Raw genomic sequence first — 60,948 nt, forward strand, 5'->3', positions numbered from 1 at the left:
TGACTTTATCATTAGAGTGCTTTTTGCAGTTACACCCTCCCACGTAAGACAGAGAAAAGCTAGTAGTACTTGCAAGAATGTCACCTTATCAGACAGTAGAGGAGTATTGAGAAGATTAATATACCCATAACAGGAACAGTTATATTTCTAAAATCCAACTTCAAGATCATTGAGTAGTTAAAATAATTCATACTTATTGATTTAAATTATATATTTGTTTGGATCAACGGTGCATTTTAGTAATTTTTTATTTTTTTTATTTATTTTTAGCTTTAATTCCTCTAATTTAAAAGTATTTTAGTCTCTTTCACTTATATAACTACAAGTAATCAACACAAGACCCTTTCCTGTTAACTATGCATAATTGATGATAAAAGATTAAAATGTTTATTTTGAAAAAATTAGGGACTAAACTATAAAAAAAATATTAAAATAAAAATTATAAAAATATACAGATTCAAAATATATTTAATTCATTAATAAAATTACCATTATTTATATTGAATTTTTTTTCAGTGATGTGAAATAAAAACAAAATTACACATAAGTTAAGATAAAGTTTTCAAAATTTGGGGCATATGGTATGGGCATCCTTTGCCCCTTCTTTTAGGTCCAAGTCGTTTGTCAATGGATATGACTTGATCATCAAAATTTTCATTTATGTAGGAAAAGTGATGATATCAACATAAGATATGTGAGAATGCCCACAAGTCACTAATGTGAATTTGCCTCGTTCTAAACCAGCACAAGGGCTCCACAAACCGCCTGTGACTTGGACCATGAACACAAAGAATATATTTGTCTAACTATTATTTATGGTTGTGCCTACCCAATATGATACAGCACAATTTCTCCAGAATTGACCCAATGTGTTTCCCCTTTTATTTTTATTTATATTTTCTATACTATAGATAACCTTGGTCCTTGGGCTGTGCCAAGAATTTTGAGATTAGAAGATAAAAACCAAATATTATATTCTTTTGTATATAACAAAATATAAAGTTTACCTCATTTAAAAATCTTTACTATCTCATTTTTTATGAACCCAACTAAATGGCCAGTTCTTTGCATGTGGAACGTACATTAACTATTTATTTGAATAATACTTACATGAAATTCTTTGCGATAGAATCTGATTGTGTATATATATAAGTAAGCAATATTTTTATTAAAAATTTTAAAAGATTTTTAATTTTTTATAATTCAAGTAAAAATACTAAAAATTAAATGAATTAAATATTCATATACAATTTTTATGTATGAAATATGTCTTTAAAGATTAATTCTTAAAATTTATAAAATAATTATATATTTAATTTAAATATTAAGAATATTTTATTCAAATATTTATCTTGTCGTGTAATTGTTCAGTTACTTATATAATTTAAATATTAATATTATTTATATTTTATATTTATTATTAGAAATTTACAGGATACAAACAAATAATACCGATAGATATGCACTTATCATCGACTATCGTTGATATAATTTTTATGAATTGTCACTTTATTGTTGTTATATTACACGCACAAGTTACTACACAGAGGTATTTAATATTTTAATTTTATTTAAATATGTTTTTAAATTATTGATGAATTTAACGAATGTTTAATATTTTATTTAATTTATTCTTTTCTTTAAATTATTAATGGATGTATAGTGATTATTTATTTAATTTTAAATTAGGACAAGTCTATGAGTTTTTGAATATTAGTGCACAATTCTTGGTATTCTCGTATATTCATCGTTAGTTTATATGAAACGTTATGACGTGTTTTCTATAGATTTTTTCATTTAGCTTAGTTCTCCATTCATTTAACAGTGTTTATAGTGTTTTTTTTAATAAATTAAAGAATAATTTTTGTTAGTATATATTTTTGTTAATGTAAATGCTATGTTAATGTGTATATATATATATATATAAATATTTACTATCGTATGAAATTAATATTTATAATATTAATTTTGAGAATCAGATTTGGTTGCACTCAATTTGGGAGCGTTTGAATTGTTTGTTTTTTACTACATAAAAGTTTAATAACAAAATTCATATTATGTATAGTGTTTGATTGTTTGTTTTTTTACCACATAAGAGTTTAATAACAAAATTCATATTATTTATATTGGTTGATAAGTACAGAAACGGTTTTTTATATGATAGAAATCTTTTTCTAGGACAAAATTTTGTTCTTAACTTATTTGTATTATTTGATGCGAGATTCTTCACAAATATTACATGTTTGTTAGATACATGACTGTTCAGGAATTAAGAAGGGACACAGATATAATAATTTGTAGGATGACGTGAATTATAGATAATTATTAAGATCTAACTAAAGAAATTTGTATTTGAAAGTAATATTTTGATCATTAAAAAATTACATGGCATAAGATTAATCACAATTAATTTTAAAATAGCCAAAAATCTAGATATACTTATTATATGTCTTGTTACATTTTAATGGACAATTCATTAGTTTATTATTATTTTTGGACCATTTTAGAAATATTATTTTATTGACATGTGATGATTCAAATAATGATCAACAATTAAATAATTATAAAAAAAAAAGTCAAGCTTTTATATTAAGTATAATATTAAATATTTTATACAATAATATTTTTAAATTATCTCAAATTTTCTAATATAAATCATGCTTTATTTGGATTATTTAATTGCTTTAATAAAAAGATCATGGAGGAACATGAACGCAACCCTTTAATATATAAACAACAATTTGTTGGTATTGGGATAATGTATAATATAATCACATGTTAAAATTTTAAAATTCATTAGGTCAAATAATATATATTAATGCCATACAAAGAAAATATTAACTATGCGACTAAAATCCTATAATATAAATAATTATTATTAATATTATTCTAATTGACTGTGCAAAACTAAAATGTTAAAAACATTAAAATTTACAGTCTATTAATAGATTAAAAACGCCATAATAATATTACGATATATGTTCAAAATTGATTTTTTTTTTCTAATCTTATCTTATATTATTTATGTTATTTTAAAATATTTATCAACTTCTTTTATCTATTTTTTTCAACAAACATGTTATTTTACACACAAAAAATGTTAATTATGAAACTAAAATAGTTTAAAATTTATTAGTATTATTTTAAATAGAAAAATAATAAAACTTTATCATAAAATAAAAAATTCAAAGTTTATGTCCTATTAACGTAATTGGTTAAAATGTCAATTTTTTAAATATTTTTCTTATATTATTTGTTATTTTAAAACATTTACTATTTTTTCTAATTTTATCTTACATTATCTATCTTATTTTAAAATATTAATTTTACAAGAAAAAATAATTTTACGACTAAAATATTTTACAATTTATTAGTATTACTTTAATTGGATGATCATGTAAATTTATCAAACATTGAAAAAAAAAAAATTATGGCCTGTTGGGATTAAAATGTCATGCTAACAACGTGTTGCAAATATTTTTTTTTTTAAATTTGTCTTACATTGTTTATTTTATTTAAAAATATTAACTTTTGACTAAAGTAATATATAATCTATTAGTATTATTTAAATGGACAATCCTCTGATTGCAAAATATTAAAAATTTTAATATACATAGTCCTGTGTTAGTTGAGTTGGTTAGAAGGTTACAATTGAACTTATAATTCTTATTAATTAAACGTTGGTAATAACATTAAGTTTGTAAATATTAATTGTTTTAAAAAAACTTGTCTTACGTTATTATAAAAATCTTAACTCTAAACCAAAAAAGGTTAACATTACAACTAAAATAATTTACAGTTTATTAGTATTAACTAAATGAACAATTGAATAAATTTTTCATATATTAAATTTTTTTAACATATTTAAATTAAAAATTATCTAAAATTGTTAAATATTAAAAATTTTAATATTTATATTCTATTACCTGAGTTTGTTAAAATGTGTACTAATACCTGCATAAATGTCAATTAAAAGATTTAAATCTTATGGTACAAATATTTGCAAATATTAACCTTTTTTTTCCTATTTTTATCTTACATTATTTAACTAATTTTAAAATATTAATTTTACACAAAATTGTTAACAATGAGAATAAAAATTGATAATTGTATAAATTTGTTATATAATGTTTATGACCATTAGTTTATTGAGTTACAAGGAACATAGGCAACTAACTTTTTCATTAAACTTGTGACAAAAATAATTTTTAATTTATTTAAATATAAATTTGTATAAAATTTTTAAATATTAAAAAATTTAAGGTTTGTAGCTTATTGTTTAGTTGGTTAGAGCGTGGCGAATTCGTAAGTTCAATTCCTACTGGAAGCACGCCAATGGGAAAGACCCGCGCGAGCAGTGGTGGACTAAGTGAGAATGTCGGCTTGAGTAATGCAAACGTTGGTGAGAATCCAATGCCTCGGAAACCTAAGGGTTCCTCCACAAGGTTCGTCCATGGAGGGTGAGTCAGGGCCTAAGATCAGGTCGAAAGGCATTATCGATGAACAATAAGTGAATATTCCTGTACTACCCCTTGTTAGTCCCGAGGGACGGAGGAGGCTAGGTTAGTCGAAAGATGGTTATCGATTCAAGGACGCAAGGTGCTCCTGCTTTTTTAGGGTAAGAAGGGGTAGAGAAAATGCCTCAAGGTAATGTTTGAGTACTAGGTGCTACGACGCTAAAGTAATCCATGCCATACTCCCAAGAAAAGCTCAAACGACCTTAAACAAAAGAGTACCTGTACTCGAAACCTGTATGGGCCATTATATTTTTTGGTTAAGTTTGTAACAAAAATAATTTTAAATTTGTTTAAATATAAAATTGTATAAATTTTGCAAATATTAAAAATTTTAATGTTTATGGCCTATTAGCTCAGTTGGTTAGAGTGTCGTGCTAATAACGCGAAGGTCGCAGGTCATGGGCCATTAATTTTTCTGGTTAAGTTTGTGACAAATATAATTTTGTGGCCTATTAATTTACTTAAATATAAATTTATATAAAATTCTTAAATATAAAAAAATTTATTACTTGTGGCCTATTAGTTTAGTTGGTTAAAGCGTCTAATAACACAACCTAAACATCTTAGGTTTAAGACCTACATGGGGCACAATATTTTTTGGTTAAGTTTGTGACAAAATTAATTTTTTATTTAAATATAAAATTGTATAAAATTTTGCAAATATTAAAAATTTTAATGCATGTGGCCTATTAGCTCAGTTAGTTAGAGCGTCATGCTAATAATGCGAAGGTCACAGGTTAATTTTGTGGCCTATTAATTTACTTAAATATAAATTTGTATAAAATTCTTAAATATTAAAAAATTTAGTGCTTGTGGCCTATTAGCTCAGTTTGTTAGAGCGTCATGAAAGTGAATCTATCAGACTTTATCAATCTATCAAACTTGATCAACCATTAACGAGTAATCCTAATGTGGATGGATTTGGTCAAGGGGATGCAAAAATAGTACTTCAAGATCTGTTACGTGTCTAGGGTCTCTTGTTCTTCTTGGCATATTTTGTTTTGGAGTTAACCAACAGAAAAAAAAGAAGTTAATAACATAAGTTTTAAACTTGAATTTTGACTAATAAAGAATTTTAAAGAATTTCATCTTTTTTTCTAGTTTTATATTTTCTCCTACTTTCAGAAAAATGAATAAAACATCGACATTAACATTCTTATTCTAATTTTCTGAAAGGTCACTATCTCGATTTCATATATCATATACTTTCCTATATGATATATTAATTTCTATAGAATCTTTGAAAAAGACTTTTTTCTTTATAAGAAAGAAATCTTTGGATCTGATACTACACCACTGCTCAAAACTATTATACCTCCAGGACCAGGACGAGAACTTCTTGTTTCAGAAGGTGAATATATCAAACTTGATCAACCATTAAGGTGAATCTATCAAACTTGATCAACCATTAACGAGTAATCCTAATGTGGGTGGATTTGGTCAAGGGGATGCAGAAATAGTACTTCAAGATCAGTTACGTGTCCAAGGTCTCTTGTTCTTCTTGGCATCCATTATTTTGGCACAAATCTTTTTAGTTCTTAAGAAGAAACAATTTGAGAAGGTTCAATTGTCTGAAATGAATTTCTAGGCCTTCAGATTTATCAACATATTAAGTTCGTGAAAAGAACAAAATTTTTGTTGATAATTTATATAATTCTATTATTCTTTAGAATATAATAAAAAAATTATGAAAAGACCCTTGAATCTTCTAGTCTTTTTCTACTATATTTAGGATTTAAGGAATTCTTTTTTACCGTAATACTAGTTAGTTATAGTATGTATATTGTGAAGAAGACTATTTGACTTTGTTTCTTTGTTTTTTTTTTTTTTTTCATATTTCAATGTTCTAGAAAATAGAGCTTGTGGCCTATTAGTTCAGTTGGTTAGAGCGTCGTGCTAATAACGCGAAGGTCGTAGGTTTGAGACCTGCATGGGCCATTATTTATTTTGGTTAAGTTTTTGACAAAGATAATTTTTAATTTATTTAATATGGACCACAACATTTTTTGGTTAAGTTTGTGACAAAAATAATTTTAAATTTATCTAAATATAAAATTGTATAAATTTTGCAAATATTAAAAATTGTAATATTTGTGAACTATTAGCTTAGTTGGTAAGAGCGTGGTGCTAATAATGCGAAAGTCACAAGTCCAAAACCTGTATGGGCCATTAATTTTTCTGGTTAAGTTTGTGACAAATATAATTTTGTGGCCTATTAATTTTTTTAAATATAAATTTGTATAAAATTCTCAAATATTAAAAAATATAGAGCTTGTGGCCTATTAGCTCAGTTGGTTAGAGCGTCGTGCTAATAACGCGAAGGTCGCAGGTTCGAGACCTGCATGGGTCATTAATTTTTTTGGTTAAGTTTGTGACAAATATAATTTTGTAGCCTATTAATTTACTTAAACATAAATTTGTATAAAATTACTAAATATTAAAAATATTTAATGCTTGTGGCCTATTAGCTCAGTTGGTTAAAGCGTCGTGCTAATAACGCGAAGGTCGCAGGTTCGAGACCTGCATAGGCCATTATTTATTTTGGTTAAGTTTTTGACAAAGATAATTTTTAATTTATTTAATATGGACCACAATATTTTTTGGTTAAGTTTGTGACAAAAATAATTTTAAATTTATCTAAATATAAAATTGTATAAATTTTGCAAATATTAAAAATTGTAATATTTGTGAACTATTAGCTTAGTTGGTAAGAGCGTGGTGCTAATAATGCGAAAGTCGCAAGTCCAAAACCTGTATGGGCCATTAATTTTTCTGGTTAAGTTTGTGACAAATATAATTTTGTGACATATTATTTTACTTAAACATAAATTTGTATAAAATTCTCAAATATTAAAAAATATAGAGCTTGTGGCCTATTAGCTCAGTTGGTTAGAGCGTCGTGCTAATAACGCGAAGGTCGCAGGTTCGAGACCTGCATGGGCCATTAATTTTTTGGTTAAGTTTGTGACAAATATAATTTTGTGGCCTATTAATTTACTTAAACATAAATTTGTATAAAATTACTAAATATTAAAAAATTTTAATGCTTGTGGCCTATTAGCTCAGTTGGTTAGAGTGTCGTGCTAATAACGCCGAGGTTGCAGGTTTGAGACCTGCATGGGCTATTGTTTATTTTAGTTAAGTTTTTGACAAAGATAATTTTTAATTTATTTAATATGGACCACAATATTTTTTGGTTAAGTTTGTGAAAAAAATAATTTTAAATTTATTTAAATATAAAATTGTATTAATTTTGCAAATATTAAAAATTGTAATATTTGTGAACTATTAGCTTAGTTGGTTAGAGCGTGATGCTAATAACGCGAAAGTCGCAAGTTCAAAACCTGTATGGGCCATTAATTTTTCTGGTTAAGTTTGTGACAAATATAATTTTGTGGCCTATTAATTTACCTAAATATAAATTTGTATAAAATTCTTAAATATTAAAAAATTTATTGCTTGTGGCCTATTAGTTCAATTGGTTAAAGCGTCGTGCTAATAATCTAACCTAAACATCTTAAGTTTAAGACCTACATGGGCCACAATATTTTTTGGTTAAGTTTGTGACAAAAATAATTTTTTATTTAAATATAAAATTGTGTAAAATTTTTAAATTTTTAAAAAATTAGTATTTGTGGCTTATTAGCTCAGTTAGTTCTTGCATTGTGCTAATAATGTAAAGGTTGCAAGTTTGAGACCTGCATGGCACATTATCTTTTTTGGTTAAGTTTGTGACAAAAATAATTTTTAATTTTTTTAAATATAAATTTGTGTAAAATTTTTAAATATTAAAAATTGTAGCACAAAAGTCACAAGTTCGAAACCTACATGGACCGCTATATTTAATTTTATGTTTGTGACCTATTATATCCGTTGGTTAGTGTGCTAATAATGCAAATGTCATTTTTTTGGTTAAGTTTGTGACAAAAATATTTTAAAAAATATTTTTTGGTTAAATTTGTGACAACTAATTTAGTTAGTGATGACTGCTTCTACCACATGTGTGCTAATTGAGATTGGTTTACTACTTACCAATCTATTGATGGTGGTGTTGTCCTTATGAGAAATAATATGTCATGCAAGGTCATTGGCATTGGAACAATTCGAATAAAAAATGATATTATGAGAACATTACTCTTGACTTTCAAGGGTGCAAGTTTTCTGTTGAAGGTGGATTTATTAAAGTGTTCAAAGGCGCTCTTATTTTCATCAAAGAAAAATTGATCAACGGTCTCTACTTGGTACAAGGTAGTACAGCTGTTGGAGCTGCAACTGTATCATCTTCTTGTGATTAAGAATCAGATACTACTCGTATTTGACATATGCGACTTGGGCATATGAGTGAGGTTGGAATGTCTAATTTAAGCAAATGTGCTTACTAGTGATAATAAAATTGGTAAACTTAACTTTTGTGAACATTTTGTCTACGGGAAGTAGACTAGAGTCAAGTTTAGCACTCAATCAACAAGACCAATGGTACGGTTGTTTATATTCACTTTGATTTGTGGGATCGTGCACCTGTTTTATCAAAAGCCAATGCAAGGTACTTATTGACTTTTGTTGATAAGGATGACAATGGGTAGGGTATGGGTATGGTACTATAGTACCCATCCCCATACCCGCGTTTTAAAAAAATACCCGTACCCAGCCCCATACCCGCGTGGGTATGAATATTAATCTCCGTACCCGTACCCTCTGGGTACCCGCATACCCATCTTGTACCCATTACTCGCGCTTGTTTGAGAAAAAAATATTTATAAAGAAAAATATATTTATATAACTTCACATAAATAGCATAATAATACAAAAATTCAAAATGTAATTGCCAAATAAGGTACAAATGTAAATAAAAAAATAAATATTCAAAGATCATAAATGTTAAATGTATCTTAATATAATAATTTTCTAAACTAAAATTCTTAGAAACAATAAGCGAAACTAAACACATAAGTTATTTGTCAGTGATAATCCTATCTTATGTGAGATTTGATCGATTGGTAATGTTAGAGCGATAACAAAATAGATCTGTACAATGATTGTCCCTTCGTGTGGGATTGGTGACCTCTTGTGATGACATTGACAACTAACTCTAATGAATAACGTTTCATAGTTGTTAAGTTTTAATGAGTCAGACATTGAGAATGAGAATAGAGTTAGAGTAGAGAAGTTCAATACTAAAAACAGAAAGTTGATACACAAAATATTTTTTTTAACTTTTGAATTTGAAATTATAAGAAAAATAGTAGATTTAATTAAAATAATATAATATAATTAATATATATATATATATATATTAATACTAGTATTTTTAACTCATATACTATACGAAAGTATTTTATCAAAAATACAAATTTTTAAAAAATTATTTTAAAAAATTAAATATTTATAATGTATATAAATTTTAAAAGAAAGAATTTGAATAAAAAATAAATAGTTACAATAAAATTTTATAATAAAAAAATATACGTGTATATTAAAAAAATTATATTTTTTTATTTGAAAAAAATTAACAAATAAAAATTAACAATAATTTTTTATATTTATATCTTTTGAAAAATTTCTTTGAACGTGAATAAATAGTAAGAATAATATTATTTAGATTCAATAGATTATAGTTGTACTTATAATACATATGTTGCATAGAAAAATATTATTTTAAATTAAAATATAAAAAATAAAATTTAAATATTATTAATAAATAATAAGTTTACGGTAATAGTAGGTGATTGTAAAATTTATAAAATATTTATAATATATTTATTATTTATCATTCACTTTATGATTTAAACATCAATATGATTTTATTAACAAAAATATTTTATATGTGTCATATATAAATAATATTTTAAAAAAAGTCAATCTCATGTTAACTATGTAATAATTAAATTGTATTAGCCTAATTAAATAATATAAAATAGTAAATAAATTTTTTTTATTAAAAATATAAACTAAAATAATTTTTTTGGTTTACTTTATTATTAAATATATTTTTATATTAATCTTATATAATTTCACATAAGTAATATAATAATACAAAAATTCAATGCATAATTATAGAATAAAGTTCAAGTATATATATATATATATATGCGGGTATGGGACGGGGTGGGTACTTAGATACCCATACCCGCACCCATCCCCATTAAAATTTGCGGGTTTTTACCCACACCCATACCCGTACCGGTATAGCAGGTAAATATCCTACCTATTGTGGGTAAATTTTCCCGGTGCCCATTGGATACTTTACCCATTGTCATCCCTATTTGTTGATAATTATTCAAGGAAAGTTTGAGTTTATTTTCTTAAACATAAGAATGATGTCTTTCCCAATTTTAAGAAGTGGAAAGTGCCTACATAAAATCAAATTGGGAAAGAGATTAAGTGCCTTCAAACTAACAATGGTTTAGAGTTTTGTGAAGGATAATTTAACTTGTTCTGCGAAAATAAAGGCATTATACGACATCGTACTGTACAAATGACACCTCAACAAAATGGTGTTGCATAACACATGAATAGAACTCTTTTAAAGAGAGCTCATTGTAGGCTCTCTAATGTTGGATTGTCAAAAGAATTTCGAGCTGAAGCAATTAATATGACTTACTATTTGGTGAATCAACCTCTGTAAATTGCAAGGGTAGTTTTTAGGAGAATGAAGAAGATGAATGATGGGTAATTGCAAGGTTTTAAAAATCAAGGACTAAAATGCTCGTTGGCTAGACAAGTAATAATCTCAATTGCTAAAATGGAATGAAAACATATATCATACTTCATACAATATCGTTTTTGCCACGTAATCAATCACACATATCACTTAATATGACATGTTAGCATTCTTCTGTTATTGTCTATTAACAGTATCTAGGTCTAGGGACTTAATTGCTCAATAGAGATAGAAATCAGAGACTAATATGATATTTTTAAAATTTCAAAAACTAAAATGCTTGACGCTTACTATTTCATGGATCAAAATGAGGGTTTAGTATTTAAAAAATGAACATCTCTCTTAGTAACTACTGTTGTTTTACCTATTTGTCTATTTCTAATAATTAATTCTCGTTGGTCATGATCTATGGGATCATTGAATCAATAGCAATAAGTCCTATTTGAAGAAGCTCATATACAAAAACGTCTCAAAATTTGATTAATCGAGACATTTTTCTGTGTATATAAGCTTTGATTAATCGAGATTTCAAAGGTAAAATTTCTCCTCAACTGTCAATAGGTTTAGCCAAGATATTTATAACACAATCCAATTAAGCCTCACTTACTAGTATCAAAGCAATTCTTCATGTTACTTTTACTAAACTTCTCTCTTGTATCATCTAACCAACACCCATTAGTAACACCTATTAGTACAATGTATACAGTAGTGTCTTCAAATTCACTAATTCACTTGGCATTACTTCATTAAGACCATAAATACAAACAATATCGTCACCTACTTGAAGCATGGTATTGCTTGTATTTATGATAAAATAGTATCTCTACACCAAAAAGCATATCTTTTTTTACCATTGCAAAAATAAAAAGAATAAAAGGAGAAATGATATCGATTATTTAAGAATAGAAGTTGATTTACTTTATAAAAAGACAATATCAATGAATTATATGAAATAATTTTATAGGATTTAGCCAGTTCTCTTGATCTTGGGATATCTTTGAAAAATAAGAATACGTGTTGTCAAAAAAATTTTTTTTTATAATTTCTTCTTGTATAAAATGAGTCAATCATCCACTTTATTATTTTATTAAACAAAAATTGTGATATTATTCCTCCATTGATCAACAATTTCAATTTTTAATAATAAAAGTTTCTTTTTTTTAAAATGAAAGTCTTGCATTATTTATCTTATTTTACAATATTAAAAAATTTAATGTTGAAGACCTATTATCTTAGTTAGAGTGTTTATAATTGTACATAATTGTCAAATAATAAGATGTAAAGTAATGAAAATACACTAATTATGTACTAATAGAAAACCTGCTTTATTAGTTTGAATTTTAAATTTAAGTTTTTTTAATCTAATTTAATTAAATTCAATGTTAAAATCATAAAAAGTTTTAAATAAATAAAATTTGCCCAATTTATATGTTACTTTTGTGAATTGAATTTAATTTTTTTATCTGATCTATTAAAGTTAATCTTTTGGAATAAGCTGACTCTAATAAATTGGTAGGTTGACTTGTCAACTTACCTATTTGATTAGTTTGAAAGCCTAAAACTAATTACTAATTATTCATTTTAGGTATGTTTAATAATTATTAATGTTAAATAATTCAAAAAATAACTTTAAGATAACCGACACAAATGATTATTTTGTTAAATCAAGTCCATTCATAAATGTATTTAATTCAATTATTTACATAAATTAAATGTATTTAAGTTAATTGTATTAAAGAAAAAACTACACCAATAATGTGATGTTCCTTGGTCAAGTGCCAATAACGTGTTTATGTAAAAAAAATAAAATAAAAAAAATTCTTCAACTGCATTCTTTCGTCAACTCAACTTTTATTTGGGCTTCTCGGTTGCCTACCCATCACTCTCTGACATTTGGGCCTGTTAAACAATATTCTTCAATGCTACATGCTAACCCGTTCGGGTTTAACAATACCAACTGCTTTTTTACCAAAAAGCAAAAACAATACCAAAAACTAATAGGTACCTTTGTAGACGAGGAATGTCTAATTTTGAGTTTAAAAAGTTTTAAATCATATATTGGCAAAAATTGTAACTATGATAATTTCATACTAAAAACTTGTTTGGTGAATAAAATAAGATAAAAAAAAAAACAGAATATAATAAACGAAGAATAAACACGTACCTTATCATATATTTAATGCAAATCAGATAATAATAGTATTATGTTATTCTATCTTATATTTGAGATGAACCGAATGGTACCAGGATAAGATATAAATTATATAGTAAAATTATTTTTTTCTTAAAATTAAATTTTAATTTAATATTTATGACTTTTTAATAGAACTAAATAAAAATATAAAAATATTTACGAATTCAACTTTTGTGCAAAAAAAATATATTAAAAGTTGTTAAAATTGGCATGAGAGTTCAATCGCCCTCCCCCTCCCTGCTTATCATTTTATCTTCCAAAAGATCATTTAACAAAACTGACAACATACTCTACAGTATAATCAACGATTCGATGCTTCCAACTTACGAAAATATGTTTGTATTACAAACAGGTCAATTTTCGTTACCATTGCCTCCCCTCATCGGAACATAGCCATAAACTGTATTCACCTCATTTTAACAGTGTATTCATATTGCACTCCAAACATTGTGTAGGTATTTTAAATGGGTCTTGCTAATTAGTGTTCTAAATTGTAATTACTACTATAAAAATACTGGTTAACAAATTAAAAATGATAAATTTTTACTGAGATGTATTCACCTCATTTTTATTGATTATACCCCATAGTATGTTAGACATGGAGAGTTCAGTTTTTGGTCAAAAGACATTGATTTAGAAAAGATTCAAAAGAACATTGAATACCCTCTGGCTTTAGTATATCAAATACTTGTGATAGCCCATCATTGTGCCTAAATTATCAATTCTGACTTGTTAGTATAGAAAAACATACTAAATTATAAACATATGTATCCCAACTAGAAGGTACCAATATTGGTATACAAAATCATGAAAAACAGTTAGACATTATTTTTTTATTTATTTAGAAGATGAATGACGCACAGATATGTTATAAACAGCAGTGAAAAATTATATAAAATTAGATAGTTTACAATTATATTTTTAATTAATAAAATAGACGCATGTTATATTAATGGTGCTGGACAGGGATGATCATTAAACCTAAATTTAAACAGTAAATAAAAGTTTTAACTAGTAAATGAGTCTAAATTTAAATATTTATAAATTACCTACATGCATGTTTGCACTTAGTGTAACGAATATATTTACATACTTAAATATTCGTTATATATTATATTTAAGATAATTTTTATCTAATCACATATACTTTTTTATATGTTAATATTATTCAAGCTAAGAACATATGAAATTATCTCTTCCAACTATTTCTTTTATTTATAATGTTCAAACTCAATACTTTGCTTAAAAAATTAAATATAAACTTCCTAAATTAACCGTTTTTGTTATATTGCACTAAATATTTTAAAAATATAAACAATTAAGTCAAATATTACTCTTTTAATTAATAAATAGTGGTATAATAACGATAATAACATTAAAAGTAGTAATAATGGTAAGATAAATTATATGACAATGACGAAAGAAAGGTGAAATAAAAAAAAGAAAAGAAATAGTGACAGTAAAAACAATAATAGTAGTAAGAGTGACAAAATATTAAATTTTATAATATATAATCCCATAACATTAACTTTTATAATTATAACTGTAATGCTAAAATGACTTACACAGAATTTTTCAAGTCCAATTCTAATTCTAAACCTCAATTTTATACATCAGAGCAGAATATTTGTATAATTATACATTTATATCAATTTAATTGTTAGTAGGTGGCTCAGTTTGTCAAATTTTGTAGGCAGCAACTTTGTTTTTTTTCAACTTTGTAGGCACCGGCATTTCAAAATCTGTAGGCATTGAATTTTGCATTTGGTAGGCACCGAATTGCTACAGTAATTGTTGAAAAACTTTACAAAATTTTGCCTATAAATACCCAGTGTAAGAATGAATGAAGAACATACGGAAATCGATCATTCACTGATCAGAAGAAGAAATTTGAGAGTGTTATTTTGTAGCTCTTATTCCATTCTGAGAGAGTATTTATTGAGAGAAAAAATAGAGTGATTTATTACTCTTTGTCCTCATAATTTTAGAGGACTTTTTGTACTCTCCCTTTTACATGGTGGAATTATTTTGCTCGTCGTTGTCCGTGATTTTTTCTCCGATTTGGAGTTTTCCCACGTTAAAATTTTATCTCCATTATTCTCTTACTTCTCTTTATTTCCAATTAAATTCGATCCAGTCTTCCGCATTGAGTTGATACCCTAACAAGTGGTATCAGAGCAGTTATTCAATTGGAAATGTCTACCGTTACAAAATTTGACATTGAGAAGTTTGATGGCAAGATTAGCTTTTCTATTTGGAAAGTCCAAATGAGAGCCGTTCTCACTCAGAACGGATTAAAGAAAGTTTTAGATGGAAAGTTAAAAAAATCGGCTTCTATGACCGATGAGCAATGGGATGAGTTGGATGAAAAGGCGCTTTCAGCAATCCAACTTTGCTTGTCCAAGGAGGTTCTACGTGAAGTGGCCGATGTAACCACCGCTGCGGAATTGTGGTTAAGGTTGGAAACTTTGTATATGACTAAAAGCCTCGCCAACAAGCTTCGTCTCAAGGAGCGATTATATACGTTCCGTATGATAGAAGGTACTCCCATTCAATCTCATCTTGATGAGTTTAATTCTATTATTATGGATCTACAAAATATCGATATTAAAATCGATGATGAAGATAAAGCTGTTTTGTTGGTTGTCTCTTTACCTTCTACCTACAAACACTTCAAAGAAATTATGTTGTATGGTAATAATGATACCTTATCCTTTGAAGATGTTAAATCTAATTTATTATCCAAAGAAAAATTTGATCTTGAAATTCATTCTGAGGACAAGGGTGAGGGTCTAAGTGTTAGAGGTAGAACTCAAGTCAAAGGGAGTACTAGTCACAAAAAGAGTAGATCCAAATCTAGGGGACGAAAATCCAACACTACCTGTCGTTATTGCAAAAAATATGGGCATGATATTTCTGATTGTTTTATCTTAAAGAAAAAAGAAGAAAATAAACAAAAGAAAGAAAAAGGTAAACAACCTGTTGAAGCTGCTAATATTGAGACTGATTCTGATGGAGATGTTATGGCATCTGTTGTCTCTTCTGACAAGAGAAGTAAAAATAAGTGGCTTCTTGACTCTGCATGCACATACCACATGTGTGCTTATAGGGATCTATTTACCACTTTTGAACCAATTAATGGTGGTATTGTCTTAATGGCTAATGATACCCAATGCAAAGTTGAAGGAATAGGTACTATTCAGATCAAGGCTCATGATGGTGTTGTCAGGACTCTGACTAATGTTCGCTTTATTCCTGAATTAAAGCAGAATCTTATGTCTCTTGGCACCCTTGAATCTCTTGGGTGCAAGTTTTCATCTGAAGGTAGAGTCCTAAAGGTATCAAAAGGTGTCCTTGTTTTGTTGAAAGGTAACCGAGTTGGTACTTTATATTTCTTGCAAGGTTCTGTTGTGACAGGTTCAGCAGCTGTATCTTCTTCTATGCTTGATAATGATGTCACCAAATTATGGCACATGCGCCTGGGCCATATGAGTGAAAAAGGCATGCATCTTTTGAGCAAGCAAGGTCTCCTTGGTAATCAAGGTATCGGGAAGTTGGAGTTTTGTGAACATTGTGTCTTTGGGAAACAGAAAAAAGTAAGTTTCTCTACTGCAACTCACCGTACAAAGGGTATTCTTGATTATATTTATTCTGATCTCTGGGGGCCTTCTAAAGTTTCCTCTTATGGAGGACGCCGTTATATAATGACTATTATTGATGATTTTTCTCGCAAAGTTTGGGTTTATTTTCTCAGGTATAAAAATGAGACCTTCCTCACTTTTAAGAAGTGGAAAACTCTTGTTGAAACCCAGACAGGGAGAAAAATCAAGAAGCTCAGAACGGATAATGGATTAGAGTTCTGTGACGGTGAATTTAATGAGTTCTGCGCAAATCATGGAATTGCTAGACATAAAACCATTCCAAGAACACCCCAGCAAAATGGTGTTGCAGAACGAATGAACAGGACTCTACTTGAGAGAGCTCGTTGTATGCTCTCAAATGCTGGGTTATGGCATCGACGTGAATTTTGGGCCGAGGCAGTATCAACTGCTTGTTACTTGGTCAATCGTTCTCCACACTCGTCACTTAATTTCAAAATTTCAGAAGAAATTTGGTCAGGTAATCCTGTTAATTATTCCAATTTGAGAATCTTTGGATGTCCTACTTATGCATATGTCAATGATGGCAAATTAGCTCCAAGAGCTGTCAAGTGCATATTTCTTGGTTATGCATCTGAATCTAAAGGATATCGTTTATGGAATCCTAAGTCACAAAAATTAATTCTCAGTAGAGATGTGACTTTTAATGAGGATGCTTTATTATCTTCTGGAAAACAAACTTCTGTGATTTCTTCTACTAGTACTAATAATCTGCAGGGTACTAGCGAGAAGGTGGAGTTGGAGTTGAAATCTACAACTCCTAATGTTGATGTTCCATCTTCTTCTATCAATGAGTCTAGCGCTGATATTTGTGGTAATGATGATGTTGATGAGATTACCACTTCTCCAATTCAGCCGCAGGAAGAGGAGTATTCCATTGCCCAAAACAGACCAAGAAGGACGATTACTAAGCCAGCTAGATATGCAAATTATGCTTATCATGATAATTTAATTGCATATGCATTATCTGTTGCACAAGAAATAAATGACGACATTGAACCAGCCAGTTATACTGAGGCTGTTTCTTGTGCTAATTCTTCAAAATGGCTAGTGGCTATGAATGAAGAAATTGAAAGTCTTCATAAGAATGGTACTTGGAGTTTAACAGAACTTCCCAAAGGCAAACGGCCTTTGAAATGCAAATGAGTCTATAAGAAGAAAGACGGCATTCCCGGGGTTGAAGATCCTAGATGCAAGGCACGATTGGTTGTTAAAGGCTTCAGTCAAAAGGAAGGTATTGACTTTAATGAGATTTTCTCACCTGTTGTTCGTCATACCTCCATACGTGTTTTGCTTGCTTTTGTTGCTTTATTTAACTTGGAATTGGAGCAACTTGATGTTAAGACAACTTTTCTGCATGGAGAGCTGGAAGAAGAAATTTATATGGAGCAACCTGAGGGATTTATTGTTCCTGATAAGGAGCATCTTGTCTGCCGATTGAAGAAATCTTTATATGGACTCAAACAAGCTCCGAGACAATGGTACAAAAGGTTTGATTCCTTCATGATTGGGCAAGGTTATTGCAGAAGTCAATATGACGACTGTATTTATTTTAAAAAACTTCCTGATGAATCTTACATATACTTGTTACTATATGTTGATGATATGTTGATTGCATCACGTGACAAGTCTCTGATCAAGAAATTGAAAACTCAACTCAATAATGAGTTTGAAATGAAAGAATTGGGTGCAGCTAAGAAGATTCTTGGTATGGAGATTTGCAGGAATCGTCAAGCTGGTAAATTGTTTCTATCTCAACAAAAATACGTTGAGAAAGTGCTTGACAGGTTTAATATGTCTAATTGCAAATTTGTTTCTACTCCACTTGCTGCACATTTCAAGTTATCATCTGACCTTTGTCCTGAGACAAAGGAAGACATGGAACATATGTCACGCGTTCCTTATGCTAGTGCTGTTGGCAGTGTTATGTATGCTATGGTATGCACTAGACCTGATTTAGCATATGCCGTTAGCATGGTGAGTCGGCATATGCATAATCCTGGAAAGGATCATTGGAGTGCTGTAAAATAGATTTTTCGGTATCTCAAAGGTACTTCTAATATTGGCTTGGTAATCGATAGAAATCATGCAACAACTGAAGTTACAGGTTTTGTTGATTCGGATAATGATGGCGATCTTGACAAAAGAAGATCTCTTTCTAGTTACATATTTACTCTCTGTAACTGTGCTATTAGTTGGAAAACTCAGCTTCAGTCTCTTCCATCATTATCTACGACTGAAGCTGAATATGTTGCAGCAACAGAGGGTGTGAAAGAGGCTCTTTGGCTTAAAGGTCTGATTAATGAACTTGGTCTTACACAAGATGTTCTTACTGTGTTTTGTGATAGTCAGAGTGCTATTTACTTGACCAAGAATAACCGCTACCATGATAAGACAAAACATATTGATGTGAGACATCATTTTATTCAAGAAATTGTTACTAAAGGTGAAGTCATGGTTCAGAAGATTCATACATCTGAGAATCCAGCTGATATGCTTACTAAGCCGCTTCCAAAGGCCAAGTTCCAGCATTGCTTGGACTTGGTTGGTCTCTACAGCACTTGAGCGCCCTTCGGGGTTTAAACAACGTCGAGCAATTTATCAAAACTGATCCAAGGTGGAGATTGTTAGTAGGTGGCTCAGTTTGTCAAATTTTGTAGGCAGCAACTTTGTTTTTTTTTCAACTTTGTAGGCACCGGCATTTCAAAATCTGTAGGCATTGAATTTTGCATTTGGTAGGCACCGAATTGCTACAGTAATTGTTGAAAAACTTTACAAAATTTTGCCTATAAATACCCAGTGTAAGAATGAATGAAGAACATACGGAAATCGATCATTCACTAATCAGAAGAAGAAATTTGAGAGTGTTATTTTGTAGCTCTTATTCCATTCTGAGAGAGTATTTATTGAGAGAAAAAATAGAGTGATTTATTACTCTTTGTCCTCATAATTTTAGAGAACTTTTTGTACTCTCCCTTTTACATAGTGGAATTATTTTGCTCGTCGTTGTCCGTGGTTTTTTCTCCGATTTGGAGTTTTCCCATGTTAAAATTTTGTCTCCATTATTCTCTTACTTCTCTTTATTTCCAATTAAATTCGATCTAGTCTTCAACATTGAGTTGATACCCCAACATTAATTATTAGAAGTTTATAGATTTCACTGTAATTTTCAAAATGGGTGGTGCTTGGTTCTTCTGTACTTAGTTGAGCAACCTCTAATTGCAGTATTTTTCGTATCTGATTTTCTATGACAATTTTTTTTTATACTAACAAAAAGGTAGTAAAGTGTAATTTCTGGTAGCATCTTCTAGTGGCCTCTAATTACACGCGTACAGGTTTTAGATTCCAATTCAATTAACCCAGAAATCTTAATTCCGCCGCAAAGGTGCAGCAGGTGCATGATAGTTTGAGTACCTACCTATTTCTGATGAAAATCATATGCAAACCAAGTTCAGGTAATTGCTTTTATCAATATTTGAATTTAGAGATTACATCACTCAAAGAACTTTTTAAAGAGATGAGTGTGCACATATCGGAACATTAACTATATCAATGTTTCTCCGGAACTGGACACGAAGGGTCATTCCCAATGACTCAAAATGATTATATCCACCATCCATTTAAATTATTAGTGTCCCTTGTATTCCCTATGAAAAAAAAAGGTTTATGAATCATCAGGCATCAAATAGAGTCAGCTGCATTGGGCTTTTTTCCACCCAATATTATATGTACTTAACGAGAATATTGTTAAACCAAACTGCGAAGCTAGCTAGACCTTTGTGTAATTGTGTTTGTCCCTATAGGCCTTATGATATGAAATATAAATTATAATTAATAACACATGGTGTACCAATGCTATCTAGACCTTTATGTTTGTTTCTATAGGTCTAATCTAAAGATAATTCATTATAATCACACATGACAAATGGATGGTTCCTATATTTTATCAACTTCTTGTGTAGGGTACGATATATAGCCTCCTTATATCAGCCACCCTTCTAATAAGAATAGGCCTTTATTAGTTATAAAAGGCGTGCTAATTATCTTTTGTCGTTTCTACCAGAGGAAAAGTGTAGTTTAGTGTAATGGGATTTCATAGTTTAACCATGCACTTCTTTTCATTAAGTTTCGTAAAGTGACTTTCAACGAGTTAATAAAACGATTTGGTGACATGGCCATTATAAAAGTTAAAGCAGTAGTCAAATTAAGATTTGATGCGATAATGGGTAATGATTTCAAGTTCTTACGTGAAAATGTTAGAAATCCTTATGAAATAAAGTAAAACATTGTAGCAATTAGGATAATGGTATAACATTTGATTATTTTACAAGAAATTGTAAATTAAAACTTTTACATCCCCATAAATTCTTGCATACCACATGATATAAGTATAATTAATACGTAAAAAAACTAAAATAATTTTAAAATAACATTAACACAAATTTTACGTATTTTATTATTATTTCAATGAATTTTCTTTTCAGGATCCATTTTAGACTGAGTTTAATGAAATTTTATAATTCATATAGCAAACCTTATTTAATGAGATAAATTTAATTGTTTTATTATTATTTTAATGAATTTTGAGCTTTGTTATGTATGTACATATAAACACTCTATTCAAGTAAACACATTCACCTTATTATTGATTCGCGATCATTTTTTTTTTTCAAATGGATACACATAATTCAAACTCTCAAACTCTCTTCTAAATTCTTACACTTTTAAAATATAATTATAAGCTATTGAAAATTATATATATATATATATATATATATATATGTCAATTTTTAGGACAATCTATCCAATTCAATCAATTTATGAACCTACTGTGATTTTCTTTGTAAACTACGGATATTTTTATTTCAACCATCCTTTGGGGCTTATGCAAAAGCATTGGTGCCATTCTAAATTTTGTTGAATAGTAACATCGTGGTCTAGAGTTCCCACAGTAAAGGCAAGGCAAGTGCTCACTGGACCCTGGACCAAGGTTCATTGAGCTTCTGGCATATCCTCTTATTGTATTTATGATTTTTGGGTAACTAATAATGCACAAGAAATCTCTTATACAGAGTGACCCATTCCTCCCACGAATCTAAAGCATCCTATGAAAAAGTTCAAAGCAACATACATTCAACATGCTCTCTTTCAACTACTTTTCGATTTACATCTAATCAGAGACTTCAACTCTACCGCCAATGTGTGGCACTACCATTTTCAACTACACACCATATGATTCGTAACCCCATTAATTACTAATGAATATCTCACGTTTCTACAAATGTTCCCTCACATGCTATGCCGGTGGTCACCAAAACGCTTTAATCTCCTCTGTAGAGAAAGGTTGAGGATAGGCTCTTGAAAGTATGGCATTAACATGGACACTCGAGGATGGTCCTAAGTAAGTCCTGAGTCTAATTTTGGTGATTTGGTCATTGTTCGCAAAATGTCCTCTTCTTAGGTATTATAGCATGTGTAGATTAATTATTTGGTTTGCACCACTTCAAACTCCAGTTTCGGGTGTGTGCAAACATGATTGAATGCTTGAATATGATTTTGGTATCAACCGTTATTTGAATAGAAACGGGAAACCAAAAAACTTTTTCATTAAACAAATCTTGATTTGTAAACTACAATTAATCAAAATTTACAAACTATTATTACTGTACCTCGGAAAGCATCTGTCAGCACGTACATAGAATCAATCTTTATTGTGAGAAGAACAAAGGGTCAAGATCAATAATCTATTTGCATATCGTCTTGAACTAAGATAATGTAAGTTTTTCGTTAGTATTTAAAAGTTTTTCCTGTCTTAAAGTAGGATATTACTTCTCCATTTTAATTTTAAATGGTTTACTTAGCTCCCATCATAAACTGATAATTGGATTCTACTCCAAGTTAGTTTTTTTTTTTTAGTGTAATTAGTGTAATAAGACAACGAATACGTGAAAAGATAAATATCTGCAGAAGCATGAATATAAAATTGGGTGAAAATTTAAAAGAATAACTTTTGTCTCGTTACAAGATAAACAAGACAGATGTAACAATATAAAATCCATAGAATTAAGGATCCATTTAGGGTGGTGGTAAGTTTTTAAATAAAACATGTTTGATTAAAATGAAGATAAAATATTTTAAAGTTAATTTTAATGCACTTTTAAAAAATATATATATATTATAATTTTCAATTTTCAATTGTAAGGATAACTTATTCAATCATTTTATCTTTTTCAAAAAATTATGCTTTATTCGTTGTTATTGTTATCACTGCTTTATTGAGTTTTCACCTCTTACTATTATTATTATTATTATTATTATTATAAGTTTAGTTAGAATTAATCATTATTGTTACCATTTTATTATTAGTATTATCATCAAGATGTTATTGTTACTGCTATCACTACTATAATCATTAATCACTTTTATTATCATTAATATTATTATTATCACTGCTAATTGATAGTTCTAACTTCATTACTATCCTCTATTATTATTGATATTTGTTAAAATTATCATTATCTAACATTATTTTATTATCATTGTCAATATTATTATATTAAATCATCACTAATCAATTATTGTTATTACTGTTGTGATCGTCTTGATCATTAATATAGTTGCAATCACTATTAAAATTATTATTATATTGAATTATTTTTATTAATCAATTATTATTATTTTTACGATTATCATAATCATCCATAATATTAGTTGCAATTACTAGCATTATTGTGATTTGTCTCTACTTCTTGTAACTTTGATGTCATTTGTATAAATTGAATTCAAAATTTAAGATTAAAATTTTAAAAATAAAAATTACAAAATATAATTGATTGTAAAATCATAAAAATAAAAAATTTAAAACTTAAATTGAAAATAATCCCAATCAGATAGAAGATTATTGTGGTGAGAAATCCCCCATGCTTATTGAGGTGGGATCTTGGTTTTGGATAGCATTGGGTTCTTTACCTCTTGAGTGTTCCATCCATGTGATTTGAGCTTCAGCCTATATTTGGGCTCACAATAAAAAGGATTATAACCGTGGTACTTGTATAATGACTTATTTGGCCGAAAAACAAAACAGAAAAATGACTTACAAATTACATTTGGGAAGCTCCATCAGCTCCAAACATATATACAGGTAGGCACGAAGGTTGGGGATTTATTTTATTTTATTTTTAAAGTTATGAGTGGGTTAAATTTAAGTGGTCCCTTATATGTCACCACGGTTCGGGGTTCACAGAAGTCGATGAAAGAAACTATTTTTGTTTCTTTGATATAATTACTTCTTCCATTGCTTGCATTTTCACTCTCTCATGTCATTATCTTCCGTTGTAAAGAGATTTTACCAACCGCACTACCACTTTCACTTCTGGGCCATCGATAAAGATGGATCTAATGTTGCACTCCCCTTTTGAAGCAAAAGATTAAAAAAGCAGAACAGTTGAAGACAATCTTCTAAACTCTTGAAACATTATTCTCTCAAAACATTGCACTTAATGCTCTCTGTTCAATTGGTAAGGATACAGTTGACATTAAGAGTCATATGGGGTTTGCTCAGAGAGAACTTAAGGAATGTGTAAGTGGTCCATAAACAAACATATTTCAGTGGCAACAGTTTGAGCATCCAAAGACAACCATGCTTGATCAAAGTTCAGTCAGATCCATTCCTTCATGCATAAAAATTTGGAGCTTTTGCAATCTCTCATTTCGTACTACTACTTTCCATTTCAAAGCACATGCGACACAAGTCAAACCCATGAATGATAAAGTCCTATTATATTATTTTGGTATGTCGTTTTTGTTCAGACAATTAATAATAATTACACTCTCCCAACAAAAATTTGCTAGACTATATAAAGCCCCTATCATTGCTATATATTTCACATTAGAAAGTCCTTTGTGCTCCGAGAAATCTTTGACAGCGTGTCATTGCTATAAATTAACAGGATTTGGTTAATTAAATCAAGATTTTAAACATTTTTAGATAAATATTGGGAATTGTTTAAATTGAAAAGGAAATTATATGAATAATTAAATTAAAAATAATTTTTAACAATAAGATAAAACTTGTTTTTATGTATAAATAAAATATTAAGTCACTTTCTAATTAATATAATCTAATAAAGTTGACACATATATGACATTTATTCTGAGTTATAGAGACCGCAAAATGACATTTATATGTGCAAGTCAGGCTAAAGAAAGGATCTAGCATTTCTATTGGGTATCATGAGCTTCAGTAATAAATGATACTATTTTGAACAACTCATATGGCCTCTACACTTCATTGTCCAAACTAGACTTTATATCACACATTTATTTGGGCTAATAATTAAAGATTATTTCATCAATTAATTCACTTTTAAACCATAACAACATATACTTAGTTTGTTTTTACTAAGCTCACATAATATTTTTAAAACACATGAATGAGCTGTGTAACGCAGCATATTAAAACTTTTAAAATATAAAATTACGTTAGGAGATAATAAGTAAAATATTTTCTCTTTCCTGATATATACATAGTTCTGAGGCATCTTGTGCTAATTAAAGAGAATCCAAATTAATTAAAGAGGATTGAATAGCCATATAAGGCCTTTAGCAGGCACATTAGTTAACAACAAATTAATTTTCTTTATTTAATTGATTATGATTCTTGGTGTTCCTTAACAGTGAGTGAGGACATCACATCATATTTGTGTGAGGCCACCAAACATGAGTGTGACAAGGAGTCTAGATGATGAAAACTGTATATATACAAGGTAGCATAAGTGTACATTTAGCATTATCATTAATTTTTTTTATAAAGAATGTATATATTTTATATGAGTTTTTCTTTTGTTTTTACTTCTTCTATTGACAGCTTCTTTATATATAAAATTTGAATTCAAAATATAAAATATATATTACTTGACCTATTTACTAATATCAGTTACCATTTGAGATAAAAGCAAGAAAAACAATAACAAGGATAGGTTGTACTATTATTAGTCCTCCGTCATGTCGCGGCCCTTGAGGGAGTACTTTGGTTATCTTTAATGAAAGTGGGTCGTGCAGGGTTCAGACAAATGAGTGTGAAATTGGGTACATGAAAGTAGCACGGAATGCTTCTGTGTGGATAGTGGTTGATCCCTACCTCACTTCTCCGCCAGATGATACTTGTGGATTAAAAACATGTAAGCAAATGCTATTGCCCTTCCATCAAAATGAAATATTCAAGACATTAAAAGTAATATTTTTCTATTACATATAACATTAACAACATTCATTCTTTTCATCTACTTGTGGTTAACATTACTATCTATCTCCCTATTATTTTATATGATAGCTAGCACCAAATTACTTAAAACGGATTTATACTGTTGTATTTTCTCTAATTTTACCTTTAAATTAGAGTTATTTATTCTCTTAACAAATTTACCTATAGGTGAAAATATGCAATGTGTTTCCAAACCTTTGTTCTATGTCTGTAACTTTTCTACGATTTCTTCTCTCGACTCTTTAACTACAATTTATCATTTACACAAATATGTATAATGATATTGTTTCTTTTTTTTCACTTTTCATAAAACCTCATTAGATACTATATTATACAAATTTCTTAAATCAATAAAAATTATCTGAGTGAATTTATTATTGTAGAATTCTTTAAAGTTGTCATATAATATACAGGAATAAATTGTGAAGTAGTTCATTTTCATAAACAAATATAAATTTTTAATGATATAAATAAGCATTAGTTAATAAATAAAATATCAATTTGTTTTATAAAAATAAGTTAAGATACAATAATCCAGGCAATTGAAATGTTTAGTTTTAAAAACATAAAAAAATAGTTAATTTAATAAAAAATAATGGTAAAAATTTAGATTATTAATTGAAAAGGTTAAATAAAGTGATTTTGTAAAATTGAATAATCAACAAAAATATTAATTTTATTTATTGCAAAATATTACTAAAAAAACCATATGGCGAGAGATGGGATGTCAAATAAATATATTTAAAGCCATTCACCTTGTCTCATATATTGTTCATAATCAATTTGAACCACTAAAATTACATAAAATTGCAAGCTACAGTAAATCAATATCGATACAGAAGGCTTGAAGAGTATAAGTACTTTTTACCTTCTGGTTCTGATTTTGATTAAATGCAGAAGATTAAATTTCTTAAAATAATAAAATGCTCAAAGGTCAGTCATGGTTAGACAAACCAACCACCCTGTTTATAGAAATTTGGATTATTTTATTGATTTAATTCTTTAAAAGAAAAAAAAAGTAAAAATTTAAAATTTTATTATTAGTAATTTAAATTTAAATATTTTATAAATATAATTAATTTTAGATTAACTCATGACTCTTATATTGTCAAGTAGATTTTGAGAGAATAAAATTGTTGCTTTAAAATTTTGAAGGGTCATAAAAATGAAACTACAATAAATATGCAGTATTTTTAAAGTTTAAGTATATGTTTAATTTTAAATTAAATAAAATTAATTTTAAACTATTAAATATAATTAAAAATATAAAAATTTCATTTAAATTAAATATTTTTATTAAAATATATAAAAAAAAGCAACAACAAAAAAGGGTCCCAGTAGGATATACTATTTGAAGTAATAAGTCACAAAAAATTAACCAATAATTGACAAATTAACTATTTTTGTTTGTTAGCATGCAGACAATCATGCTCCTTCAGAAACATCAGCCTCCATGACCAGTTCATTGAATGACAAGTGATGGATGCTGTTGTTGATAGGTGCACGGTCCAAGGTTTCTAAGGGCCACCCAGAATCAATCTGAGATATTATTATTGACTATTCCTAATTAGTATTCTATACCTTTCCTTTTCTCGGATAAATGTTAAATTGGGCCATTCATGTTTAAAAATATGTTTTACACAAATAAAAAACATTTGTGTAAAAATATGTGTAAAACATTCACAACCCTTGGACCACATAAATGATGATTTTGTATAATAAAACACTTACTTTTTGTCAGTAATATGTTTCATTAACCACGGGTCAAAGATTAAAACTTCCTTGATTAACAAGCTGACAATAAAGTATATTTATCAAATGTTATAGCACAAAAATTAAGAAAAAGAAAAAAAAACCAATCTACTCATATTTATTAATTTTTTTATTATGTTCTTTATTTTTTATTTTAATATTTTATACAATTAATTTCTCTTTATTGATAAAATATAATTAAATATTATCTTAAAATGTATAGAAATATTATTTTAAAATGACCAATAAAAAGAAATCAAAGTTGTAATTTTTTTTTATAATTTCATGTGCATATTTATTTAGCATAACTTATATAATAAATACACTAAAGCTAAAGTAATATGATTTGAAACTAATTTATATATATATATATATATATATATATATATATAAATAATTTTAAGAGAAGTTATCCAAACGTTGAAAAATGTTTTTAAGCCACAATAAAAGTTATAAACAACAACAATAGCTACTGAACTTTCTCTCATGATGTGAATTCGGTTTATAAATTATAAAATATCATTAAATTCAGTATAAGTTAAATTATTTAATATATATTAGTTAGCATAATTTTAATAATTATTCACATTTTTAATATTTCTTTCAATTGTCAAATTATTTATTTGTTGTAATGTGTATTTAGTGAAATAATTTTTTTTATTGATAATGAGAATGATAATCTAAATTGTATTATCATATATTAATAATTAATATTAAAATATTTTAAAATCACATGATTACTAAAAAATTATGTGATTTTTAAAATTTATTATATATTTTTTTAATCATGATTATTTGTTATCATATACTTAGATAAAAAAAAATACATTTTCGTTTTATATGTTTCACGCACACACAATTTATCTTAAACTAAAAGCAATATGAGATATCATAAAATTATTTTTTTACATAAATTAAACATTAAATATTAGTTTGATGTATTAATAATTAGATATCAGTCTCGTGGGTCTAAAAAGATGAAGTTAATGTAATGCATGTTTGAAAATATACTAAAATAACTTGAAATAACATTTAAAAAATAAAATAAAATAATAATTTGTAGCGTTATAATAAATCTACGTTTGCTTGAATTTAGCGCAAAATCAAATGTACGAGTAGATTGTTGCGATGTAAACAAATATGAGTTTGACAATCTGAAAAAGAAGAAAAATCCAACGTTGAAGTTAACAAATATTCCAAAAGTGTAATAAGAGGTGATAGATATCATCTCTCATATATCCAACGGTGTTGGGCAATTTATATAATATTCATCTGCAAGAGAAGCCTAGTCAAACATGATATAGGTCAACATAGCTTAATCTTAGAATGTCATAGTTCTTCATGCCATAATGAGAAAATCCTAGGAGTTTTAGAGAGTGCATGAAATGTTAGATGCACAGGCAATATTTAATAATCGGTAAAAGCATTTATTTAACCAATAAAATTAGTTAGTGTGGCAAGCAGCTTGATAATTTTAATAATAAAAGTTACATATAAAAGTTTGAACATAATAAAATAAAAACTGCGCCAACAATAACACCTAAAAACTAAAATAAAAAAAAATAAAAAATTATAAATATTATCAAAAGTTTCAGAAATCATAATATCTTCCAACGTTTAATCTATCAAACGCTAATATGTCGGCATGTGTATTACTTTCACTCGTCTCATTACTATCAAGCTGGAAATATATACCTAGCTCATAAATCTCAATTTCTTCATCACTTAATTAAATAAAAAAAATGAAAAAATATATAAAATAATACTTTACAAAATAAAACATACAATACAATTAAATACTAACCAACATCATTTCTTGTTTCATTAATTTTTGGATTGCATTATCTTGTTCTTCAAAAAAGAAATTTGTCTATTTTTTTAAGGTTTCGAAAGGGTGTAAAAACACATAAGAACTCCTGATAAATATCATTCTCATTCTCAATCTCAATCTATTCAAGATGTGCTTTTTCTTCAACCACCCAAAACCCATTTGAGTATAATATATATTGTATACACAAAACAAAGAGGGGCTTGATACACAGTGATGTCGAAAAAGACAATTGCTTAGGGTTGTGAGAGGGCCGTTGATGCCATTGTCGCATAGGGAAAAAAAAGTTGTAAAACTCGCTACAATGACGAGGTAACACTAGGAAACTCGTGTACAAAATAGAGAGGTGCAAGCATGCAGTGATCACCTTCGTGAACAACATAACTTTGACGAATAGCAGAGGCAGCAACTAGTTCACAATTAAATAGAGTTTAGCTGAGAAGACTAACTAGGAATCGGCAATTTGTCGATTTTTACTGTTTTTACTAATTTTAGACTGATTTTTAGAATATCCAATTTGTTGATTCTATTGGACCTGTCACTGAATCGGTTTGCTGATTCATCGGTTATGGTTCAATTTTGTGAAAGCATGTGTATAGGTATCAATTGTACTGCGCTCTGAAATAAAATTTTTAGCCCAAATTAAATTATTTAGAGTGTTAAAGGTTGGACTTTCTAATGCGTTGTCTCAAAATAATTTAAATATGTGTTGATTAAAGAGTTCTTTTTTTGAAAAAAGAACTTTGTTTTTTTTTTTTTCACATTTAGGTTCAGTTTAAATAAGCAACTGTCTGGCTGTAAAAAGTTATATTATAGACATTTTGCATTAATTAACGTAACTAATGGTAAAAACTTGTGCGTTTCGGTTAAACCAAAACAAAAGAAAGAAATAAAAATCTCTGAATAACATGATTCCATGTATATTTTATATTATAAGGATTGAAATGGGACAAAATAACATGTGCAGAGAAAGTATCCGATGTATATAAACGGTACACGGAGATTCTAGAGTTTTTCATAAAAAGTAAAAAAAAGAAAAGAGATAGAACGGAGTTCGAAACATTGATAATGCGTCGTGGAATCGCTTACCTATAATTTCGTTACATGTAATGGTCAAGGTGCAATACATTAATGCAAACCTGCAGCTTTCAGAACCCACCTACCAAATAATTCGAACATGGAAATTGGCCAAGTAGAAAAAAACAACAAAAGGCATTTCATGTATGATATGTTGGGTTCCTGTTCATTATTTCGATAGGCAGTTAAGGCATACACCTAGGGGCATTGAAAATCAATCAATAAACTTTTCAATACGTGAATTTTTGGGCTACAGATGAATATATAATTACTATTTATGATTACATTTAGACATTTTTAAAAAAATAATAAAAGGTATGCCCCTTCTTTAGCTAAGCTAATATATATATATATAATGTCATGATTCTAATTGATCCGATTTTTGAAACACTTTAAAAGAAGCATCAGGGCATAGTATAATCAAGTATAAAATATTCATAATGAATTCGAAATGCAAATAAAGTCCACTCTTTAGCTAGCAAGGGAAAATATGTCTAACTCAAAACAAACAACTACGTGGAATTTCAACGGAACGGGTTTTGTTGGTCCCCTCATAATTCAAAATCCGGAAAACTCCAATTATTATTTTCTTTTTAGATGAATAAGCAGTCAAAAATATTCAACGACTCCTTTTTGAGAACAATAATAATTTGAAAATATATATAATCCTGTTTGCATGCTTAGCTAATGGACACACCGCTTTATTGGCAGTGTGTCCTCTGTTCCCAGAATTGTGTCTGAGTCTGTCTACAACGGATCTTACAACTCCATATCCTCCATCACCCCTTTCTCTCTCTCTCTTCTCTCTCTTCTCTCTCTTCCTGCTATGCTAAGCACTGTGCTGTTTCTCTCTCTACAACTCATGGGTGGGATTTAGGACTATCGTTTTCTTGCCAAAGAGGCTCCTCGTGAAGTGCATGTGAAGCTTGTTGAGAGATCTGTGGCTTAATAATCCAAACGGGTCACCTTCCTTTTTCTGATTCAGGCGTTTGAGGTGTTAACCATCTACTTTTTATGTTTTTTTAATACCTTCTTCTCTCTTTCTCTCTCTCTTTTTGGCTGCCCTTTTAGAAATGTTACATCATGTTCTTTACGCCTCTGCTTCATTAACTCCTCATTTTTGTCACACGCTGTGGCTCTTCCAATGAGGGATTGCTACTTTGATTGCTTCCACTTGAGCTTTGAGAAAATCGGGTCTTTGTTTCTTCTCCTCTCTTTGCATGCTTAGCTACAAAATTGCGCCTTGTTTTGTCCTGGGGGTGGCAGCACGCTTGCCTCGTTCACAAAGTTCATTCCTTTTGGCTCAATGGTTGGTTCAATAGGTTTGAAGAAGTGTTGGTTTGTGTTTGTGGAGTGTCTGGTGGGAAGTTTTGGTGGTTAATGGTACCTCCTCTTGAAGGGTGTTTCATTACTGGGTTGAATCTTGGCGGGTCTTAGTGTTAGCTCTGTTCATGGGGTAATTGACCATGAGAGTCGCTGTTTTCCTTTTGGTGAGTTTGAATTGTAGCCTTGTTTTGGCATTTCCGGGTAGTTAATTGGATTGAGCATTTTCTATTTCCTTTTGTTTTGTTGCCACAATAGTGATAAATTGTCAGTTATAGGCAAAAATGAGAGATTATTTGATTTGTTTCCTTAATTTAGAAGAGATTCTGCTGTTAGAAGGATTGATTTTCTGATCATGACTAGGGCTGTCCGCAATAGGGTTCTCAAAGATGCCAATGGTGATATTAGTGATCATCTACGCAACCACATCCATTTGACAAATTGTATTCACCTGAAGAACCATATGCACAAGAACAGCCCCATACTGGCTGATAGGTCAATCATGAGGGACCTAGTTGTGCTGCAGAGATCAAGGTCTCTCAGGGACCCTTCTGCAAGTCCTCCATCATGGCACTCACCTTCTGTTGTTGACCTGCTTTTCAAGAAAGTTGAAAATGATGCTGTGTCTCAAGGGGGAAGAAGGTCTGTCGGGGTTGAGCACAGGAAGGAAGGGAGGAGAATGTCTGGAACCTCACCGCCATTGGTGAGTATTGGTTCATCAAGAGTTGCTCCGGGTGAGATTGGTAGGGGTAATGATGGGATAACGGCAACTAGTGAACGTAGTAGTAGAAGTGGAATGGGAGATGGGAGGAGAGTGGGTAGAGACGAATCTGGAAGGAAGGATGATAGGCCTGACTTTTTGGATGTGAATCAAGAAGGGCCTTTCAATCAAGCTGGCAAAAGTTTGGCCGAAGATGTTATTTCAAGGCACTCTGAGTCCAAAGAGAGAAAGGGCAAACAAAGGGGGAAGAATGTTCGAGACTCTCAAGTTAAGACCCTTTCTGAGCAGCTGAAAGAAGTTCCATTGGATAGTGATGATTTAGCATCATCGAACATTCATTTTCGTGGAAGATTTCCACGACATGAGAGACTTGTTGAGGAGGCAGAAGCCAGGATGCATGGTAATGGCAGTGGAATGAATAGGGGGAAAAGGCGTAAATTTCGAAGTGCTAGAAGGGCTCGGGTTGCTACAACATCAAGAGATATTGAAGCTGAGAATGAAATGTCCGTGGCTTCCAACTCATTAGCTCAGGCTTCAGCGCATCATAAATATCATTTGGAGGAGGCTGATGCTTTTGCAGATGAAAATGTTACTAGGGCTCCAAAAAATGGGTGTGGCATTCCTTGGAATTGGTCCAGAATTCATAATAGAGGTAAAACATTCCTTGACATGGCTGGCCGAAGTTTTTCTTGTGGTTTATCAGACTCGAGATTAAAGAAAGGAACGTTAGGTGCCAATGGAAGAAATATTTCTGATATGCCTGTGGCATCTGATCACTCAAGCTCATGTACTAAATCTGATGCAGAGGCACTGCCTTTACTGGTTGACTATTCTGGATCTCATGCAAGCACGGAGAATGCTTGTTGGGATCATGACTATTCTGGGGAACTAGGTCTTTTTGGTGATAATTTATTCAAGCATGATATTGATTCTGACCTTGCTTCTGAAGCTAGATCTGGTGACCAGCATAAGTTGAGAGGGAATCGTCACAATAGACACCAAAGCTTAACACAAAAATATATGCCTCGAACCTTCAGAGAAATGGTTGGGCAGAATTTAGTGGCACAAGCTCTTTCAAACGCAGTAATGAAAAGGAAAGTTGGATTATTGTACGTGTTTTATGGTCCTCATGGCACTGGAAAGACTTCTTGTGCTCGCATATTTGCCAGAGCTTTGAATTGTAATTCTTCAGAGCACCCAAAACCTTGTGGCTTTTGCAATTATTGCATAGCTCATGATATGGGCAAGAGTAGAAATATAAGGGAAGTTGGTCCAGTCAGTAATTTTGACTTTGAGAGCATCATGGACCTACTTGACAATATGATTGTTTCCCAGCTTCCATCACATTACAGAGTATTTATTTTTGATGACTGTGATACTCTGTCAGCTGATTGTTGGAATGCTATATCGAAGGTCATTGATCGAGCACCTAGACGTGTGGTTTTTATCCTTGTCAGTTCTAGTCTTGATGTCTTGCCTCATATAATAATATCCAGGTGTCAAAAGTTCTTTTTCCCAAAGCTGAAGGATGCTGATATTATATTTACGCTGCAGTGGATTGCAACCAAAGAAGGTCTAGAAATTGATAAGGATGCCCTGAAACTCATTGCATCAAGATCAGACGGATCACTGAGAGATGCTGAGATGACCCTTGAACAACTTAGTTTGCTTGGGCAAAGAATATCTGTTCCTCTTGTTCAGGAACTGGTAAGTTGTATATTTATCAGCATGTTTCTGTTGTCACTGCTTCTTACACTAGATTCTATTTCTACTGTAACCTGGTGTTGATATTGTGAATTTGCTATGCATGAATTGTTCTGAAGTTAAATCCTTTCTTCAGGTAGGACTTATCTCTGATGAGAAATTGGTGGATCTGCTTGATTTGGCATTATCTGCAGACACAGTTAACACTGTTAAGAATTTGAGAGTGATCATGGAAACTGGTGTTGAACCATTAGCTTTGATGTCACAACTTGCTACAGTAATTACTGATATACTTGCAGGGACCTATGATTTCACAAAAGAAAGGCGAAGAAGGAAGTTCTTCCGGAGACAGCCATGTGAGTAAAATATATCCTTTTTACATAGATAATTTTGCTAAATTATCAATTTATGGCAAATTGAGGTGACACCAAACATGTTATTTCTCAGATCTGAATTATCTATAAATTTTTCTTGCTATTCCATTTCAAATTCTCACCATTCTTTAAACATATTTTATATACATGTATTTTAAGATTTTGGTTTAAAAACTGGCTATCCTGATAACTATTTTGTCTAACTTATTTCTTAAGGTTTTAAATTTCTTCATGTGTAGAGACTGGGGAGTTTTAATCTAGTTTCATATTCATGATTGTGTTTTTGTTACTGTCCTATCTCACATTGATGCAACTGATTTCTGTTAGTGTCCAAAGAAGACATGGAAAAGCTTCGCCAAGCTCTGAAAACTTTATCTGAGGCTGAGAAGCAGTTGAGGATGTCCAATGACAAGCTAACCTGGTTGACAGCTGCATTGCTTCAACTTGCTCCTGACCAGCAATATGTGTTGCCTACTTCATCTGATAATAGTTTCAACCATAGTCCCTTGGCTCTAAAAGATGCACATATAAGAGAAGCAGCTAGGCAAACTAGTAATCCTGTTGAAATTCATAACAAAACAAGACGATTATCAATGGATTCTAGAATTGAAAATTTCCAAGCTGGAAGCTCAGCAGAGGGTATGACAAAGGGTCCTGGTTCAGAGAAGAGACGAATAAGTGTGTCTGGTTCTGCTTCTCAACATACATATTCACATGCCACTGACAAGAGTAGGATGAATGAAAGGCAGATTTTGGGTAAAAGCCGTAAAGAAATTGATGAGATATGGTTAGAGGTGCTTGAGAGAATTCAAGTTACTGGTTTGAAAGAATTTTTGTATAAAGAAGGCAAGCTGATCTCTGTTAGTTTTGGAGCAGGTGAATATCAAATCTGCACAATACTTATTTCAACAATGCCAATAATTTTTTTTTATTTTTTATTTTGTGGAAATGTCATTCTGTGTGTTAATATACTGTGCATGAGTTTCCCATTTCAAATAGGGAAGATATAGGGGATAAAACTAGTCTATGTATGTGATTGCACTAACTGTTGTATCAACTAAAATGCCTTCTATTACTATCATAGTGCAATGAAAATTCAGATCTGGTAGCATTTTTTTTAATGTTTTTAAACTTCATCATAAAAAAGTTAAGATGGTTATTAATCCTGTGATGCTCAGCTTTTAGGGTGCATTTGGAATAGTTTATATGGAACTTATGAAAATAGCTTATGACTCATAAGCTATTTTTAGTTTATTTCAATAAGCTTTTTAGTATAACTTATCAAAATAAACTCTTTTCAACTTATTCCAATAAATTTTATAGTCAAATTTATGGCATAAGCACTCATGTAATAAAAGTTTATCAAATAAGCCCAAACACACTGATGTCATTATCTGTGTTAATATAATATGCATAATTTTTGTATGAGTTTCAGATAAGGAAGAATTAGGGGATATACTGGTCTATGAATGTGATATCTGTGTTAATATATAGTATGCATAATTTTTGTATGAATTTCAGATCAGGAAGAATTAGGGGATAAACTGGTCTATGAATGTGACGCACCGAATATTAGTATCATTTAAAGGGACTTGTAGTAACTATTGTATTGTATTGAAAATCAATTCTGGTAGTATTGTGTATGGTTCTGGTAGTTCAGAATTCATCATGAAGTAAAGAGTGGTTAGTCTGCACAACTTATGCAGCTCATGCTATTTAAAATAATAATTTTAGGCTATCTATTTTGAATGCTTTTAGTTCACCCTGTTCCCAAGTATGTTTGATGTTGTATCTCATTAATCATTATTTTGCTAGTTAACTGGTTGACTTTTTTTGAAACTTATTGTTAGTTGCTTTATTTATTAATATTGTTCTTATGATAGCGTTGCTTGTATCTCTTATGCATTTGATCCACTCACTGATATTCACCATTTATCTAATGGTAATGTAATGCTTTAATGTGCAGCTCCAACTGTGCAGTTAATGTTCAGTTCTCAACTGACCAAATCTACTGCTGAGAAGTTCAGAGGTCACATCTTACAAGCATTTGAATCTGTCCTTGGATCTTCTATAACAATAAAAATTAGATGTGAGTCATATAAAGATGCAGGCCCTGCTGTTCAACTGCCTCTTATATTGTCTGCTAGCAATGATAGTTCATCTCAGATTCGAGACTCAAATGGTGTTGGCAATCAAGCTCATGCTTCCCTAACTGATTCTGTTGAAAAGAAAATGGGTGAAATTGTAGAAGCAGCAGCTTCTCAAGTGGAGCACAAGAATAATGAGCAGCGGGTTGATGCTCATGGGACATCTTATAAAAGTTTAGAAGGTACAAGTATAGGACAAACATCAGCTTCCCAGAAAAAACCAATTGTTAAGTCACATTTAGACCGAAGAAAGCTTAGGGAGCAAGGTCAAAGTCGAAGTCTTGTAAAAAGCAAAGTATCTCTTGCTCATGTAATCCAGCAGGCAGAAGGTCCGAGAAGTGGGTGGTCAAAACGTAAAGCAGTTTCTATTGCTGAAAAGCTTGAACAAGAGAACCTGTATGTTGCTATTCTATCCTTTTCTCTTTTGACATATACTGCATCTAGTTTTTAGAGGGAAGGCATTGCTCATAATTTGTAATATAATAACGGTAGGGGGATGGGAATCTCAAATAAACTTAGTATTGACCTATACATTACTAGTGTTATGTTGGAAACAGGATAATTATATTTCACATCTGGTAACAGCTTGGGAAGTTTTAAGTAATATGAGGTTATCTATGATGAAATAAAATTGTGCAGAAGTGCACAAGTTAGATATTTCATGGATGCAGAATTAAGTAATTAAGAAGATTGAATGGGATTTTCCTAGAACTATATTCTAGATTAAGGTTATCCTTTCTTTTCAATTGTATGAGTCAGTGCAGGACAGAGATTGTTAATGTGAATATTTTGGATTATTGATTGTTGGAATTTTGATGTTATCTTTTTTCAGTAATAAAGTAATGTCTAATTATAATTGCCGATTAATATTCTAAATCATTTACTCCATAGGAGGCTGGAGCCAAGATCAAGAAGTTTATTATGTTGGAAAGCAACAAAAGTAACCCGGCGAAAGGTGATTCTGTTTCTCAATATATAAACTTTTTTAACCATCATTCTAGCTTTTGTAATTCATATACTAGTTTTTGAGTCATAAAACTTGAACTGAATGTACCATATTAATGTCAGCAGTAGCTTATGGCAATCAAAATTGTACTTTTGCTAGATCATTGCATTTAGAAGGGGCATCCTTGTTAATCTAATCATTTTCTTTTTCATTTGGAGATATTTGGAGGATTCTTTCTAGCTTTTAGAGCTCTATCTAAATGGTTTCTATTGTTAGTCTTCTTTTTGACTTTGTAACTATTCATGAAGTCATGCTTTGAGTAGCTGATGTAGCAATGCCCTGAAGATTGAAAGTTAGTGTAAGTTCCATTTTAGGGATGGCGTGTATGCATTTATTTTTTGGAACCTGTTGTGATTCTATAATGAATAATGGCTAGATTGTTGTTTTTCCCCGTAGTAGTATAATAACCGATTCTTGCCCGGCTATTAATTGAAGGTACATCATTGTATTCATTTTATAATTATTATATTTCTCACTGTTCATCCTATAATATTTTTATTTTTAAGATAAAAGCTGGCTACTAAGTGAAATAGAAGAAAGCTGATGCATGTATATTTCTTTATCTTTTCCATGAATAAAAGATTTGGTTGGTGTGTATGCCGTGTGCAAGTGCATATCTATTGATTTTATATACTATGATTTTTTGGTGGTGTTGCAATTGTGACATGTCCACATTTTTATGGTTTACCGATTAAAGTTCTTATAAGCTCTTAACGTTAAATATGATGTTAGTTTGTCAATTAAATTTTTTTGCATGATCATACATGAAGACATTATTGATGTATTAAATTGTATTGGCAGCTGTCACGCTTGAAAATCCGAACCCGAAAACCACGTGCACTGCTGAATCTGGTCTCATGTGGGAAGTGTCTCTCTACAAAATCTCCAAGGTAGTGTTGGGAATGTTGGTGGGTTCATTCAATAGCCATTTGTATTGCCTCTATTTTGGCTTTTTCCTGATGTGTTATAGGGTCCAATTTTACAGGGTCAAGCCTTTTTTTTCATTTAATTAAATAAAAGCATGTAGTTATATATCAGATGAAGAAAGTGTAGGAAAGTAGTTAGACTAGTACATTCCATTTCACTGATAAGATATTGTATATTTTTTCCTTTCTAGCATAAATTTGATGGAAATTTCAAACTAAGATTCAGTTGAAAATTTTATTAGTCACTATTGGCACTCTACTGCTAAACCCCGTCTCGATAGTCATGCGATAAATACGGATTAAGCTTTTGTAAACCACATCTCAGGTTGCTTATATGATATAAAATCAATTAATTAAATGTTTATTCAATAAATTCTTATCATAATAATTTGTTATATAAGTTTGATCTCGATATTCATTGGTATAAACATTAAGTGGGTAAGCCTATTTAAATGCATATCAGGAGAAAGATATATATAAGATTTAAATATATAACTAACAAAAATTACGTAACATTTCATTGGAAATATTTTTTAAAGAATAATATGTTATTTTTAATTTTATATTAAATACCAATTTTTTAATAATTTTAACACGTTTTTTTTTATATTTTTATTTTTATTTATTAAATTTAAAAATATTCATACGAGAATGGGCCTGTCTTATTGAAAACAAATCATAATTTTCTGAAGTCTTAATTTAAAAATAATCACACGAGGATGGGCCAGATCTTACTTTTATTATGAGTGCATGAGGTGGCCCAAATGAGGCGCATGCCAAATTTATTCAACTTTCTGAGGCTCTAGTAACTATCTCACTTTCAGATTTGTTGAGACTGAACCCATAAGGAAAATAGTTTGAAACTCAATGGTTTATGCACCTTCGCCCACTCTCCACCATAGTTATTTTTGAGAGAGGATTTTAAGAAGAAAAGGAAGGAAAGATTATATTTTTTAATTTTAAATTAAAAAATTATACATTATTTATGATAATAAATATATTATTAGTAAATTAAATTTACGTTATATATTTTATGTTAAAAATATTAATTTTAAATATATTTATTTAAAATAACAAATTTTCCCTCTCTTTTTTTTTTTCTCTCTGAAACTCCTTGCAAACAAACCTTAAGCCTTAGATAATATACTTCTCCAAATGTAGGGATGGTATTTTTTTGTCGATTAGAGGATTCTTGTGTAGAGTATTCCTTTTAGGTTTCCAAGTTAGGAAAAATTTTATTTTTCTCAAAAATAAGGCTAAAAACCCTCCAAAGCACAACATGTGGGGACAAAAACGAGGATCATACTTCCCGTCTTGTCATGAGAATTATACAGGGGTGCATTTAGTAATTTTTTAAAATAATAATATCTTTGAAATTAAATTAATAATTATGCGATTGTTCATTTTCTCGCCAACTTTTTCCTTTCACTTTTGAATTAAACTAAAGAAATGTTTAAGAAATACTGACACCATTTACATTTTCACATTTATATATTTCCTCAATTGAATTGCTTCTACATGCAGTACGAAAGGAAAATATATCTTGATATAATATATGACTCCTGAAATGGTGAATAGGGAACATTATCTTTCAAGCACTTGATCTACCCCGTATATGAATCAATCACGGTTAGTATTAATGAATTTACGTGATGAAAGAAAGTTGATAATCCATATTTAAAATGATAAAAAGTACTTGGCCTCGAACTAATTCGTATATTTTCCAATAAAAATAGCCACATCTGCAACAAAATAAATTTCCCTTCATTGAGGAAAAATGTTGAAGACATTTCAAAGGCAACCAAATACACAAGGTTTTCATCCTAAATTTTTCTCCATTAGAACATTATCAATCATAAACACTTACAACATGCTTACTTCTTTTTGTCACTGAACTGATTTGACATGCATCTTTTACAGCTCACAGCCGAGATCTCATTCACAAATCCCTGCATTTCCAAGCAAAAGTTAGTGCCTACATTACAGCAGCCAAATCCCCTTCTCAGCCACCTTTATCTGTCTTGATGTACTACCTCAATCCCCACGACAAAAGAGATATGCCCCCCCCCCCCCCAAATCATTTTCATATATTAGACCTTTTACCTATCTATTATCATTCATTTAACATCTATAAAAGCACTTTTCTCCACAACGTCATCCATAGATTGCCAAATTAATCTATCATCAAAGCAATCTATTAACTTTCCACTACCAATAAGACGATGAAGCAAACTATCTTCTTTTCTCTCCTCCTAGTACTATTTACTACCATATTTTCTACCATCACTTTAGCCCAGTCACCTGCTGCAGCCCCTAAAGCCCCAGCAAAACCGGCTCCTGCCACACCAGCTTCAGCACCGGCAAAACCATTAGTCCCTTCACTACCCCAATCACCCACGTCTGATTCTTCTTCTGGTCAAGACATCATCAAAATTCTAAGGAAGGCTAAATCATTCAACACACTTATCCGTTTGCTCAAAACTACCCAGATCATCAACCAAATCAATGCACAGTTGGTAACTTCAAAATCTGGTGGTTTAACCATATTTGCTCCTGATGATGGTGCTTTCTCACAACTCAAAGCTGGTTACTTCAACTCTCTGGCTGAGCGCCAACAGAAAGAACTCATACAGTTCCATGTTCTTCCAGTTTATGTCTCAAGCTCTAACTTTGATTCTCTTAGCAACCCTGTGCTGACACTGGCCAGTGATAGCCCAACCGGGTATCAAATAAACGTAACTGCTTATGGGAACAGTGTGAATATTTCAACTGGGGTGGTCAATGCCACCCTCACAGGCATTGTTTACTCTGATAAGACACTTGCCATATACCATGTGGACAAGGTGCTTATTCCTTTGGACTTCTCTAAGCCTAAGGCGGCAGCTCCAGCACCCAGTTTGGCAAAGGCACCTAAAGCTGATAAGGAGAACTCATCTGCAGAAGATGATGATCAGGGAGACACAAAAAAGGCCACTTCTGGTGCGAATGCCATCAATTTAACTCAAGGAACAATGTTGGTATCCCTCGGCGCTGCTTTAGTTGCTGCAGTAACGATCTTCAGTTGACGAAAATCCATTTGCAGGCTCAGACAAAGCACTGTTATTGTTTCTTTTTTACCGGAATTTTGCTTATGCCCTTTTCTTGGTTTCGTTTGTTTTGTCCTTGGAAAAGTGTTGTTTGAGAGATATGTGAACCTTGCCTCATTTTCATCATAGTTTTATAGTAAGAATATGATTATTTTATAGTAACACTGAATGGAATATATGAATTTTTTTTTTCTTATAATGTTTTTAAATTTTAAACATCTCAGTTATGAGAAGGAAGTGGCGCTCCGGAAATAAGGTAAGTAAAAAGGGAATAGTTCCCATTTGACTCCCTTTCACCTAAATCACCAAAGTTTGAAGTACTTCATCTCTTTTTGTTTTTTTGTTTTATTTTTATTTTATTTTTTTCATTTTACCAGGGTAGCTAAGTCTCTTTCTGTTAGGATAGTCGTAGATTTTACTACTTAATGGTTATTTTTAAAGTTTACCACTGTCTTCTTTAATTGAGTAATTATTTATATTTGATTTTTATACTTTTCTTGAAGTGGCCTCTCGTAAAATGATTTGATGACTATGTTTTCTGTTCAAAAAATTGATGTATGGTGTTCTTGATCCAATCACCTTGACCATGGATTTTGGAATAAGTTACACTCTTCAACTGATTTTCTACGAATTTCATTACATTTTGCAATCTTGGGTCGCTTATGAATAACTAAAAGATTAATTATTTGTGGTTGACTTTCAAGAAGAATTAATATACCATATAATTTGGTGTTAAGAAAATGAGGGTCTGAGGGAACTCTTCCGTTAGTTTACTTTTATCGCATGTTGGATGGATGAAGAGAGAGAGAGATAGAGTGAAAGATAAAACAATTCTCTTATTTGTATCATCTACGGAAAGGGGAGGAGAGATTTCTTTAGTGAGTCCTATCAGAAAAAAATAATCCCTGTAAGGAGAATGAATAGTGATAAGGGGAGGGAAGGGGGAATGGGGTAGGTTTTTTTTTTTTTTTTTTCTTTCTAAATTAACAATTATAAAAAAATTAAGAAAAATAAAAATAAAAAATTTAAAATTTTTAAATAAATTTTTTATATGAATATTTTTAATGAAATTCAATTATTTCTTTTTACACCTTTGTTACTCATTTAAACGAGTGGAATTTTTTTTTATCATTTGCTTCTCTCTTATTTCAACTCATTCAAACATCAAATATTTTTCACTCTATTTTTCATCTTCTTATTTCTTTCTTCTCTATTTCTTTCCTCCCTATTTTATAAAATTAATTGTAAAACTAGATAATGAATATAAGTGATCTAAAGGAATATGTTGATATAATTTTTTTAAAAAATTATAGTTTTAGTTGTTTAAGTTAATTTTAAGCTCTAACTATTATTTTTTGTTTCATGATCAAAATTATAAATAAATAGTGTAATAATTGAAATAAGAAAAAACATTAACTAGTTTAAACAGTTAAAATTTAAAAATAAAATCTTAATTCCTTAACTGATACCTTAGTATACTAAGTAGAGATATCCTTAAAAATATATATTTAAAAAATATGAGGACTTTTATTACAATGTTCAGAGTTTTTTTGAAAAAAATATAATAAACTAAAGCTATAATTTTAAATGTAATATCTAAAAATGTTATAAATTAATGTTACGAGCTTATGCACTATATACTTCTATTTTAATGAAATAAATTTATAAATTACTCTGATAAATTATAAATTAGTTAAAAATACCAAATATAATACAAACTAATTTATTACTTCAAGAGAGAGAGAGGAAGTGAAAGGTAAAACCTCACATAGTTTTCATTTTGAGTAAATCTTCTATTCTTATTTTGTTGAATTCCTTTTTTATTCAAGTTATCTAATTCCTTTATTTCCACAACACCAACAACATAAACATTAACACAACTTTCTTCTTTTTAATTCATTAGAATCAATGTAAACCTTTCTTCAAGTCACAATTGTTGCAACCGGGCAGTCGCAACGGTACGGCGAAAAAACTTTTTCAAAAATATCAGAGGAGTCGCCACCAAAGTTTATTTTAAGAAAAAAAACCTTGGAAAAACTTAAATATAATACGATCTTTGAAACCAAAAATGAGTTCGGAAGTCATTTACGTGTAGGGAAGGTATTAACATCCTACAACGTCCGTTTAAAAAACGGTTACCTAAAATTAATTGTGCAAATTCATTCTAATTTTGAAAAATATTTATTTATCCCGTAAACATTAATTATTTTTATTTTAGAAGAAGAAATATTATTTATTGAGATATTATTTGGATTATTTTAAAAATTATTTTGACTTGACGGGTATGGAGAACTCAAAGCCACGTAGTTCTATCTAAAAAATTATAAAATTAGTTGATTATAATTAAGTTTAGTAAGATAAAATTTATTTTAAAGTTAAAATTATTTTGTAAAATTATAATATTTAGAATACAAGATAACGCGGTTATACATGTACCCTGCGAAAAACAATACAGAAAGTGAAGGAAGATCACACAACTATATTGCAAATGGTTAAAATATTTCATTCATAAATCAAGTATTTGAATTTTAGTTTTGATTATGATTAATGTTGAAAGAGAATTTAAGATAGCGTAAGCTATACATTAATCTTTTATAATTTTTAGACAATCGAAAGTAATGTAAATCACACAATGGTATTGCAAAAATTTGTATAATAAAATAACAAATGGAGAAATAATTGATTATTTATCAAAATTAGAAATACAATTCAAGAAATTTTAAAATATGAAATTAATTTCATTTTAACAAATAATTTTATTTGAATTGATTAAAGAAGATACTCATTTAATAAAAACATTAAAAATTTCATTTGATAGATTTATATTATATAAAACCTAAGGTAACGTTAGTACACATAGATTTTGACAATTTATAATGCATAAAGGTAGAGTCGCTACACATTAGCATTATAAATTGTTTCTTAATAAAATAATTTAGATTTAAATTAGTTAATTGATTCGTAAGTTAGTATTTAGAAGAGAAATATATCTTGTATTATTATTAGAGTGGTTAAATAATTAATTAATGACAATATATGATAAATTAATATTGCATAAAGTCTTGGTAACGTAGGTACACATAGACTTTATCAATTTATAATACATGACGATAGAGAAACTATACGTTAGTATTATAAATTGATACAATTATATCATTATTTATTAATTATTATACCAAAAAAAAATAAGTAATTTAGTATTCACAATATAAGATAAAGTAATCATAAATATAAAAATTAAATCGCATTAATATTCTACAAATATACAATAAATAAAATAAAAGATAACAATCCCAAAAAGTAAAAAAAAAAATGATAATTAAGATATGAACAATAAAACATCATAAAAATAGGAAGGATTTATTATTAATGTTGAATGTGATAAAAGGAAACTCAATAATATAATAAAATAACAAATATTGCATTTGATCAATTTTAATAAAATTATAATTATTTTAATTATTATTATTATTTTAAAAAAAGAGAATACAATAAAATAAAGTAAAATAGATTAAAGGACATTACAGCAATAAAATACAGCAAAAACACTAAACATGGATAAATCAGAATAAAATTTTAGATAAAAAAAAAAAAGACATGGTTACGTGAATGATTTGATAGAAATCAACTAGTATGTGGCATTTGTTAGAAATCAACTAGTATATGACATTTGTTTTGCTTCAAGCCTTGCACCCGCTATGTCAAATCAAATACTTTATATAAATAATATAATATTAAATCTCAATCATGAAAAGAAGATAGGAAGAGGATATTCAGTTGTTCAGCATTTTTATTCTTTCAAATATATTTCAATAGCAAGTTTTTGGTTCGTTTATATGCATTTTAAGAGTAAGCTTTTTCGGTTCGTTCATATTCGTTCTGGGAGTAAGTTTCAAAATGTAAAATAAGAACGAAAGGTGACTAACCTTACAAATACAACAACATACGAAGAATAGTTCAAGCTTTGGGTCGAAGGGATGGTATGGTATTCTCTTCTTTTCTCTATCCCTCTTCTCCTCTGTTCAGATTTTTTGTAGAGAAACCCGTTGCCTTTCTAATTTTTGAAAACTTCTTCTCCTCTCAAAATTTTTTTTGCTTTCTTTCTCCAGCCTCCCCCTCCAAAAGACCCCCCGGGTGGATCCCTTACTTGCGTCTTTATACTGGTTCGTTTAGGGTTTTTTTACAAAATGCCAAAAGTTCTGATTTTGTCTTTCTCGTGCTTAAGAACGATTTTTGATATGGAGGTATAAGCTTGTATACTGCAGATTTCTGTTTCCGTGAGCCAAACTTGTTTTTTCCAAAAATTTTCATTTTTCTGTAAAACAATTTTATTTTATTTTTAAAAATTTTTTTAATTTTTTTGAGGTAATCCTAGGAGATAAAAAAAAATGGTATTCACAGTTGTCCCTCTTTACTCAGTTCATATCAATTAGAGATATTTTGAAGTTAGAGTTGATGAGAACTGAGTAAAGAAGTGAATCAAATTTTTTGTCTAAAGTGAACAAAGGGTTACAAAGACAAATATAATGAACACTCAGCTGTTAGGGAAAGTCATAATTTATGACAATTTGTATTAAACAAATTGTGAAATGACATTGACTTTTAACTAAAAACAAAGGTTGCCAGGTAGATACTGGGCTTAAACAACAGGATAAAAGGTGAAAAATGTCAGTCAGGTTCTGGACTATGGAAGAGAAGTAAAAAGTGCTAGTCAGGTTCTAGGCTTTGACAGAGAAGAGAAAGGTGTCAGTCAGGTTCTGGACTTTGGCAGAGAAATGAAATGTGTCAGTCAGGTTCTGGACTTTGGCAGAGAAATGAAATATGTCAGGCAAGTACTAGGCTTTGATAGAAAAGTAAAATGTGTCAGTTCGATTCTGAACTTTGACAGAGAAGAGAAAGGTGCCAGTTTGATGCTGGGAGTTGACTAAAAAAATAAAATGTGCCAATCAGGTTCTGGATTTTGCCATAATAGTAAAAAGGTACCAGTCAGGTTCCGAGCTTTGACAGAGAAGGGAAAAGTGCCAGTCAGATTTTGGGCTTTGACAGAAAATAAAATGTGCCAGTTAGGTGTTGGACTTTGAGAAATACGAAAGATGTTGTCAAGTTTTAGGCTTCGACAAAAACATAAAGGGACTTGGACAAGAAAGGTAAAAAGAAAGACAGAAAAATAAAAGGCCGATCATGTTCTGGATTGTAAAAGAAAATAAAAGGACAGTCAGCCTCTGAACTTTAATAGTAAAAATAGGACAGAAAAATAAAGCGATTAGTTAGCTTCCAAATTTTGATAAAAGGTGAAGGACTCAGTTATATCGTAAACTTAGACTGAACATAAAGGTTGTAAAGCAGATAATGAATTTAAATTAAACTTCAAAAGATGATAATAGATAAAAAGAAATGCATGTTAATGTAATGATGCGATTGCATAAACTGGATGAATGTTATCACTTAGAGTGAAGTTATTGAATGATGAAGTCAATGCTATTATGAGACTTATTAAATCAAAACAAACTCTCTGTCCCCTTTTTTTTGGGGGATAGTAATCTTTCAACCTTATTGGAACATGCACCTCAAGGTTCATGAATGAGTATGTTCTTCGGTCAGGGTCAATTCTTTCATAAGATCTGAACTGGGTGAGACATGAATCGAATTAGATTGCCATTTATTTTTGAATTGTCATAAGGAGACAACTTCTTCTGTCACGCTAAACTTATCAGGAGATTTATCAAACTTACTGTGTGAATTTTTTAAGCTTCCAATTGTAATCATATTTTCTTATTACCCTTTTAACAATTTGCATGTTTCCTTTTAGTATATAATTATTGAAATGACAATAAAAATGTTGGTTAATGTTGTTGAAGAAGTTGAGTAAACAAAGTGGTGTATATAAGCTGAATGGAAGATGACAAAAGTCAGGGATAAATATTTTGGAAAGTAGGATGATTGTAATAAAGAAATGGTGAATTTACAAAGAGGACTTACAACATAATAGAAAAACAAATACATCAAACAAAGGATCAGAATGACTACAAGAATAACGAAGTATTATGCCGATTAAATGACGTCTTCCAGATGAACAGTGCTAATCTTCCATGTAAGTTGATGATTAACAAGACTGCCAAAATAAAATTGCCCCAGTATGGTATTTTGAATCCATCTTCCGTTTGATTCAACTTTAACCTCTCAAAATTGCCCTAGTTTAGTATTCCAGTCGATCATATTTCTCGATTTGAAGCCCTTTCTTGCGACTGAAGTTAGTGCCCCTCTAAACTGCCCTTTCAGGTTTTCAATTCAGTGTAGTATTTATTTGACCTTAATTTTTGCCTGAGCCGTTCTTTCGAGTTTTCAACTCACCAGGTCGCTCTAACTTTTGCCTAGGTCGCCCTTTCAAGTTTTCAACCTAGCGAGCTATTTTCTTCTTTTTTTCTTCTTTTTTTCTAACTTTTTTCTTCTTTTTTAATTAATTTTTTAAGCATAGTATTTTTTTACAGCATCAGAATTGATGAGGTTTGGAAGATCTTGTCCATCCATGTCCATCCATGCTTCATAATTCGGGGACCACTTGCCACGATAATCTTTATGCGTTGGCAAAATCGTTTTAAGCACCATATCTCCCTCGCTGAATTCTCTTGGGCGAACCTTTTTATCAAAAGCCTTCTTCATCCTTCTCTGATATAGTTGACCGTGACATAACACATTCAACCGTTTTCCTTTAATGAGATTCAATTGATCAAAACGAGATTGCACCCATTCTGCTTCCTCCAATTTGGTCTCCAGCATTACCCTTAAAGAGGGAATTTCGACTTCAATAAGTACTGCTTCCATTCCATATACCAAAGAGTATGGAGTTGCCCCGGTTGAAGTACGAACTGAAGTTCGGTATCCATGCAAGGCAAATGGCAGCATTTCATGTCAATCCCTGTATGTCACTACCATCTTTTGGATGATCTTCTTAATATTTTTATTGGATGCTTCAACTGCTTCATTCATCTTTGGGCGATAGGGAGAGGAATTATGATGTCGAATCTTGAAATTGTCACACAATTCTTTCATCATTTTGTTGTTCAAATTAGTGCCATTATTTGTTATCAACTTGCTTAGGAGGCCATACCGACAGATCAAATCCTTTTTAATGAATCTCACCACCACATTTCGGGTCACACTAGCATATGAAGCAGCCTCAACCCATTTTGTGAAATAATCAATAGCAACTAGAATGAAGCGGTGACCATTAGAGGCTTTAGGTTCAATGGGTCCAATAACATCAATTCCTTACATTGAAAAAGGCCAAGGCAATGATAAGACATTCAAACTTGTTGGGGGAACATTAATATTGTCAGCATATGTCTGGCATTTATGACATGTCTTCATATAACGAAAGCAATCGGTCTCCATTGTCAACCAATAATATCCACCCCTTAGAATCTTCTTTGCCATGGCATGTCCATTGGCATGGGTCCCAAATGAACCTTCATGAATCTCTTCCATGATCTTTCGTGCTTTTGAAGCATCCACACATCTAAGTAGAACCATATCATGATTCCTTTTGTAGAGCACGTCTCCATTCAGAAAGAAACTCATTGCTAACCTCCTCAATGTCCTTTTGTCATTTTCAATAGCATTTAATGGGTATTCATGGTGTTTTAGGAAATTTTTAATGTCATGATACCAAGGTTTACCATCAGATTCTTCTTCAACCATTTGACAATAGGCAAGATGATCAAGCTGTTGCATCTTTATGAACGACATGTCTTCTTTTTGACTCACTACAAACATTGATGATAAAGTAGCTAAAGCATCAGCCAATTGATTCTCCTCACAAGGAATATGTTGGAAAGTAATTTCATCGAAATACTCCACTAGCTCTCTGATATAGGTTTGATAAGGGATCAATTTGGCATCTCGAGTCTCCCATTCACCTTTCAGCTAGTGGATGACCAAGGCTGAGTCACCATATACCTCAAGAATTTTGATCTTTGACTCTAAAGCTGCTTGAATTTCCATAGCACATGCTTCATATTCAGCTATATTATTCGTACAATCGAATGATAATCTAGCTGTGATCGGAATATATTGCTTCTCTGGGGAAATTAGTATAGCACTAATCCCGTGTCCGAGTGCATTAGAAGCACCATCAAACATCATGACCCATTCATCTCTTGCTGACGATTCTTTCTCATTGAGCAACGCCATTATATTTTCATCAGGAAATTCGTACTGTATTGACTGATAATCATTCACCGGTTGATGAGCTAAAAATCTGCAAGAGCACTGCCTTTGATTGCTTTTTGAGTAACATACACAATATCATATTCTAACAGTAAGACCTGCCAACAAGCAATCCTTCCAGTAAGGGCTGGTTTCTCAAAGATGTATTTGATTGGGTCCATTTTTTACACCAACCAAGTCATGTGACTCAACATATATTGCCTTAAAGAACTTCTTGCTCAAATAATAAATGGCATGCTCTTTCCGACCTGATTCATCATGCTGACCTAAAACACATCCCATGAATCCTTCTAACACTGTCAAATACATAATAAGCGGCCTCCCTGACACTGGCGGCACTAGTATTGGGGGATTTTGCAAATATTGCTTTATCTTCTCAAAAGCTTCTTGACAATCATCATTCCACTCCATCGGCTGATTTTTCCGTAACAACTTAAAAATTGGTTCACAAGTGGCAGTTAGTTGGCATATGAATCAGACAATATAATTCAATCTCCCCAAAAATTCACGAACTTCCTTTTCAGTGCGAGGAGGCGACATTTCCATGATTGCTTTTGCCTTGTCAGGATCAACCTCTATTCCCTTTTGACTAACAATGAATCCCAACAACTTGCCTGATTTACCCCAAAGGTACATTTGGCAGGGTTCAACCGCAATTTGAATTTTCTCAACCGCTCAAACAATTTGTGTAAATTTACAACATGGTCTTCTTCAGTCATTGATTTGGCAATCATATCATCTACATAGACTTCAACCTCCTTATGTATCATATCATGAAATAATGTTACCATCGCCCTTTGATATGTTGCCCCAGCATTTTTCAAACTGAAAGGCATGACCTTGTAGCAAAAGGTGCCCCAAGGTGTAATGAATGTGGTTTTCTCCATATCCTCTTCAGCCATTTTGATCTGATTATAACCCGAGTAACCATCAATAAAAGAGAAAAATGAATGTTGAGCTGTATTATCTACTAGCATATCAATGTGAGGCAATGGAAAATCATCTTTAGGGTTGGCTCTATTTAGATCCCGATAGTCAACACACATCCGAACCTTTCCATCTTTCTTGGGAACTGGCACAATGTTAGCAACCCATTGAGGGTATTTGGCAACAGCAAGAAAACCTGCATCAAATTGCTTCTTGACCTCCTTTCTAATCTTCAATGACATCTCAGGCTTCATTCTCCTTAATTTCTGCTTAACTGGGAAACACTCTGGTTTTAGTGGCAATTTATGCTCGACTATGTCAACATCTAGACCTGGCATATCTTGATAAGACAATGCAAAGACATCATTATAATCATGCAAGAGTTTAATCAACTTGTCGCGCTCTTGTTTTTTCATGAGGGTGCCTATTTTGATTTCTCTCTTATCATCTTTAGTCCCTAAATTAATTGTCTCAGTGGGTTCATCATGAGGTTGGATCACTTTCACTTCTTGATCGACCAATCTTAGAAATTCTGAGGGTAAATCAACATCACTATCATCTTCGACAGCTTGATTAATGGGACAATCAAAATTAGTGGATGAGATATTAGCACTATTAGTTTCAGACATGTCACTTTCGAATCTGCATTGTGCGAGAGTTGAGACAAAAAGAAAATAAACGACAAGATTCAACTGATAAAGAAAAAGACACGAAAGATTACTGAGAATTCAAATTGCATTTCATTTAAATATACTTAAAAGGAAACATGTGTCCCAATTTACAAAACAAACTGATATTTCAAATTACAAAAAGAAATCATATATCAACATTTTCAAAAAGTAATGATATCCTAAAGCTTTGGAACAAAACAATAGGATTAACTTCAAGGATTACTTTGAATAGCTATTAAAAATCACAGGTAACTCGATGATCTCCCAATTGCCAACTTCTGTGTTTGGCGGACAAGTGTGGACTAGGTCCACAACCTCTTCTTCAAGTGTATCCACATCAGCAGCAGCCACTGAGTCTTGAAACTCAAATCCAGCACTATAGAAGCTCTTCAGAAGATCACAAATGGGGACCCTTTCAGTCTTAGGCTCCCTACCTTCCAACCTGGCTAATCTTCTTTCTTTCTTTTCCTCCATAACTCTTCTCTTATCAGCTTTAGTGGGTGTGTATCCCAACCCAAATCTATCCTTATTCTCATGGAGCTGTAACTAGTTTGCTGCTTTCGTGATGGTTTGTCCTAGCACGTATCCATATTGACAACCTCCGTCAAGCATGACTTTAGCAGTCATTATGGATGTATTAGACAATTGAGGCTTTACGATTGGGGCTCCCTCTCCAACATAAGTAGCATTTGCAATCTCTAAAGCCTGAAAAGAGGTCTCTAGAGCTTCTTCAGTGGCTTCAATATAAGGTGTGGACGAAGGTTTACTCACTAACATATCTTCTTCACCAGAGATAATCACCAACTTATTATCAATGATAAACTCCAGTTTCTGATGCAATATGGATGGTACAACTCTAGCAGAATGAATCCAAGGCCTCCCCAAAAGACAGCTGTAACCTGGTGCGATATCCATTACTTGAAACAAAATCTGAAAGGTGCAAGGACCAATTTGGATTGGGATTTCAATTTCTCCAATGACCTCTCTCCTTGTTCCATCAAAAGCTCTTACTATCATGGCACTAGGTTTCATATGCGACCCATCACAAAGTAATTTTGACAATGTTGCTTTTGGTATCACATTCAGAGAAGACCCATTGTCAATAAGCACTCTAGCAATAATGTGATCTTGACATTTCACAGAAATATGCAGTGCTTTATTGTGCCCCATTCCTTCGGCAGGTACTTCATCATCAGCGAAGGTGAGATAATTGTTTGAAACAATATTACCAACAATGCCTCCAAACTTATCGGTAGTGATATCATGGCTGACATGAGCCTCATTCAACACTTTCAAAAGAGTCCTCCTATGTGGCTCAGAGTTCAAAAACAACGATAAAAGAGATATCCGTGCTGGAGTTCTGTTCAACTGTTCCACAACTTGATACTCACTTTGACGAATAAATTTCAAAAACTCACAAGCTTCTTCATCAAATACTGTCTTTTTTATTTTAGGCATTTTCTCTTCGTCAGCATCTTCAAACTCGCCCAATTTGGCTTTCCCCTTTGAAGATCTCTCTATCTCTTTTGCTCGCTCTTTTCTCAGCTCCTCAGGTGTATAAATACGACCACTGCGAGTCATTCCAACAACGCCAGCAATGTTTGAGACAGCGAGAGTATTAGAATTGACACCTTGTGTTTGATTTTCCTTAAAATTGTCGACATAAACCCCTACATCATACTTCCATGGTACTGCTTGGTTGTCCTTGTAAGGGAATGGAGCCGGTACTTGTATGGTGATGGGTCTAGGTCCATTAGTAGTTGGGGTGTTCATACATTTGGTGTAATGAATGACCAAGGGTTTCAGGAAAGCTGAGGATTGTCCATCAACAGTCAAAACTTCATTTTTCTCCTTAGGGTGCCCGATTTGGACCAAATGCTTGTCCATCAGGGTTTGCAGAACATGCTTGAATTCTTCATAATCTTCAATGGAGTGGTATGCATTAGGGTGCAAGTCACATATATTTTCTTCATGTACAAAACCCCTGATCAAGTCAGCCTTGCACAACTCATCAAAAACAACCTTAAGAGGAGTGATAACCTCTTTAACTTTCCTCTTTAAAACATGTGCAGGCTCTTCCTCGACGGTATTTACCGACGATCCTCCATGCCCGGGTAGGGGGTTACTCCTAATGTTAGGATTATCCTCCTTGAAATTCAGCCATTTGTCATTAATTAAGTCTTGCACTTTGAACTTTAATACCCTACAATTCTCTGTCGAATGACCAATGCCACCAGCATGATACTCGCACTTAGCATTTGGGTCATATCCTCTTGGATAGGGCAGTTCTACAGGTTTCATTGGACATGGTACAACTAATGAACTTTGGAATAGGCAAGGTAGTAACTCAGTGTAGGACATGGGGATTGGGTCGAATTGAACTTGTTTCCTTTCTTGATTGTTTTAGGGTCTTATTTGGTTGGGATTTGGGTTTTGGTTCCAATGCTGTGGTGGTCTCATGAGTGGTGTTATAGGAAAAGTAGGCAGAGCAGGTTGGTAGGGTCGCGACTGATAAGATTGGGGACTTGGATTCTGTGAAACAACATTTACATATGGGTAAGACATTTGAGGAGCAGGAAATGTGGGTTGGAATTGAAAAGGTGCAGGGTTAGGTCTGATGAAAGGAACTTCTCTTGGGTGAAAGGCTATAGCATTAGTCTCTCCCTCCTTCTTTCTTCCTGGACCATTTGCAAATTTCTTTAAATTGGAGGGTCCGTCCAAATTGTGAAATATCTTACCACTCCTCATTCTTCCTTCCACTCTTTCTCCGATAATCACAATATCAGAGAAGTTTGACGAAACACTTCCAATCATTCTATCATAGAAAGGTGATTGGAGAGTATCAATAAACATAACCACCATTTCTTTTTCAGACAAAAGGGGCTCCACTTGAGCTGCAACTTCTCTCCATCTTTAGGCGTATTCTTTAAAAGTCTCATCCTCCTTCTTTAACATATTCTGCAGTTGTAATCTATCAGGAGCCATATCAATGTTGTACTTATATTGCTTTAGGAAAGCATCAGCCAAGTCTTTCCAACTACGAATACGAGTACGCTCAAGATGCATATACCAACTCAAAGCTCCTCCAACCAAACTGTCTTGAAAAAAAATGAATTAGCAACTTATCATCATGGGCATGTGATGCCATCTTTCTACAGTACATGATCAGATAACTCTTTGGGCATGTTGTTCCTTTGTACTTATCAAAATCAGGCACTTTGAATTTTGGAGGAACTATCACATCTGGGACTAAACAAAGATCCGCAGCTTCTCTAATGCCATAGCTGCTTCCCTCGATAGCTCTCAATCTTTCTTCCAATATTTGTAATTTTTCGCTGGATTGGAAGTGCTCCTCTGAGTAATTGGGCTGGGGTTCTTCTAAGGTCTTATGGGAATGGAATGGTGATATGGCTGGGTTTCCATTAAGGCTAGGATTAGTGATTTGTGGTTGGTGGTGGATCGGTTGGTTTGGGGTAGGTATAGTGTGGGGTATATGAGCTTCTTGGGGATGGGTATTTTGAGGATAAGCATATGATGAGATGAATGTTTGGGTTGGTTGGATTTGTGGATCTGAAGGTTGTGCAGAATTGGGTTGATTTGATGGTTGGCCAGTGTTTGATGGGTTCTCAGCTATCGGTGGTGTATAACCTTGGGGAAGGCTATATGGGAGAAATTGGACATCTTGTTGATTAAAAGCTTGTTGTTTCATGAGGAGGAAAATTTTGGGATGGTCCTTGTGTAGGGGTAAAACCTGGTGGATAGGTAGGAGTGGGTTGTGCCGAAGGTGATTGAATAGGGGTCCCCTCTGTGGTTCTTCTCTCTAAAGACTTCAGTACCTCTAGGATTTGTGCCATTTGTTCTTTCAACTGATTAACATCGTTTCTCAGCTCTTCATTGTGCTCCTCTAACTCATCCATGATCCTTGCTTGAGCGCGAGTTCTATAAGGATGCTTTAGAAAATGTTTCCCCGTTATATTTGTTTAATTTTCTGAAATAGTTTGTAGTAAAAAAAAGAATTAATCAAAATGAAAAATGCACTTAAAAAAATAACAACCAAAGATTAAAGAATCATCACAGTTGTTGAGCATCTTCAAGTCTTTAATGGAAATTAATGTAGGATCCTCGTCAAATGAAACACACCAAAATATAATCCATAATCAAATTAAAACATCAAAGTACATCAGAATTTGATTCAAAATACATCTTTTTTTTTCTACCCATACATAGTCTACCCCATACCTCAAATCATTACATCACCCCTTCCTAGCCCTAGCTATCATTCCTTTCATCTCTGAGACCAACCAGTTGCAATGGCTAAGGAAATCTTTAATTTCTTGAGGTATCATGTAGAAAAAAGTAGATGTCTCAGCCTTTGACAACATATACGGGACGTCATCAATGGCGGCATTAGCTAATGATGCAAGTTGTATGAAGCGCTTGATCCAATACTCAATAAGCTTATCTCCTTCTTCTATCTGACCATCTTTCACTTTCACAATAGCTTCGTACTCTTTCATGATTCTGATCACTTCCCATTTTTTAGCATTAATTTCAGCCTCGCATAACATGACAATTTCCTTTATCTACTCTTCCATATTTTGCACTCGTATTTGGAGTTCACTGGCTTGAGTCAAAGCTTCTTCTCGATCTCTTTTTGCCTTGTACAATGCACCTTTCAATTGTCGTTTCTCATATAAAGCTGCATTTCGCTCCTTCACCCTCAATCATAATTCCTTGTTTGCAGCTTCAAGGCAATGTTGAACTTTAGTTGTATGGTTTTGCACAGACTTTTGCTTCTTACAAACCTCTTCATAGGCTTGTTATTTTTCACTATTCTCTCTCTTCAAGATGGCGCAAGTTTGGCGACTCTCTCGAAGCTCCCTTTCTACCCTCACATTCTTCTCAATCATCTTAGCCAGTCTTACCTTTAATTCTTTTACTTCTTCATTCTCAAAGGGTTCTGGATTAGATGGCTCATTTTCTTGGGAGGTACCTGGATCTTTGAATGGTAACTTAATCTCTTGGACTCTTTCTTTAACCCATTGACGGTAACTTGCTTTTGCTGCACAACTTCTCACGCCTAACTCTTTTCCTTTTCGAACAACCCTTGCCCAAGCATTCCTTGCCTTTTGGATAAGCTCAGTGAAATTTCCATCTTCATAATAGACAACAAAAGGAATCAACAATTCCTCAGCAGGTGGTCCCATCATGGGATAAGCGAGTTGACGTTGTCCCATAATTGGATTGTAATTAATACAACCCCGAGTACCCATAAGAGGAACATTTGGGTAATTGCCACAGTGATAAACAATGGTCGTTGACTGTTGCCATGGAGTATGCCACCTGACGTGTCTTTCATTCAAACTAGCTAAGTGATTAGCCCACTCTTGACCATTTTTCTGCCCAATCTGAAACCTCAGCAAATCAGTGATCGGACACTTGATCTCACTTGGCCTTTTAAAGACATGAGCTGTTAGCTATATATAAAGCATAGGTAGACAACATATAATCCTCTTTCCTTTTCTTTCATGGCAGAAACTCAGTGTACAATAAACATCAGCTAGTAGTGTAAGGACAGGATTTTCAGATCGATTTTTGCATGCAAGAAACACATCTATTGCTGCTAAATCCACAAAGTTGTCATGCTTAGGAAAAAGGACAATGCCATAAATGGTGAGTGCTATGACATCTATAAAAGTCTCCCAATCTTCTTTTTCTGCCAAATTATGCATTTGTCGCTCAAGAAATTCTCTTGTGAATCCTCTATTATGATATTTTTCTTGATAAGCTTGTTGTAACTCGGCTGGATGAATCCTTAAGACATTGGCGATAGTCGGCAGAGATGCATGATGTTTCATAGGGCGATATGGCTGTTGACCCTCCAAAGGCAAGTCTAGAATTTGCTCAAATTCCTCTAAGGTCGGAGCCAACTGAAAATCCTGAAAAGTGAAGCACCTCAACGGGGAATCATAATACTGGGCTAGAGCTGTTATGGCATCTTCTTGCACATTCACTTCCATCAATCTCAAAATATTTCCATACCTCCTCAGTAAAGTGAGTTGTTGGACTGTCTTCAGCTTCTTTCCTAACCCTCTCAGACTAGCCGTGTCAGCCATTTTAACTCTCAGATGCAATTTCCTTCTCAGCTCAACTGATCTCATATCACTGCTACTTGATCCCACATTAATTTCCATTTTCTTGAATACTCAAATAACTTTGTGATTCTCAACCTATAAATAAAAAGAAAATGATGAGAAATTATTTCAAATTTTGTATTTGTTTCATTAACATAGGATCCTAGTAGCCATAAGGATTACTATTGATTCTAAACAGATAAACGTCTATATAAGAATCAACATTAATCCTAAATGAATCAATAATCCACTAGGATTTTTATTAATGAAAAAAATATGTGATGACTATGATAATGCGAGAACAATATGAATCATTACCCTTTTTAAGTTCTTTTTTCAGTTTTTTCTTTCGATAAATCTAAATTGATACTTATAAGGGTAATGCTTCATATGATAATGCAATGATGTAAGAAATTATGCAAATTGTCATCCTTAACCTTATTTCAAAACTGATTTTAAATTTATTACAAGTGTCACAAGGATGGCAATAAGCATGATATTCAAATAAATGATATGCAATGATAAATGAAATAATGATGATGTAAGAAAAATTAATTAAGAGAATCATGTGAATCACTAGTCCTTATATTATTCCAAAATATAGTAAAAAAAATTCTTCTCCTTTTTTATTTAAAACTTTAAGGCACTAATAATTCACATAATTTCTAAAAGAGTAAATAAGGAAAGAATACCCCTTTTTGTGTTCTATTTCAGGTCACTTAAAGGGTCTAACTTAAAGATCTACAACTTTCTTTTACATGTAAAAACTCACAAAAGTTGGCTTGTAATCCTAAAAGGTCACTAGAGCTAAGATCCAATCCTTGATGTTGACCACAACAGTAGGGAGTCTACTTGATGCGGGACATCAAGAAAAGGTCAAACTCTAGCTAGGGTTTTCACGATAGCTAAATAGGACGTGCATCCAAAATGACACCGCTACATAACCCCTCTAATCCTAAGCATACTCAGACCCTGGTATAGGGCCCCACTCAAGGTGTGTGATGAATGTGTAAGTGATAGTGTGTGAGGGAGCATACAAACCTTATCAACTCAATCAAAAATAAAAAGTTGCAAAAATTAAACAACACGAGAATAACACAAATCATCCATAGTCATCTACCCTAGGATTAATAACAATATCAATATGAGCATACAATGAGATTACGTAATTCATACACGAAATACATGCACGAATACAAGAAACACTACAATTAATTCAAATAAATACGAAAAAAGAAAGGGATTAAACAAATAGAAACAAAATAAGATAAATTCGCACAATCAATTATAAGGCTTGACTCTCTAAAAGATGTCCCCAGCGGAGTCGCCATCTGTCGCAACCAGGCGGTCGCAACAGTACGGTGAAAAAACTTTTTCAAAAATATCAGAGGAGTCGCCACCAAAGTTTATTTTAAGAAAAAAAAAACCTTGGAAAAACTTAAATATAATACGATCTTTGAAATCAAAAATGAGTTCGGGAGTCATTTACGTGTAGGGAAGGTATTAGCACCCTACAACGTCTGTTTAAAAAATGGTTACCTAAAATTAATTGTGCAAATTCATTCTAATTTTAAAAAATATTTATTTAACCCCTAAACATTAATTATTTTTGTTTTAGAAGAAGAAATATTATTTATTGAGATATTATTTGGATTATTTTAAAAATTATTTTGACTTGACGGGTATGGTTCCCGCTCCTACGTATCTCCAGGTGCAATGGAGAACTCAAAGCCATGTAGTTCTATCTAAAAAATTATGAAATTAGTTGATTATAATTAAGTTTAGTAAAATAAAATTTATTTTAAAATTAAAATTATTTTATAAAATTATAATATTTAGAATACAAGATAACGCGATTATACATATACTCTACGAGAAACAATACAGAAAGTGAAGGAAGATCACACAACTATATTGCAAATCGTTAAAATATTTCATTCGTAAATCAAGTATTTGAATTTTAGTTTTGATTATGATTAATGTTGAAAGAGAATTTAAGATAGCGTAAGCTATACATTAATCTCTTATAATTTTTGGACAATCGAAGGTAATGTAAATCACACAACGGTATTGCAAAAATTTGTATAATAAAATAAAAAATGGAGAAATAATTGATTATTTATCAAAATTAGAAATACAATTCAAGAAATTTTAAAATATGAAATTAATTTCATTTTAACAAATAATTTTATTTGAATTGATTAAAGAAGATACTCATTTAATAAAAACATTAAAAATTTGATTTGATAGATTTATATTATATAAAACCTAAGGTAACGTTGGTACACATAGATTTTGACAATTTATAACGCATAAAGGTAGAGTCGCTACACATTAGCATTATAAATTGTTTCTTAATAAAATAATTTAAATTTAAATTAGTTAATTGATTCGTAAGTTAGTATTTAAAAGAGAAATATATCTTATATTATTATTAGAGTGGTTAAATAATTAATTAATGACAATATATGATAAATTAATATTGCATAAAGTCTTGGTAACGTAGGTACACATAGACTTTATCAATTTATAATACATGACGATAGAGAAACTATACGTTAGAATTATAAATTGATACAATTATATTATTATTTATTAATTAATTATACCAAAAAAAATAAGTAATTTAGTATTCACAATATAAGATAAAGTAATCATAAATATAAAAATTAAATCGCATTAATATTCTACAAATATACAATAAATAAAATAAAAGATAACAATCCCAAAAAGTAAAAAAAAAAAATGATAAT

The 60,948-nt window shown here is 31.1% G+C and overlaps 4 protein-coding genes and 5 non-coding genes across 13 annotated transcripts; 7 read left to right on the forward strand and 2 right to left on the reverse strand.

The window, feature by feature from the left end:
- The first annotated feature begins 6,381 nt into the window (after window positions 1-6,381).
- On the forward strand, window positions 6,382-6,455 carry TRNAI-AAU. Its single transcript has one exon. It is a non-coding gene; the product is annotated as a tRNA-Ile (tRNA).
- Window positions 6,456-6,793: 338 nt separating this feature from the next.
- Window positions 6,794-6,867, forward strand: TRNAI-AAU. Its single transcript has one exon. It is a non-coding gene; the product is annotated as a tRNA-Ile (tRNA).
- A 108-nt stretch (window positions 6,868-6,975) lies between these two features.
- On the forward strand, window positions 6,976-7,049 carry TRNAI-AAU. The gene has a single exon. It is a non-coding gene; the product is annotated as a tRNA-Ile (tRNA).
- A 338-nt stretch (window positions 7,050-7,387) lies between these two features.
- Window positions 7,388-7,461, forward strand: TRNAI-AAU. The gene has a single exon. It is a non-coding gene; the product is annotated as a tRNA-Ile (tRNA).
- A 107-nt stretch (window positions 7,462-7,568) lies between these two features.
- TRNAI-AAU lies at window positions 7,569-7,642 on the forward strand. Its single transcript has one exon. It is a non-coding gene; the product is annotated as a tRNA-Ile (tRNA).
- Window positions 7,643-31,655: 24,013 nt separating this feature from the next.
- Window positions 31,656-39,386, forward strand: LOC113874197 (protein STICHEL-like 4). 5 transcript variants are annotated; one of them, XM_027512440.1, is made up of 8 exons: window positions 31,656-34,701; window positions 34,835-35,054; window positions 35,400-35,591; window positions 35,775-35,948; window positions 37,039-37,292; window positions 37,434-37,615; window positions 38,111-38,174; window positions 39,027-39,337. In XM_027512440.1, exons 1-8 carry the CDS (start codon window positions 32,629-32,631, stop codon window positions 39,117-39,119), a joined length of 3,252 nt encoding a protein of 1,083 aa, XP_027368241.1. In that variant the 5' UTR covers window positions 31,656-32,628; the 3' UTR covers window positions 39,120-39,337. The 5 variants fall into 5 exon arrangements, with proteins under 5 accessions (XP_027368241.1, XP_027368248.1, XP_027368231.1 ...); XM_027512447.1 differs by having other exon boundaries at window positions 34,835-35,024; XM_027512430.1 differs by having other exon boundaries at window positions 31,656-31,944; window positions 32,179-34,701; window positions 35,400-35,948; window positions 37,039-37,615; window positions 39,027-39,386.
- A 1,938-nt stretch (window positions 39,387-41,324) lies between these two features.
- Window positions 41,325-42,409, forward strand: LOC113872572 (fasciclin-like arabinogalactan protein 12). Its single transcript, XM_027510226.1, has one exon. It carries the CDS (start codon window positions 41,374-41,376, stop codon window positions 42,214-42,216), a length of 843 nt encoding a protein of 280 aa, XP_027366027.1. The 5' UTR covers window positions 41,325-41,373; the 3' UTR covers window positions 42,217-42,409.
- Window positions 42,410-52,607: 10,198 nt separating this feature from the next.
- Window positions 52,608-54,362, reverse strand: LOC113852113. Its single transcript, XM_027482364.1, has one exon. It carries the CDS (start codon window positions 54,360-54,362, stop codon window positions 52,608-52,610), a length of 1,755 nt encoding a protein of 584 aa, XP_027338165.1.
- A 2,282-nt stretch (window positions 54,363-56,644) lies between these two features.
- On the reverse strand, window positions 56,645-58,255 carry LOC113852114. Its single transcript, XM_027482365.1, has 3 exons — window positions 57,617-58,255; window positions 56,987-57,469; window positions 56,645-56,773 (listed from the first exon to the last, which is right to left on the reverse strand). The coding sequence occupies exons 1-3, from the start codon at window positions 58,253-58,255 to the stop codon at window positions 56,645-56,647; spliced, it is 1,251 nt and encodes a 416-aa protein (XP_027338166.1).
- Window positions 58,256-60,948: the final 2,693 nt, after the last annotated feature.

The sequence above is a fragment of the Abrus precatorius genome, unplaced genomic scaffold (genome assembly GCF_003935025.1).
Source record: "Abrus precatorius isolate BTA unplaced genomic scaffold, Abrus_2018 Scaffold10, whole genome shotgun sequence".
Taxonomy (NCBI): Eukaryota; Viridiplantae; Streptophyta; class Magnoliopsida; order Fabales; family Fabaceae; genus Abrus; species Abrus precatorius.

Bases quoted from the DNA above. Each gene is read 5' to 3' on its own strand.
- LOC113852114 (XM_027482365.1), bottom strand. From the start codon at position 58,255: ATGGAAATTAATGTGGGATCAAGTAGCAGTGATATGAGATCAGTTGAG. The intron at 57,470-57,616 runs GTTTATTGTACA...CTGAGGTTTCAG, and splicing joins TCCTTACACTACTAGCTGAT to ATTGGGCAGAAAAATGGTCA. The intron at 56,774-56,986 runs GTAAGACTGGCT...TTGAGGGTGAAG, and splicing joins AAGAAGTAAAAGAATTAAAG to GAGCGAAATGCAGCTTTATA.
- LOC113872572 (XM_027510226.1), top strand. From the start codon at position 41,374: ATGAAGCAAACTATCTTCTTTTCTCTCCTCCTAGTACTATTTACTACC.
- LOC113874197 (XM_027512424.1), top strand. From the start codon at position 32,629: ATGACTAGGGCTGTCCGCAATAGGGTTCTCAAAGATGCCAATGGTGAT. The intron at 34,702-34,834 runs GTAAGTTGTATA...TCCTTTCTTCAG, and splicing joins TTCCTCTTGTTCAGGAACTG to GTAGGACTTATCTCTGATGA. The intron at 37,616-38,110 runs GTATGTTGCTAT...TTTACTCCATAG, and splicing joins AAGCTTGAACAAGAGAACCT to GAGGCTGGAGCCAAGATCAA.
- LOC113852113 (XM_027482364.1), bottom strand. From the start codon at position 54,362: ATGAAACCTGTAGAACTGCCCTATCCAAGAGGATATGACCCAAATGCT.